General features: G+C 37.9%; 1 protein-coding gene and 1 long non-coding RNA gene across 11 annotated transcripts in view; both read right to left on the bottom strand.

Moving 5' to 3' along the window:
- Window positions 1-18,788: 18,788 nt before the first annotated feature.
- LOC127012105 (uncharacterized) lies at window positions 18,789-52,515 on the bottom strand. 6 transcript variants are annotated; one of them, XR_007765571.1, is made up of 6 exons: window positions 50,529-52,515; window positions 46,057-46,698; window positions 45,139-45,444; window positions 36,876-40,345; window positions 30,720-33,906; window positions 18,789-21,926 (listed from the first exon to the last, which is right to left on the bottom strand). It is a non-coding gene; the product is annotated as an uncharacterized LOC127012105 (long non-coding RNA). The 6 variants fall into 6 exon arrangements; XR_007765572.1 differs by lacking the exons at window positions 36,876-40,345; window positions 45,139-45,444; window positions 46,057-46,698; window positions 50,529-52,515 and adding exons at window positions 41,178-41,801; window positions 47,207-48,624 and having other exon boundaries at window positions 30,720-34,876; XR_007765570.1 differs by lacking the exons at window positions 36,876-40,345; window positions 45,139-45,444; window positions 50,529-52,515 and having other exon boundaries at window positions 30,720-34,876; window positions 46,583-48,623.
- Window positions 52,516-70,318: 17,803 nt separating this feature from the next.
- LOC127012103 (NADPH--cytochrome P450 reductase-like) overlaps window positions 70,319-72,089 on the bottom strand; it is a 14,615-nt gene continuing 12,844 nt past the window's right edge. For all 5 annotated transcript variants that reach the window (XM_050890324.1, XM_050890326.1, XM_050890328.1 and 2 more), the window contains exon 3: window positions 70,319-70,724. In XM_050890324.1, the coding sequence (XP_050746281.1) occupies window positions 70,334-70,724 (391 nt within the window). In that variant the 3' untranslated portion in view covers window positions 70,319-70,333. The remainder of the gene's footprint in view (window positions 70,725-72,089) is intronic.

A 72,089-nucleotide genomic window follows, 5' to 3' on the forward strand; every position in this document is an offset into this window, starting at 1 on the left:
TTGCATGTCAGCCCAGCGACAAAAATCTGCGACTCGTGTAGAAAATCGATCAACAATCTGGCTAAGATTTAAAATTCCTTAGTATTGACCGTGATGCAAAAACGAAAAAAAAATGAAAAAAACTAACCAGATAGAGAAAACAAACCAATATTTCAAAAAGGCAGGCATAAAAAGGCTCAAGAGTAAAAGATAAATTTGAATTCCCGGACATTATTACTAGCGAAAGACAAAGTTTTTCGATTGGTCCTAATCGGATATCTCACATTTTCGTGGGTCGTGGGGCTGCCATGCAACACAAATATAATTTTTTTTAATTAAAATTTTTTTTTAAGAAATTAAAAAGTTTTTATGTTAAAAAAATCGTATTTGTTAGGTAGAGGTTTAGAGGCTTTTATGCAAAAGACATGAAATCAATCAGATAACTACAGATGGAAACATAGACTAGATACCTTTTAAAAACTAGCTTTTTTTTACTAACTATAAACATTTCTAATAAAAAAAAAATAATTTTTTTTTGCCAAATTCGTTTGGTTTGTAAAAGATTGGCCCATATATATCCATTTGCCTTTTGCTCCCTAAAGCTGAAAAACGGTTATCTGACAGTTGAGGCACTCCACTATAGCGTTTTTCATTATTTTGTTTTGGGTTTTTGGTAAAATTGATCAAATGGGTTTTAAATAGGTCAGTTGGGCTTAAAGTTTCAGAAACAAGTCACTTTACTTATATATGGCTCTAGTAAGAAGGTTAACGTATTACGTTTCGCTTATGCTTAAAATTGCCGCGTTTAAAATAGTTACAGGAAACCAAACTAACTTGAATCTCTTGGACATTGATGTACCATGATTAGCACATATAAATGCCACTTACTTACTTACCAATTAATTCTTGTTACGAGCGCAGTTCTATTCCTCGGGCGTATGAAAAAATTGAGGACATAGAAAATGACAATTTAAATTTTTCCTATATTCATCACAAACTACACCATTTATATAGTATTTTTAAAAATACTAAAGGAATTCCATTTGGGATAAGCGAATATAATATATATTTCGCATATTGTTTTGGAAATTCAAATTATAACGATTATTTTTTGGTACACTCTTGTTTTACTTCTTATTGCTTCTCGGTTCTTTCGTGCGAGACGGATACGCAATTCCGTCAGCGTAGTCTGGGCGTGGGCATAAGTGAGACAAATAGTGTTCGTCACAACTCACCACACTATGCGTGTGTATTCGAGGGTAAGGGAAATGAAAAGGAACGAAAGTGAGTTCGAACGGCAGACTAAAATGTGAAGCCGGAGATCATGCTACGCGCCAGAAAACGCTTCGCCGAAAGTCCAGTCGAGGACTTTGATACTGGATCTTCGTCATATACATGTAATAATATGGTGATAAATTTTTTCGATTAGTTTATTTACAACTTTAAAAATATAATACAAAAAAAAAAATAAAAAATATATAAATATTTTAGTCCAAACTTACAAAATATATTTTTGATCGCGGTTTTCTGCCAATCGGCATTTTTAATTTTAAAACAGCTGATATTAAGAAAAAATTAACGTCTTTTATACCCTTGCAGAGGGTGTAATGATTTCAGTCAGAAGTTTGCAACGCAGTGAAGGAGACGTTTCCGACCCCATAAAGTATATATATTCTTGATCAGCGTCACAAGACGAGTCGATCTAGTCTGTCCGTTCGTCCGTTTCTACGCAAACTAGTCTCTCAGTTTTAAAGCTATAGGGCTGAAACTTTCCCAAAAGTCTTCCCTCTGTTGCAGGTAGTATAAAAGTCGGAACCAGCCGGATCGGACAACTATATCTAATAGCTCCCATAGGAACTATCGGGGAAAAAATTTAAAAAAAATTATATCTTTTCTGGTTTTTTTCGAATTAAATTTTATCAGAATCGGACGACTATAACATATAGTCCTCCCATAGGAACAATCGGAAAATTGGTGGTAAAATAATATTAAAAAAGTATATCTTCGGTGTATTTTAACTTATAACCTCCTACGCTTGGAAATAACATTTTTTATTTGGTTTTGAATTTCGAATTAAATTTTATCAAAATCGGACGACAATATAGCTGTCATAGGAACGATCCGATAATTGGTGGGAAATAATGTGAAACAAATTATAGCTTTGGGGCTTTTCGACATATCATCTTATAATATTGGGAATAAACATTTTTATATTTTTAAGAATTTCGAATTCAACTTAATAAAATTATAAATTATTTTTTGAAACTGCAAAAGTGTACAAACTTCGGCTTCCCGAAGTTAACTTCCTTTCTTGTTTTTTGATGTTTTATAGTTGTAACGAAATATTTTCTCAATTCTACCCACAACGAGCGATATTTTAAGGCGCCACCTACCGGCTATTTGAGTAGATGTTGAGTGGGCGGCAAACAGATTTAAGAGTTTAGACCGCTTGTGGCATATTTTTCGTAGGTCGGTCGGTAGTTTTTGTGAGGAGTTGAATAACTCCACAAAAATCCCAGGAGTAACGGCGCGGCAAAGAGCGGTTGGAGAGGAAGAGTTTGGATATTAAGAACGGTGAACGTGATCAAGGACGGAGAAGAGACGAATGTCGGAGAATAATAGAATTTGGAGACCAAGGATGGAGAGAGAGTGGAGACTTGAAAGACGGAGCGAGAGTGCCGTGTGCAAAAGGGAGTAACGGAACGCCGCCGGACTTTGGACTCTGCCGTAAACTTTGGACCATACATCACGGAAACGAGCGGGACGGATGCATTAGGCAGGACTTCAGTTAAAAGCTGGACATGGAGGACAAGTGAGTCAAGCAGAAATGAAGAGATTCAGCGTGCCGTGCGCAATTAGGAAATAACGGTTCCCGGAGGCACTATAAAAAGCCGCAGAATAATTAGTGGCCGACAAGAAATGGTGAGTTCGGGGGTAAGCTTGTCTTAACCCAGTGTACCTCGCACCAAGCGCTATTTTGGCGTGTCCCGGCGCAAGCCCCGTCCGTCAAGTGGTATTGAGCAGGTACTGACGTGATCAGCCAATAAGGAGAGCGGTTGATCAGTACGGTCTCGAGTGGAGTTTTCCAGGGAAGCCTACGGTTCCGACAAGTGAAGTCCCGGAGCGGCGTGTCCGAGCCCCGAGTGTAACGAGCCAGAAGGGAGAGCGGTCAATCAGTACGGTCCCGAGTGGAATTTCCCAATAGAGTCTCCGGTTCGGACTCGTGAAGTACTGGATCGGCGAATGCCCGAGAACCCGAGTACCATAAGCCACGCTACGTCCAACCACGCAGCCAGGAGCAGTTCACAGGACGCCGTCATCAGCAAGCAAGACACCACATCAGAACAGCCACGCCGGACAGGTCAACCGCCCAGGAACTGCACGGACAGTAAGTGAAAGGGTAAGGCTAGGGTGGAACGTTCGTTTACACTAGGCGTAGAAGCGAAGTGAAGCGCGAGGCAGCTTCCTGGTGTTTGCCTTGACTGCCCGCGCGATCTGAGTGGAAATCCCAGTGTGACCATCCGGGACAGAGCAAGGGACAGACGGTCGTGTGTCAAAAGAAGTAATCCTGGAGAGCGCGTCATTCGTTTCACCCTAGTCTGAGAACGGTGACGCTTCTCTAAGCCCGCACGGCAGACCCGTCAATTCTGTGCTTTCTCACTGAATTACTTGGTAATCACGTTTATATAAATTTGATAAGACGAACACACACGATGTACTGACCAAGCCGCACGAATCTCTTAGCGAGCAGAATGTAAACAAAATCGATACGTTACATCTGGCGCCCAAAACGTGATTGTCCCAGCGGTGAAAACAACAAACAGAATGGGAAAGAAGTGGATCTACCTCCTTAAGAAGGAGCACTTCGCCCAGATGCTTAATGTCGCCTTGACATGAGAAGAGCACTGTCGGAGTATTACTCCGAAACAAAGAACGACCCACAACTCGTCAGCATCAGGGCCGAGCTGAAAGATACATACCACGACAGAGCCGGCCGAAGCATCACGCTTACGAACGCGGAAGGGGTCAACCTAGTGGCAAGCCTAAGCGTCCGTCGACAACCTGCAAAGGGTGGCCCATAGGCGAAAGTCAAGCCAAGGCAGGAAAAGAACAGAGCTGACCTCGAGACCCAGCCAGTCAGATTATGCAAGGGTCGCTAAACAGGTCCGCGGGAGGCTATTCAGGTTTGACGGGGCGGAAAAACCGCCAACACATACGGCTTGGATTTAGACATGATCCCCCGAGCAATGCCAGAAGTGCTTAAGGGAAGGGCTTTGAAATGGTTTATCGCCAACAAAAAGCAATGTAAATCTTGGGCAGAATCCATTTAGAGCTTCCATTTATACATTCTGCAGAGATATGTTTTTACCAGGTTCAGCGAGTCGTTCAAAGATTACATGATCGACATGCAGACGATGGCGAGGCCACTCAATTATTCTTCGAAAGACACCCTAAGAATCATCACAAGTTTAAGGCTCTTCCTGAGGGCTAAGAAAAGGAACGGAAAGCGTTCGTACAGGAAAACAAGTTCTCGAAGACCAAGTCCGCATCACCAACGCAGGTCACATGAAGAAGATGCGAAGAGACAGGTAGCCTGAAGACACGGCAAATTGACCAATGGTAACCACCACAACGAATCCCATGGCACTAGGCAACAAGAACACCACGAGGAGGCTAATGGACACCACCCCAGCTTCAACAGATGAAGCAAACGAACTCTGTGTGGCGGCCACCAGGCACAACACAGAGACCACGCGAAGTTCGCAAGACACCGCAAGACAGATCGAGCCCCGCAGAACCGCCACGGACAATAGGGAAAGGTGAGACTAGGGTTAAACGTTTACACTAGGCGTAAAAGCGAAGCAGACCGCGAGTGGGACCATCCGGGACAGAGCAATGGACAGGAGGTCGTGTGTCGAAAGGAGGGATTCTGAGATGGTGACGCTTCCCCTAGCCCGCACGGATGACCCCCTAACGAGTCTGAGTCGTTGCCAATCAGTCGCCGAGTCAACGCGTCAGGGACAAGCAGCGTGCAAGAATCTTCAAAGGGCTGCAGGACTGGAGCACAGAGTCAACGAGGCGATAGGACATGACAACCGGAACCGTCGGAGACAACAAGGGCACACGTGGCAATATCAAAGACATCCGAACTACCAAGCCGTCAGTAATTACACCCGGAAAAAACCCACTACGAACCTGTGAATTCTATGTTCTCTCATTGAACTACTGGGAAGTCACGTTTATATAAATTTGGTTGGACGAATACACACAATCTACTGAGCTATTCGCACGAGTTTCGTAGGGGGCAGAACGTAAAAATTAGTTTGTTCAGTTCAGTATTGAAGAGACAAAGACAATTCACTTTAAAATTGGGGTCTTTCATAAAAAGTGTAGGCAATACAAACTTTCGCGGAAAGTGGGCGTTAGAGTGGGCGGGGCACCCGCTAAATAAACTTGCGCTGCGCAGGCAGCCCTTATAGTTTCCAAAATCTCAGCGTTCATACGGACAGAGTACTTTATACTGTTACTCTACGAGTAACGCGTTTTATAATATGCATCCTATCTACGCTTCTGCCAATTTTTTTTCATACCCTTGCAGAGGGTATAATGATTTCCGTCAGACTCGTCACAAGATGAGTCGATCTAGCCATGTCCGTCCGTCTGTCCGTCCGTTTCTACTCAAAAACTCACAGTTTTAAAGCTATCGGCCTGAAAGTTTCATGAAGTCTTCTGCCCTTTGCAGGTAGTATATAAGTTGGAGCCAGCCGGTTCGAACAACTATATCTTATAGCACCCATAGGAATTATCGGGAAAAAATTAAAAAAATATATATCTTTGGTGTTTTTAGCATATAACCTCCAAAGCTTGGAAATAACATTTTTTAATTGGTTTTGAATTTCAAATTAAAATTATTTTAAAAACGGACGACTATATCATATGGCTGCCATAGGAACGATCGAAAAATTAGTCGTAAAATAATATGAAAAAATTATATCTTATATCCTCGTACGCTTGGAAATTACAGTTTTTAATTGGTTTTGAATTTCGAATTAAATTTTATCAAAATCGGTCGACTAAATTATATAGTTGCCATAGATACGATCGGAAAATTAGTCGGAAAATATGAAAAAATTATATCTTTGGTGTTTTTTAACATATAACCTTCTAAGCATGGAAATAACACTTTTTCATTACTTCTAAATTTCGAAAAAAATTTTATCAAAATCGGACGACTGGTGGGAAAATGATATGAAACAAATTATAGCTTTGCGGCTTTTTGACATATTATCTTGTAATATTGGGAAAATAATTTTTTATATTTTTAAGAATTTCGAATTGAATTTAACAAAAATCGGACTACTCAAACATATAGACGTAAAAAAAACGGTCTGAAAAATTTTTTTTTTTAATATCACTGAAGGCAACAACAATCCTTAAAAACTGCCCATGGTGTTACAAAAGTTGTTTATTTCTTATTACTGCAAGGGTATACAAACTTCGGCTTGCCGAAGTTATCTTCTTTTCTTGTTTTTTTTTTTTGAGTTCAGTTCCACACAGGAAGCAATTATTTGTTTCTAACTAGATTCTCCCCAGATATTACATATGAGGTTGTTTAAGAATTTATACCTGAAAAATTCCCTTTCGAGGATATGTAAGTTAATCATTTTCGGTTCATTTTCATATCGTAGGATATCGTCTGTTATAATATTGCTCTGTCTGATGTGTTTACTGTATTACTTTCTCAAAGCTTTTGGCTTAATGATGATTTGATTATAAAAGAAGTTGTTCCCAATAAACCGAGAACAAATGTAAGAGGTTCCACTGTGCCAAAGAACTAAAAAGTTTATTATTGGCGTATGTTAGGGGACTTAATATGAAACTACCCAACCTTTATGCTAACTTCTTGGCTTCAGTCAGCCAACTTTAATACCTATAGGACCGAGCGCTCCTCCTGTAGGGGTGGCGGTGTGCTTGTTTAAGAAATCGATGCCGACCGTACCTACGGTCAGCCTAGTGAGGTTCAGACTGCTGCTGGGGGGCGTAAAAAACTTTCAGTTGTTCAACAAAGGAAGCAATTATTTGTTTCTAGATTCACTCAAGATATGTACTGATTGCCGTTATCTCTATCCTGACATCCGAGAGAATTCACTCTCATATCCCTAACGACATTGAATTTGTTAGGGATAAAGACCCTTTAGACCCCTTTATTATTTGCAGGCTCTGCGATTTGATGATCCACGCCAAATGTGCAGGATTTACCGAAAGAGTTAAAGATTTCATAGAACTTAATTCAGGTCTTATGTGGTCATGTGGGTCCTGCAAGGAAATGGTGGTTGAGATGAGCGGCCTTATGAAGCAGACTCGAGACAGACTATTGAATATCTCATGTGCTTTAAAGGAGTTCAATACCGTATGTACCCAGTTAAATAATACAAAAGTACTAACTTAGTCGCATTAACCCAAAAAAGCCAGATTAACCACCGTTAATACGACTACAGTAGTCCATGTTTCAGGAATAATAGCTTCTGTACTGGTTAAGTTAAAGAAATCGGTACCGACCATACCTATAGGTACAGTAGGCACAGTTCCTGGATATCATCCTAGTGAGGTTCAGACTGCTGCTGGGGAGCGAAAGAAACTTTCGGTTGTTCCACAAAGGAAGCAATTATTTGTTTCTAGATTCACTACAGATCCGAAGATATTTCAGTTGAACAATTTCGATTTTCATATGCTCGTAGGATATCTTCTTTTAAAATATTTGCTCCGTCTGATGTTTATTATGTTTCACTTTCTGAAAGCTTTTGGTTTAATGATGGTTTAGTAATTAAAGAATTTGTTCCAAATAAACCGAGAACAAATAACAGGCCCTCCACTGTGCCAAAAAACTAAAAAGGCGGTGTGCTAATTGCCGTTACCTCTAGCCTAACATGTGAAAGAATTCTCATTCATATACCAAATAAAATTGATTTTCTTAGTGTGAAAGTTTCTTTGCAATCTTTATCTGTTTTTGTTGTTTTGGGTGATATTAATCTTTATAATTTTTCTTGGTCTCCTCCTACTGACTCATTTGTCGCTTTGCAGCAAGAAAGCTTTATAAGAAATTGTCTTTATTTCATACCCGTCTCAAGCTTTTATTGCCAGTAAGACCGAATTTATCCAACAATGGAATTGGCAATTTGCCTCCCCTGTTTTGATACCCTATTTCCTTTAGTTTCTCCTACTAAAATGAGCTGTTTCCGTCAATGTGACTAAAACGATATGATTTCTCAATATATAAGGACAGATTTCTACAATTGATATTGTATGGATATTGAAAGTGCCACTGAATTATTTTAGTGTTAAATACTTTTTTAATCAATTCGTTCCTGATAGGCTTCCTTTTAAAGCTAAACAGGCCTCCATGGCTTACTATTGCCTTTGAAAGTCTTATAAACCTTACATCAAAGACTAAAAAAAGTGAAAAAAATCGGGTGAGCCAACTGATTTTTATGTGTATTAAATTTCTCAACAGTCATTGCTATTCTATGTATCTAAATCGATATAAATTTGAATTTTAAAATGATCCGAAAAAGTTTTACAACTTTGTTAATGCTAAGCGTAAGTCATCGGCATTGCCTTCATCATCCATTTAAACTCAATGGAGGCATTCTGAAATTGCTGAGTATTTTCAAACTACTTATAGTTCGGCTGCTCGGTCAAATTCTAATTACTCTAATCCCTTAAATAGGGCATATTGTATTTTACCCTTGTAGTTACCGAGTTCGCTTTTAAGAGATTAAGCAACAAAAACACCAACTTATTCTCCCAGTCCAGATGGACTCCCTGGGTGTGTGCTTATGTTTTGTGCGTCAACCATTTGTAAACCGATTTTTAAATTTTTTAATTTGTGTACTTTAGATTTTCTTTCGATCTGGAAAGGCTCTTTTATTATTCCAGTTCAAAAAAAGGATGCGAAGGCTGCTGCCCAAAACTATATTGCAATTTTTATGTTCCTCGCTAATATAACGTTGGCAGTTGTTTTTGTTAAGCGAAGATCGACCACTACCTACCTTCCCAAATTGCCATCTATTATATGGCAAATGGATTAAAAAAAAATCCGACTGATGTTCACATTTTAGTAAGTCCGTTGAGTAAGTCCACTCTCTCTTTTGAGAGAGATATATTTCAAGTTATTTTAATGATGGGAGTGTGTTTTTATAAGAACGCTGTTTGAATGAAGGAGAGTACACTAGCTTCAGTGACTGGAACAATATCGCCACCCTTTTACTTTCTGCTTATTTCGTCCCATTTTTTTTTAAAGTTTATTAATAAACAATAGTAAAGTGTACACATTATAAGCTAATGAATTACAGCTTTAACTGTAATATTTTAATTTCAGTCGTTTATCTACTCCCAAGAGCCCCACATACTATGACAGCCGTATAGAGCAGTTTTTGTTGGTTATAAAGCATAACACTCATCACTCTATCTAACACAAATTGCGATCGTCTCCGTTTATGCCCCAACACGTGCTCTCACACCGACAGAGCACAGTCATCAATACCAACACAACTGGCTGTCTAACAGCTCTTCTCTACACACACTCGCGTGCTGTTAGAATGTCCAACCAAGGCCAAACTCCAAACAAATTTATAACAAATTCTCATAATATGTCTGACCACGAAGCTGATGATCCGGCCTTAGAAGGTTTTGTTACACTTGAAGAGAAGCGCCTTCAAAGTCTAACACGTCTGCAGCAGAACTATAAAAAGGATTCCGCATCCCGAAAAACCTAAAGCTATTATAAAAAGCGCCTGCAGGAAATCGAGAGTTTAAGCTTAGCTTTTGAGACCACCCATCAAGTAATCATCAGCACAGAGGGATACGCCAAAACGGCCTATCTCGTCATAAAGATCGCCGTCAGTTTTGATGATCTGTACATGGGAACCTACTATCCTGTAGATGAAGACTAAATAATAATGTTCCTGGTGACCGCAGCCTCATTACCAACCACCGTGTCGACAGTTGCTGACGCACGTGTCGGTTAATTCATCAAACTGACCCGCTGGACAATATTCAACGGTTTCATTTCCTTAATGAATCTCAGCTGGTCGAGATTGCGACATTCGTCAAATTCCTTTGTCGGCCGCTAATTATACGGTGGCATGGAGACATACTAGTTCAGCGTTATAACAATCCATGCGTGGTCTTCTCCAATCACATGAACATGTTTTACTAATTGCCAAGCCTAAGTAAGGAGATGATATTTGATCCATGATAAGTGCATCCATCCATAAGTCCATCAACGCGTCTTTGCAAAACGGGGATAACTGGCTCGCCCATTATTTGACTGCAAAATTACCGAAAGCACTCGGCCTGGAAACATTATCTCGGCAGTTAAGGGGTGCTTTTGAGGGGTTCAATATCGTATGTACCCAGTTAAATAATACAAAAGTATTAACCTAGTCGCATTAACCCAAAGAAGCCAGATTAACCACCGTTAATACGACTACGGTAGTCCATGTTTCAGGAATAATAGCTTCTGTACTGGTTAAGTCAAAGAAATCGGTACCGACCATACCTATAGGTACAGTAGGAACAGTTCCTGGATATCATCCTAGTGAGGTTCAGACTGCTGCTGGGGAGCGAAAGAAACTTTCGGTTGTTCCACAAAGGAAGCAATTATTTGTTTCTAGATTCACCACAGATTCGAAGATATTTCAGTTGAACAATTTCGATTTTCATATGCTCGTAGGATATCTTCTTTTAAAATATTTGCTCCGTCTGATGTTTATTATGTTTCACTTTCTGAAAGCTTTTGGTTTAATGATGGTTTAGTAATTAAAGAATTTGTTCCAAATAAACCGAGAACAAATAACAGGCCCTCCACTGTGCCAAAAAACTAAAAAGGCGGTGTGCTAATTGCCGTTACCTCTAGCCTAACATCTGAAAGAATTCTCATTCATATACCAAATAAAATTGATTTTCTTAGTGTGAAAGTTTCTTTGCAATCTTTATCTGTTTTTGTTGTTTTGGGTGATATTAATCTTTATAATTTTTCTTGGTCTCCTCCTACTGACTCATTTGTCGCTTTGCAGCAAGAAAGCTTTATAAGAAATTGTCTTTATTTCATACCCGTCTCAAGCTTTTATTGCCAGTAAGACCGAATTTATCCAACAATGGAATTGGCAATTTGCCTCCCCTGTTTTGATACCCTATTTCCTTTAGTTTCTCCTACTAAAATGAGCTGTTTCCGTCAATGTGACTAAAACGATATGATTTCTCAATATATAAGGACAGATTTCTACAATTGATATTGTATGGATATTGAAAGTGCCACTGAATTATTTTAGTGTTAAATACTTTTTTAATCAATTCGTTCCTGATAGGCTTCCTTTTAAAGCTAAACAGGCCTCCATGGCTTACTATTGCCTTTGAAAGTCTTATAAACCTTACATCAAAGACTAAAAAAAGTGAAAAAAATCGGGTGAGCCAACTGATTTTTATGTGTATTAAATTTCTCAATAGTCATTGCTATTCTATGTATCTAAATCGATATAAATTTGAATTTTTAAATGATCCGAAAAAGTTTTACAACTTTGTTAATGCTAAGCGTAAGTCATCGGCATTGCCTTCATCATCCATTTAAACTCAATGGAGGCATTCTGAAATTGTTGAGTATTTTCAAACTACTTATAGTTCGGCTGCTCGGTCAAATTCTAATTACTCTAATCCCTTAAATAGGGCATATTGTATTTTACCCTTGTAGTTACCGAGTTCGCTTTTAAGAGATTTAGCAACAAAAACACCAACTTATTCTCCCAGTCCAGATGGACTCCCTGGGTGTGTGCTTATGTTTTGTGCGTCAACCATTTGTAAACCGATTTTTAAATTTTTTAATTTGTGTACTTTAGATTTTCTTTCGATCTGGAAAGGCTCTTTTATTATTCCAGTTCAAAAAAAGGATGCGAAGGCTGCTGCCCAAAACTATATTGCAATTTTTATGTTCCTCGCTAATATAACGTTGGCAGTTGTTTTTGTTAAGCGAAGATCGACCACTACCTACCTTCCCAAATTGCCATCTATTATATGGCAAATGGATTAAAAAAAAATCCGACTGATGTTCACATTTTAGTAAGTCCGTTGAGTAAGTCCACTCTCTCTTTTGAGAGAGATATATTTCAAGTTATTTTAATGATGGGAGTGTGTTTTTATAAAAACGCTGTTTGAATGAAGGAGAGTACACTAGCTTCAGTGACTGGAACAATATCGCCACCCTTTTACTTTCTGCTTATTTCGTCCCATTTTTTTTTAAAGTTAATTAATAAACAATAGTGAAGTGTACACATTATAAGCTAATGAATTACAGCTTTAACTGTAATATTTTAATTTCAGTCGTTTATCTACTCCCAAGAGCCCCACATACTATGACAGCCGTATAGAGCAGTTTTTGTTGGTTATAAAGCATAACACTCATCACTCTATCTAACACAAATTGCGATCGTCTCCGTTTATCCCCCAACACGTGCTCTCACACCGACAGAGCACAGTCATCAATACCAACACAACTGTCTAACAGCTCTTCTCTACACACACTCGCGTGCTGTTAGAATGTCCAACCAGCCAAACTCCAAACAAATTTATAACAAATTCTCATAATATGTCTGACCACGAAGCTGATGATCCGGCCTTAGAAGGTTTTGTTACACTTGAAGAGAAGCACCTTCAAAGTCTAACACGTCTGCAGCAGAACTATAAAAAGGATTCCGCATCCCGAAAAACCTAAAGCTATTATAAAAAGCGCCTGCAGGAAATCGAGAGTTTAAGCTCAGCTTTTGAGACCACCCATCAAGTAATCATCTGCACAGAGGGATACGCCAAAACGGCCTATCTCGTCATAAAGATCGCCGTCAGTTTTGATTATCTGTACATGGGAACCTACTATCCTGTAGATGAAGACTAAATAATAATGTTCCCGGTGACCGCAGCCTCATTACCAACCACCGTGTCGAGGGATACGCCAAAATGGCCTATCTCGTCATAAAGATCGCCGTCAGTTTTGATGATCTGTACATGGGAACCTACTATCCTGTAGATGAAGACTAAATAATAATGTTCCTGGTGACCGCAGCCTCATTACCAACCACCGTGTCGACGTTTGCTGACGCACGTGTCGGTTAATTCATCAAACTGACCCGCTGGACAATATTCAACGGTTTCATTTCCTTAATGAATCTCAGCTGGTCAAGATTGCGACATTCGTCAAATTCCTTTGTCGGCCGCTAATTATACGGTGGCATGGAGACACACTAGTTCAGCGTTATAACAATCCATGCGTGGTCTTCTCCAATCACATGATAGTCCATGGTAGTCCATGTTTCAGGAATAATAGCTTCCGTACTGATTAAGTCAAAGAAATCGGTACCGACCATACCTATAGCTACAGTGGGCACAGTTCCTGGATATCATCCTAGTGAGGTTCAGACTGCTGCTGGGGAGCGAAAGAAACTTTCAGTTGTTCCACAAATGAAGCAATTATTTGTTTCTAGATTCACCCCAGATACCACATCTGAGGTTTTGGAATTTATACGTTAAAAATTCCCATCCGAAGATAGCAGTTGAACAATTTTGATTTTCATACGCTCGTAGCAAATCACCGTTAATACGACTACGGTAGTCCATGTTTCAGGAATAATAGCTTCTTTACTGATTAAGTCAAAGAAATCGGTACCGACCATACCTATAGCTGCAGTGGGCACAGTTCCTGGATATCATCCTAGTGAGATTCAGACTGCTGCTGGGGAGCGAAAGAAACTTTCAGTTGTTCCACAAATGAAGCAATTATTTGATTCTAGATTCACCCCAGATACCACATCTGAGGTTTTGGAATTTATTAGTTAAAAATTCTCATACGAAGATAGCAGTTGAACAATTTTGATTTTCGTACGCTCGTAGCAAATCGTCTGATGTTTTTAATGTTTTACTTTCTGAAAGCTATTTGCTTAATGATGATTTAGTAATTAAAGAATTTGTTTCAAATAAACTGAGAATAAATAAAGGCCCTCCACTGTGCCAATAAACTAAAAAGTTTCATTTTGGCGTATCAAAATGTTAGGGGATTAAATATGAAGCTACCCAAACTTTATGCTGACTCCTCCTTGGCTGAAACCAGAGATATCCGATTCTGAAGTTCTGTCTTATAACTTTAATACTTATGGGACCGATCCCCAGTCACGTAGGGGAGGCGGTGTGCTAATTGCCGTTACCTCTAGCCTAACATCTGAAAGAATTCTCATTCATATACCAAATAAAATAGAATTTCTTAGTGTGAAAGTTTGTTTGCAATCTTTATCTGTTTTTGTTACATGTTCTTTTATTCCACCTGGCTCTATTGCTCTGCAATAAAATCTGCTCTATCTCTTCAGTTTAACAGAGACCTTTTGATTGTTTTGGGTGATATTAATCTGTATAATTTTTCTTGGTCTCCTCCTACTGACTCATTTGTCGCTATGCAGGAAGAAAGCTTTATAAGAAATTGTCTTTATTTCATACCCGTCTCAAGCTTTTATTGTCAGTAAGACCGAATTTATCCAACAATGGAATTGACAATTTACCTCTCCTGCTTTGATACCCTATTTCCTTTAGTTTCTCCTACTAAAATGTGCTGTTTCCGTCAATGTGACTAAAACGATATGATTTCTCAATATATAAGGACAGATTTCAACAATTGATATTGTATGGATATTGAAAGTGCCACTGAATTATTTTATAGTGTTAAATACTTTTTTAATCAATTCGTTCCTGATAGGCTTCCTTTTAAAGCTAAACAGGCTTCCATGGCTTACTATTGCCTTTGAAAGTCTTATAAACCTTACATCAAAGATTAATAAAAAGTGAAAAAAATCGGGTGAGCCAACTGATTTTTATGTGTATTAAATTTCTCAACAGTCATTGCTATTCTATGTATCTAAATCGATATAAATTTGAATTTTTAAATGATCCGAAAAAGTTTTACAACTTTGTTAATGCTAAGCGTAAGTCATCGGCATTGCCTTCATCATCCATTTAAACTCAATGGAGGCATTCTGAAATTGCTGAGTTTTTTCAAACTACTTATAGTTCGGCTGCTCGGTCAAATTCTAATTACTCAAATCCCTTAAATAGGGCATATTGTATTTTACCCTTGTAGTTACCGAGTTCGCTTTTAAGAGATTAAGCAACAAAAACACCAACTTATTCTCCCAGTCCAGATGGACTCCCTGGGTGTGTGCTTATGTTTTGTGCGTCAACCATTTGTAAACCGATTTTTAAATTTTTTAATTTGTGTACTTTAGATTTTCTTTCGATCTGGAAAGGCTCTTTTATTATTCCAGTTCAAAAAAAGGATGCGAAGGCGGATGCCCAAAACTATATTGCAATTTTTATGTTCCTCGCTAATATAACGTTAAAAGTTGTTTTTGTTAAGCGAAGATCGACCACTACCTACCTTCCCAAATTGCCATCTATTATATGGCAAATGGATTAAAAAAAAAATCAGACTGATGTTCACATTTTAGTAAGCCCGTTGAGTAAGTCCACTCTCTCTTTTGAGAGAGATATATTTCAAGTTATTTTAATGATGGGAGTGTGTTTTTATAAGAACGCTGTTTGAATGAAGGAGAGTACACTAGCTTCAGTGACTTGAACAATATCGCCACCCTTTTACTTTCTGCTTATTTCGTCCCATTTTTTTTTAAAGTTAATTAATAAACAATAGTGAAGTGTACACATTATAAGCTAATGAATTACAGCTTTAACTGTAATATTTTAATTTCAGTCGTTTATCTACTCCCAAGAGCCCCACATACTATGACAGCCGTATAGAGCAGTTTTTGTTGGTTATAAAGCATAACACTCATCACTCTATCTAACACAAATTGCGATCGTCTCCGTTTATGCCCCAACACGTGCTCTCACACCGACAGAGCACAGTCATCAATACCAACACAACCGGCTGTCTAACAGCTCTTCTCTACACACACTCGCGTGCTGTTAGAATGTCCAACCAAGGCCAAACTCCAAACAAATTTATAACAAATTCTCATAATATGTCTGACCACGAAGCTGATGATCCGGCCTTAGAAGGTTTTGTTACACTTGAAGAGAAGCGCCTTCAAAGTCTAACACGTCTGCAGCAGAACTATAAAAAGGATTCCGCATCCCGAAAAACCTAAAGCTATTATAAAAAGCGCCTGCAGGAAATCGAGAGTTTAAGCTCAGCTTTTGAGACCACCCATCAAGTAATCATCAGCACAGAGGGATACGCCAAAACGGCCTATCTCGTCATAACGATCGCCGTCAGTTTTGATGATCTGTACATGGGAACCTACTATCCTGTAGATGAAGACTAAATAATAATGTTCCTGGTGACCGCAGCCTCATTACCAACCACCGTGTCGACAGTTGCTGACGCACGTGTCGGTTAATTCATCAAACTGACCCGCTGGACAATATTCAACGGTTTCATTTCCTTAATGAATCTCAGCTGGTCGAGATTGCGACATTCTTCAAATTCCTTTGTCGGCCGCTAATTATACGGTGGCATGGAGACACACTAGTTCAGCGTTATAACAATCCATGCGTGGTCTTCTCCAATCACATGAACATGTTTTACTAATTGCCAAGCCTAAGTAAGGAGATGATATTTGATCCATGATAAGTGCATCCATCCATAAGTCCATCAACGCGTCTTTGCAAAACGGGGATAACTGGCTCGCCCATTATTTGACTGCAAAATTACCGAAAGCACTCGGCCTGGAAACATTATCTCGGCAGTTAAGGGGTGCTTTTGAGGGGTTCAATATCGTATGTACCCAGTTAAATAATACAAAAGTATTAACCTAGTCGCATTAACCCAAAGAAGCCAGATTAATACGACTACGATAGTCCATGTTTCAGGAATAATAGCTTCTGTACTGGTTAAGTCAAAGAAATCGGTACCGACCATACCTATAGGTACAGTAGGAACAGTTCCTGGATATCATCCTAGTGAGGTTCAGACTGCTGCTGGGGAGCGAAAGAAACTTTCGGTTGTTCCACAAAGGAAGCAATTATTTGTTTCTAGATTCACCACAGATTCGAAGATATTTCAGTTGAACAATTTCGATTTTCATATGCTCGTAGGATATCTTCTTTTAAAATATTTGCTCCGTCTGATGTTTATTATGTTTCACTTTCTGAAAGCTTTTGGTTTAATGATGGTTTAGTAATTAAAGAATTTGTTCCAAATAAACCGAGAACAAATAACAGGCCCTCCACTGTGCCAAAAAACTAAAAAGGCGGTGTGCTAATTGCCGTTACCTCTAGCCTAACATGTGAAAGAATTCTCATTCATATACCAAATAAAATTGATTTTCTTAGTGTGAAAGTTTCTTTGCAATCTTTATCTGTTTTTGTTGTTTTGGGTGATATTAATCTATATAATTTTTCTTGGTCTCCTCCTACTGACTCATTTGTCGCTTTGCAGCAAGAAAGCTTTATAAGAAATTGTCTTTATTTCATACCCGTCTCAAGCTTTTATTGCCAGTAAGACCGAATTTATCCAACAATGGAATTGGCAATTTGCCTCCCCTGTTTTGATACACTATTTCCTTTAGTTTCTCCTACTAAAATGAGCTGTTTCCGTCAATGTGACTAAAACGATATGATTTCTCAATATATAAGGACAGATTTCTACAATTGATATTGTATGGATATTGAAAGTGCCACTGAATTATTTTCTAGTGTTAAATACTTTTTTAATCAATTCGTTCCTGATAGGCTTCCTTTTAAAGCTAAACAGGCCTCCATGGCTTACTATTGCCTTTGAAAGTCTTATAAACCTTACATCAAAGACTAAAAAAAGTGAAAAAAATCGGGTGAGCCAACTGATTTTTATGTGTATTAAATTTCTCAACAGTCATTGCTATTCTATGTATCTAAATCGATATAAATTTGAATTTTTAAATGATCCGAAAAAGTTTTACAACTTTGTTAATGCTAAGCGTAAGTCATCGGCATTGCCTTCATCATCCATTTAAACTCAATGGAGGCATTCTGAAATTGTTGAGTATTTTCAAACTACTTATAGTTCGGCTGCTCGGTCAAATTCTAATTACTCTAATCCCTTAAATAGGGCATATTGTATTTTACCCTTGTAGTTACCGAGTTCGCTTTTAAGAGATTAAGCAACAAAAACACCAACTTATTCTTCCAGTCCAGATGGACTCCCTGGGTGTGTGCTTATGTTTTGTGCGTCAACCATTTGTAAACCGATTTTTAAATTTTTTAATTTGTGTACTTTAGATTTTCTTTCGATCTGGAAAGGCTCTTTTATTATTCCAGTTCAAAAAAAGGATGCGAAGGCGGCTGCCCAAAACTATATTGCAATTTTTATGTTCCTCGCTAATATAACGTTGGCAGTTGTTTTTGTTAAGCGAAGATCGACCACTACCTACCTTCCCAAATTGCCATCTATTATTTGGCAAATGGATTAAAAAAAAATCAGACTGATGTTCACATTTTAGTAAGTCCGTTGAGTAAGTCCACTCTCTCTTTTGAGAGAGATATATTTCAAGTTATTTGAATGATGGGAGTGTTTTCATAAGAACGCTGTTTGAATGAAGGAGAGTACACTAGCTTCAGTGACTGGAACAATATCGCCACCCTTTTACTTTCTGCTTATTGCGTCCCATTTTTTTTAAAGTTAATTAATAAGCAATAGTGAAGTGTACACATTATAAGCTAATGAATTACAGCTTTAACTGTAATATTTTAATTTCAGTCGGATATCTACTCCCAAGAGTCCCACATACTATGACAGCCGTATAGAGCAGTTTTTGTTGGTTATAAAGCATAACACTCATCACTCTATCTAACACAAATTGCGATCGTCTCCGTTTATGCCCCAACACGTGCTCTCACACCGACAGAGCACAGTCATCAATACCAACACAACCGGCTGTCTAACAGCTCTTCTCTACACACACTCGCGTGCTGTTAGAATGTCCAACCAGCCAAACTCCAAACAAATTTATAACAAATTCTCATAATATGTCTGACCACGAAGCTGATGATCCGGCCTTAGAAGGTTTTGTTACACTTGAAGAGAAGCACCTTCAAAGTCTAACACGTCTGCAGCAGAACTATAAAAAGGATTCCGCATCCCGAAAAACCTAAAGCTATTATAAAAAGCGCCTGCAGGAAATCGAGAGTTTAAGCTCAGCTTTTGAGACCACCCATCAAGTAATCATCTGCACAGAGGGATACGCCAAAACGGCCTATCTCGTCATAAAGATCGCCGTCAGTTTTGATTATCTGTACATGGGAACCTACTATCCTGTAAAGACTAAATAATAATGTTCCTGGTAACCGCAGCCTCATTACCAACCACCGTGTCGACAGTTGCTGACGCACGTGTCGGTTAATTCATCAAACTGACCCGCTGGACAATATTCAACGGTTTCATTTCCTTAATGAATCTCAGCTGGTCGAGATTGCGACATTCGTCAAATTCCTTTGTCGGCCGCTAATTATACGGTGGCATGGAGACACACTAGTTCAGCGTTATAACAATCCATGCGTGGTCTTCTCCAATCACATGAACATGTTTTACTAATTGCCAAGCCTAAGTAAGGAGATGATATTTGATCCATGATAAGTGCATCCATCCATAAGTCCATCAACGCGTCTTTGCAAAACGGGGATAACTGGCTCGCCCATTATTTGACTGCAAAATTACCGAAAGCACTCGGCCTGGAAACATTATCTCGGCAGTTAAGGGGTGCTTTTGAGGGGTTCAATATCGTATGTACCCAGTTAAATAATACAAAAGTATTAACCTAGTCGCATTAACCCAAAGAAGCCAGATTAATACGACTACGGTAGTCCATGTTTCAGGAATAATAGCTTCTGTACTGGTTAAGTCAAAGAAATCGGTACCGACCATACCTATAGGTACAGTAGGAACAGTTCCTGGATATCATCCTAGTGAGGTTCAGACTGCTGCTGGGGAGCGAAAGAAACTTTCGGTTGTTCCACAAAGGAAGCAATTATTTGTTTCTAGATTCACCACAGATTCGAAGATATTTCAGTTGAACAATTTCGATTTTCATATGCTCGTAGGATATCTTCTTTTAAAATATTTGCTCCGTCTGATGTTTATTATGTTTCACTTTCTGAAAGCTTTTGGTTTAATGATGGTTTAGTAATTAAAGAATTTGTTCCAAATAAACCGAGAACAAATAACAGGCCCTCCACTGTGCCAAAAAACTAAAAAGGCGGTGTGCTAATTGCCGTTACCTCTAGCCTAACATGTGAAAGAATTCTCATTCATATACCAAATAAAATTGATTTTCTTAGTGTGAAAGTTTCTTTGCAATCTTTATCTGTTTTTGTTGTTTTGGGTGATATTAATCTATATAATTTTTCTTGGTCTCCTCCTACTGACTCATTTGTCGCTTTGCAGCAAGAAAGCTTTATAAGAAATTGTCTTTATTTCATACCCGTCTCAAGCTTTTATTGCCAGTAAGACCGAATTTATCCAACAATGGAATTGGCAATTTGCCTCCCCTGCTTTGATACCCTATTTCCTTTAGTTTCTCCTACTAAAATAAGCTGTTTCCGTCAATGTGACTAAAACGATATGATTTCTCAATATATAAGGACAGATTTCTACAATTGATATTGTATGGATATTGAAAGTGCCACTGAATTATTTTATAGTGTTAAATACTTTTTTAATCAATTCGTTCCTGATAGGCTTCCTTTTAAAGCTAAACAGGCCTCCATGGCTTACTATTGCCTTTGAAAGTCTTACAAACCTTACATCAAAGACTTAAAAAAGTGAAAAAAATCGGGTGAGCCAACTGATTTTTATGTGTATTAAATTTCTCAACAGTCTATGTATCTAAATCGATATAAATTTGAATTTTTAAATGATCCGAAAAAGTTTTACAACTTTGTTAATGCTAAGCGTAAGTCATCGGCATTGCCTTCATCATCCATTTAAACTCAATGGAGGCATTCTGAAATTGCTGAGTTTTTTCAAACTACTTATAGTTCGGCTGCTCGGTCAAATTCTAATTACTCTAATCCCTTAAATAGGGCATATTGTATTTTACCCTTGTAGTTACCGAGTTCGCTTTTAAGAGATTAAGCAACAAAAACACCAACTTATTCTCCCAGTCCAGATGGACTCCCTGGGTGTGTGCTTATGTTTTGTGCGTCAACCATTCGTAAACCGATTTTTAAATTTTTTAATTTGTGTACTTTAGATTTTCTTTCGATCTGGAAAGGCTCTTTTATTATTATTTATATGGATTACAAAAAAAATCAGACTGATGTTCACATTTTAGTAAGTCCGTTGAGTAAGTCCACTCTCTCTTTTGAGAGAGATATATTTCAAGTTATTTTAATGATGGGAGTGTGTTTTTATAAGAACGCTGTTTGAATGAAGGAGAGTACACTAGCTTCAGTGACTGGAACAATATCGCCACCCTTTTACTTTCTGCTTATTGCGTCCCATTTTTTTTTAAAGTTAATTAATAAACAATAGTAAAGTGTACACATCATAAGCTAATGAATTACAGCTTTAACTGTAATATTTTAATTTCAGTCGTTTATCTACTCCCAAGAGCCCCACATACTATGACAGCCGTATAGAGCAGTTTTTGTTGGTTATAAAGCATAACACTCATCACTCTATCTAACACAAATTGCGATCGTCTCCGTTTATGCCCCAACACGTGCTCTCACACCGACAGAGCACAGTCATCAATACCAACACAACCGGCTGTCTAACAGCTCTTCTCTACACACACTCGCGTGCTGTTAGAATGTCCAACCAAGGCCAAACTCCAAACAAATTTATAACAAATTCTCATAATATGTCTGACCACGAAGCTGATGATCCGGCCTTAGAAGGTTTTGTTACACTTGAAGAGAAGCGCCTTCAAAGTCTAACACGTCTGCAGCAGAACTATAAAAAGGATTCCGCATCCCGAAAAACCTAAAGCTATTATAAAAAGCCCCTGCAGGAAATCGAGAGTTTAAGCTCAGCTTTTGAGACCACCCATCAAGTAATCATCAGCACAGAGGGATACGCCAAAACGGCCTATCTCGTCATAACGATCGCCGTCAGTTTTGATGATCTGTACATGGGAACCTACTATCCTGTAGATGAAGACTAAATAATAATGTTCCTGGTGACCGCAGCCTCATTACCAACCACCGTGTCGACAGTTGCTGACGCACGTGTCGGTTAATTCATCAAACTGACCCGCTGGACAATATTCAACGGTTTCATTTCCTTAATGAATCTCAGCTGGTCGAGATTGCGACATTCGTCAAATTCCTTTGTCGGCCGCTAATTATACGGTGGCATGGAGACACACTAGTTCAGCGTTATAACAATCCATGCGTGGTCTTCTCCAATCACATGAACATGTTTTACTAATTGCCAAGCCTAAGTAAGGAGATGATATTTGATCCATGATAAGTGCATCCATCCATAAGTCCATCAACGCGTCTTTGCAAAACGGGGATAACTGGCTCGCCCATTATTTGACTGCAAAATTACCGAAAGCACTCGGCCTGGAAACATTATCTCGGCAGTTAAGGGGTGCTTTTGAGGGGTTCAATATCGTATGTACCCAGTTAAATAATACAAAAGTATTAACCTAGTCGCATTAACCCAAAGAAGCCAGATTAATACGACTACGGTAGTCCATGTTTCAGGAATAATAGCTTCTGTACTGGTTAAGTCAAAGAAATCGGTACCGACCATACCTATAGGTACAGTAGGAACAGTTCCTGGATATCATCCTAGTGAGGTTCAGACTGCTGCTGGGGAGCGAAAGAAACTTTCGGTTGTTCCACAAAGGAAGCAATTATTTGTTTCTAGATTCACCACAGATTCGAAGATATTTCAGTTGAACAATTTCGATTTTCATATGCTCGTAGGATATCTTCTTTTAAAATATTTGCTCCGTCTGATGTTTATTATGTTTCACTTTCTGAAAGCTTTTGGTTTAATGATGGTTTAGTAATTAAAGAATTTGTTCCAAATAAACCGAGAACAAATAACAGGCCCTCCACTGTGCCAAAAAACTAAAAAGGCGGTGTGCTAATTGCCGTTACCTCTAGCCTAACATGTGAAAGAATTCTCATTCATATACCAAATAAAATTGATTTTCTTAGTGTGAAAGTTTCTTTGCAATCTTTATCTGTTTTTGTTGTTTTGGGTGATATTAATCTATATAATTTTTCTTGGTCTCCTCCTACTGACTCATTTGTCGCTTTGCAGCAAGAAAGCTTTATAAGAAATTGTCTTTATTTCATACCCGTCTCAAGCTTTTATTGCCAGTAAGACCGAATTTATCCAACAATGGAATTGGCAATTTGCCTCCCCTGCTTTGATACCCTATTTCCTTTAGTTTCTCCTACTAAAATAAGCTGTTTCCGTCAATGTGACTAAAACGATATGATTTCTCAATATATAAGGACAGATTTCTACAATTGATATTGTATGGATATTGAAAGTGCCACTGAATTATTTTATAGTGTTAAATACTTTTTTAATCAATTCGTTCCTGATAGGCTTCCTTTTAAAGCTAAACAGGCCTCCATGGCTTACTATTGCCTTTGAAAGTCTTACAAACCTTACATCAAAGACTTAAAAAAGTGAAAAAAATCGGGTGAGCCAACTGATTTTTATGTGTATTAAATTTCTCAACAGTCTATGTATCTAAATCGATATAAATTTGAATTTTTAAATGATCCGAAAAAGTTTTACAACTTTGTTAATGCTAAGCGTAAGTCATCGGCATTGCCTTCATCATCCATTTAAACTCAATGGAGGCATTCTGAAATTGCTGAGTTTTTTCAAACTACTTATAGTTCGGCTGCTCGGTCAAATTCTAATTACTCTAATCCCTTAAATAGGGCATATTGTATTTTACCCTTGTAGTTACCGAGTTCGCTTTTAAGAGATTAAGCAACAAAAACACCAACTTATTCTCCCAGTCCAGATGGACTCCCTGGGTGTGTGCTTATGTTTTGTGCGTCAACCATTCGTAAACCGATTTTTAAATTTTTTAATTTGTGTACTTTAGATTTTCTTTCGATCTGGAAAGGCTCTTTTATTATTATTTATATGGATTACAAAAAAAATCAGACTGATGTTCACATTTTAGTAAGTCCGTTGAGTAAGTCCACTCTCTCTTTTGAGAGAGATATATTTCAAGTTATTTTAATGATGGGAGTGTGTTTTTATAAGAACGCTGTTTGAATGAAGGAGAGTACACTAGCTTCAGTGACTGGAACAATATCGCCACCCTTTTACTTTCTGCTTATTGCGTCCCATTTTTTTTTAAAGTTAATTAATAAACAATAGTAAAGTGTACACATCATAAGCTAATGAATTACAGCTTTAACTGTAATATTTTAATTTCAGTCGTTTATCTACTCCCAAGAGCCCCACATACTATGACAGCCGTATAGAGCAGTTTTTGTTGGTTATAAAGCATAACACTCATCACTCTATCTAACACAAATTGCGATCGTCTCCGTTTATGCCCCAACACGTGCTCTCACACCGACAGAGCACAGTCATCAATACCAACACAACCGGCTGTCTAACAGCTCTTCTCTACACACACTCGCGTGCTGTTAGAATGTCCAACCAAGGCCAAACTCCAAACAAATTTATAACAAATTCTCATAATATGTCTGACCACGAAGCTGATGATCCGGCCTTAGAAGGTTTTGTTACACTTGAAGAGAAGCGCCTTCAAAGTCTAACACGTCTGCAGCAGAACTATAAAAAGGATTCCGCATCCCGAAAAACCTAAAGCTATTATAAAAAGCGCCTGCAGGAAATCGAGAGTTTAAGCTCAGCTTTTGAGACCACCCATCAAGTAATCATCAGCACAGAGGGATACGCCAAAACGGCCTATCTCGTCATAACGATCGCCGTCAGTTTTGATGATCTGTACATGGGAACCTACTATCCTGTAGATGAAGACTAAATAATAATGTTCCTGGTGACCGCAGCCTCATTACCAACCACCGTGTCGACAGTTGCTGACGCACGTGTCGGTTAATTCATCAAACTGACCCGCTGGACAATATTCAACGGTTTCATTTCCTTAATGAATCTCAGCTGGTCGAGATTGCGACATTCGTCAAATTCCTTTGTCGGCCGCTAATTATACGGTGGCATGGAGACACACTAGTTCAGCGTTATAACAATCCATGCGTGGTCTTCTCCAATCACATGAACATGTTTTACTAATTGCCAAGCCTAAGTAAGGAGATGATATTTGATCCATGATAAGTGCATCCATCCATAAGTCCATCAACGCGTCTTTGCAAAACGGGGATAACTGGCTCGCCCATTATTTGACTGCAAAATTACCGAAAGCACTCGGCCTGGAAACATTATCTCGGCAGTTAAGGGGTGCTTTTGAGGGGTTCAATATCGTATGTACCCAGTTAAATAATACAAAAGTATTAACCTAGTCGCATTAACCCAAAGAAGCCAGATTAATACGACTACGGTAGTCCATGTTTCAGGAATAATAGCTTCTGTACTGGTTAAGTCAAAGAAATCGGTACCGACCATACCTATAGGTACAGTAGGAACAGTTCCTGGATATCATCCTAGTGAGGTTCAGACTGCTGCTGGGGAGCGAAAGAAACTTTCGGTTGTTCCACAAAGGAAGCAATTATTTGTTTCTAGATTCACCACAGATTCGAAGATATTTCAGTTGAACAATTTCGATTTTCATATGCTCGTAGGATATCTTCTTTTAAAATATTTGCTCCGTCTGATGTTTATTATGTTTCACTTTCTGAAAGCTTTTGGTTTAATGATGGTTTAGTAATTAAAGAATTTGTTCCAAATAAACCGAGAACAAATAACAGGCCCTCCACTGTGCCAAAAAACTAAAAAGGCGGTGTGCTAATTGCCGTTACCTCTAGCCTAACATGTGAAAGAATTCTCATTCATATACCAAATAAAATTGATTTTCTTAGTGTGAAAGTTTCTTTGCAATCTTTATCTGTTTTTGTTGTTTTGGGTGATATTAATCTATATAATTTTTCTTGGTCTCCTCCTACTGACTCATTTGTCGCTTTGCAGCAAGAAAGCTTTATAAGAAATTGTCTTTATTTCATACCCGTCTCAAGCTTTTATTGCCAGTAAGACCGAATTTATCCAACAATGGAATTGGCAATTTGCCTCCCCTGCTTTGATACCCTATTTCCTTTAGTTTCTCCTACTAAAATAAGCTGTTTCCGTCAATGTGACTACAACGATATGATTTCTCAATATATAAGGACAGATTTCTACAATTGATATTGTATGGATATTGAAAGTGCCACTGAATTATTTTATAGTGTTAAATACTTTTTTAATCAATTCGTTCCTGATAGGCTTCCTTTTAAAGCTAAACAGGCCTCCATGGCTTACTATTGCCTTTGAAAGTCTTACAAACCTTACATCAAAGACTTAAAAAAGTGAAAAAAATCGGGTGAGCCAACTGATTTTTATGTGTATTAAATTTCTCAACAGTCTATGTATCTAAATCGATATAAATTTGAATTTTTAAATGATCCGAAAAAGTTTTACAACTTTGTTAATGCTAAGCGTAAGTCATCGGCATTGCCTTCATCATCCATTTAAACTCAATGGAGGCATTCTGAAATTGCTGAGTTTTTTCAAACTACTTATAGTTCGGCTGCTCGGTCAAATTCTAATTACTCTAATCCCTTAAATAGGGCATATTATATTTTACCCTTGTAGTTACCGAGTTCGCTTTTAAGAGATTAAGCAACAAAAACACCAACTTATTCTTCCAGTCCAGATGGACTCCCTGGGTGTGTGCTTATGTTTTGTGCGTCAACCATTTGTAAACCGATTTTTAAATTTTTTAATTTGTGTACTTTAGATTTTCTTTCGATCTGGAAAGGCTCTTTTATTATTCCAGTTCAAAAAAAGGATGCGAAGGCGGCTGCCCAAAACTATATTGCAATTTTTATGTTCCTCGCTAATATAACGTTGGCAGTTGTTTTTGTTAAGCGAAGATCGACCACTACCTACCTTCCCAAATTGCCATCTATTATTTGGCAAATGGATTAAAAAAAAAATCAGACTGATGTTCACATTTTAGTAAGTCCGTTGAGTAAGTCCACTCTCTCTTTTGAGAGAGATATATTTCAAGTTATTTTAATGATGGGAGTGTGCTTTTATAAGAACGCTGTTTGAATGAAGGAGAGTACACTAGCTTCAGTGACTGGAACAATATCGCCACCCTTTTACTTTCTGCTTATTGCGTCCCATTTTTTTTTAAAGTTAATTAATAAACAATAGTAAAGTGTACACATCATAAGCTAATGAATTACAGCTTTAACTGTAATATTTTAATTTCAGTCGTTTATCTACTCCCAAGAGCCCCACATACTATGACAGCCGTATAGAGCAGTTTTTGTTGGTTATAAAGCATAACACTCATCACTCTATCTAACACAAATTGCGATCGTCTCCGTTTATGCCCCAACACGTGCTCTCACACCGACAGAGCACAGTCATCAATACCAACACAACCGGCTGTCTAACAGCTCTTCTCTACACACACTCGCGTGCTGTTAGAATGTCCAACCAAGGCCAAACTCCAAACAAATTTATAACAAATTCTCATAATATGTCTGACCACGAAGCTGATGATCCGGCCTTAGAAGGTTTTGTTACACTTGAAGAGAAGCGCCTTCAAAGTCTAACACGTCTGCAGCAGAACTATAAAAAGGATTCCGCATCCCGAAAAACCTAAAGCTATTATAAAAAGCGCCTGCAGGAAATCGAGAGTTTAAGCTCAGCTTTTGAGACCACCCATCAAGTAATCATCAGCACAGAGGGATACGCCAAAACGGCCTATCTCGTCATAACGATCGCCGTCAGTTTTGATGATCTGTACATGGGAACCTACTATCCTGTAGATGAAGACTAAATAATAATGTTCCTGGTGACCGCAGCCTCATTACCAACCACCGTGTCGACGGTTGCTGACGCACGTGTCGGTTAATTCATCAAACTGACCCGCTGGACAATATTCAACGGTTTCATTTCCTTAATGAATCTCAGCTGGTCGAGATTGCGACATTCGTCAAATTCCTTTGTCGGCCGCTAATTATACGGTGGCATGGAGACACACTAGTTCAGCGTTATAACAATCCATGCGTGGTCTTCTCCAATCACATGAACATGTTTTACTAATTGCCAAGCCTAAGTAAGGAGATGATATTTGATCCATGATAAGTGCATCCATCCATAAGTCCATCAACGCGTCTTTGCAAAACGGGGATAACTGGCTCGCCCATTATTTGACTGCAAAATTACCGAAAGCACTCGGCCTGGAAACATTATCTCGGCAGTTAAGGGGTGCTTTTGAGGGGTTCAATATCGTATGTACCCAGTTAAATAATACAAAAGTATTAACCTAGTCGCATTAACCCAAAGAAGCCAGATTAATACGACTACGGTAGTCCATGTTTCAGGAATAATAGCTTCTGTACTGGTTAAGTCAAAGAAATCGGTACCGACCATACCTATAGGTACAGTAGGAACAGTTCCTGGATATCATCCTAGTGAGGTTCAGACTGCTGCTGGGGAGCGAAAGAAACTTTCGGTTGTTCCACAAAGGAAGCAATTATTTGTTTCTAGATTCACCACAGATTCGAAGATATTTCAGTTGAACAATTTCGATTTTCATATGCTCGTAGGATATCTTCTTTTAAAATATTTGCTCCGTCTGATGTTTATTATGTTTCACTTTCTGAAAGCTTTTGGTTTAATGATGGTTTAGTAATAAAAGAATTTGTTCCAAATAAACCGAGAACAAATAACAGGCCCTCCACTGTGCCAAAAAACTAAAAAGGCGGTGTGCTAATTGCCGTTACCTCTAGCCTAACATGTGAAAGAATTCTCATTCATATACCAAATAAAATTGATTTTCTTAGTGTGAAAGTTTCTTTGCAATCTTTATCTGTTTTTGTTGTTTTGGGTGATATTAATCTATATAATTTTTCTTGGTCTCCTCCTACTGACTCATTTGTCGCTTTGCAGCAAGAAAGCTTTATAAGAAATTGTCTTTATTTCATACCCGTCTCAAGCTTTTATTGCCAGTAAGACCGAATTTATCCAACAATGGAATTGGCAATTTGCCTCCCCTGCTTTGATACCCTATTTCCTTTAGTTTCTCCTACTAAAATAAGCTGTTTCCGTCAATGTGACTACAACGATATGATTTCTCAATATATAAGGACAGATTTCTACAATTGATATTGTATGGATATTGAAAGTGCCACTGAATTATTTTATAGTGTTAAATACTTTTTTAATCAATTCGTTCCTGATAGGCTTCCTTTTAAAGCTAAACAGGCCTCCATGGCTTACTATTGCCTTTGAAAGTCTTACAAACCTTACATCAAAGACTTAAAAAAGTGAAAAAAATCGGGTGAGCCAACTGATTTTTATGTGTATTAAATTTCTCAACAGTCTATGTATCTAAATCGATATAAATTTGAATTTTTAAATGATCCGAAAAAGTTTTACAACTTTGTTAATGCTAAGCGTAAGTCATCGGCATTGCCTTCATCATCCATTTAAACTCAATGGAGGCATTCTGAAATTGTTGAGTTTTTTCAAACTACTTATAGTTCGGCTGCTCGGTCAAATTCTAATTACTCTAATCCCTTAAATAGGGCATATTGTATTTTACCCTTGTAGTTACCGAGTTCGCTTTTAAGAGATTAAGCAACAAAAACACCAACTTATTCTCCCAGTCCAGATGGACTCCCTGGGTGTGTGCTTATGTTTTGTGCGTCAACCATTTGTAAACCGATTTTTAAATTTTTTAATTTGTGTACTTTAGATTTTCTTTCGATCTGGAAAGGCTCTTTTATTATTCCAGTTCAAAAAAAGGATGCGAAGGCGGATGCCCAAAACTATATTGCAATTGTTATGTTCCTCGCTAATATAACGTTGGCAGTTGTTTTTGTTAAGCGAAGATCGACCACTACCTACCTTCCCAAATTGCCATCTATTATATGGCAAATGGATTAAAAAAAAAATCAGACTGATGTTCACATTTTAGTAAGCCCGTTGAGTAAGTCCACTCTCTCTTTTGAGAGAGATATATTTCAAGTTATTTTAATGATGGGAGTGTGTTTTTATAAGAACGCTGTTTGAATGAAGGAGAGTACACTAGCTTCAGTGACTGGAACAATATCGCCACCCTTTTACTTTCTGCTTATTTCGTCCCATTTTTTTTAAAGTTAATTAATAAACAATAGTAAAGTGTACACATCATAAGCTAATGAATTACAGCTTTAACTGTAATATTTTAATTTCAGTCGTTTATCTACTCCCAAGAGCCCCACATACTATGACAGCCGTATAGAGCAGTTTTTGTTGGTTATAAAGCATAACACTCATCACTCTATCTAACACAAATTGCGATCGTCTCCGTTTATGCCCCAACACGTGCTCTCACACCGACAGAGCACAGTCATCAATACCAACACAACCGGCTGTCTAACAGCTCTTCTCTACACACACTCGCGTGCTGTTAGAATGTCCAACCAGCCAAACTCCAAACAAATTTATAACAAATTCTCATAATATGTCTGACCACGAAGCTGATGATCCGGCCTTAGAAGGTTTTGTTACACTTGAAGAGAAGCACCTTCAAAGTCTAACACGTCTGCAGCAGAACTATAAAAAGGATTCCGCATCCCGAAAAACCTAAAGCTATTATAAAAAGCGCCTGCAGGAAATCGAGAGTTTAAGCTCAGCTTTTGAGACCACCCATCAAGTAATCATCTGCACAGAGGGATACGCCAAAACGGCCTATCTCGTCATAAAGATCGCCGTCAGTTTTGATTATCTGTACATGGGAACCTACTATCCTGTAAAGACTAAATAATAATGTTCCTGGTAACCGCAGCCTCATTACCAACCACCGTGTCGACAGTTGCTGACGCACGTGTCGGTTAATTCATCAAACTGACCCGCTGGACAATATTCAACGGTTTCATTTCCTTAATGAATCTCAGCTGGTCGAGATTGCGACATTCGTCAAATTCCTTTGTCGGCCGCTAATTATACGGTGGCATGGAGACACACTAGTTCAGCGTTATAACAATCCATGCGTGGTCTTCTCCAATCACATGAACATGTTTTACTAATTGCCAAGCCTAAGTAAGGAGATGATATTTGATCCATGATAAGTGCATCCATCCATAAGTCCATCAACGCGTCTTTGCAAAACGGGGATAACTGGCTCGCCCATTATTTGACTGCAAAATTACCGAAAGCACTCGGCCTGGAAACATTATCTCGGCAGTTAAGGGGTGCTTTTGAGGGGTTCAATATCGTATGTACCCAGTTAAATAATACAAAAGTATTAACCTAGTCGCATTAACCCAAAGAAGCCAGATTAATACGACTACGGTAGTCCATGTTTCAGGAATAATAGCTTCTGTACTGGTTAAGTCAAAGAAATCGGTACCGACCATACCTATAGGTACAGTAGGAACAGTTCCTGGATATCATCCTAGTGAGGTTCAGACTGCTGCTGGGGAGCGAAAGAAACTTTCGGTTGTTCCACAAAGGAAGCAATTATTTGTTTCTAGATTCACCACAGATTCGAAGATATTTCAGTTGAACAATTTCGATTTTCATATGCTCGTAGGATATCTTCTTTTAAAATATTTGCTCCGTCTGATGTTTATTATGTTTCACTTTCTGAAAGCTTTTGGTTTAATGATGGTTTAGTAATTAAAGAATTTGTTCCAAATAAACCGAGAACAAATAACAGGCCCTCCACTGTGCCAAAAAACTAAAAAGGCGGTGTGCTAATTGCCGTTACCTCTAGCCTAACATGTGAAAGAATTCTCATTCATATACCAAATAAAATTGATTTTCTTAGTGTGAAAGTTTCTTTGCAATCTTTATCTGTTTTTGTTGTTTTGGGTGATATTAATCTATATAATTTTTCTTGGTCTCCTCCTACTGACTCATTTGTCGCTTTGCAGCAAGAAAGCTTTATAAGAAATTGTCTTTATTTCATACCCGTCTCAAGCTTTTATTGCCAGTAAGACCGAATTTATCCAACAATGGAATTGGCAATTTGCCTCCCCTGCTTTGATACCCTATTTCCTTTAGTTTCTCCTACTAAAATGAGCTGTTTCCGTCAATGTGACTAAAACGATATGATTTCTCAATATATAAGGACAGATTTCTACAATTGATATTGTATGGATATTGAAAGTGCCACTGAATTATTTTATAGTGTTAAATACTTTTTTAATCAATTCGTTCCTGATAGGCTTCCTTTTAAAGCTAAACAGGCCTCCATGGCTTACTATTGCCTTTGAAAGTCTTACAAACCTTACATCAAAGACTTAAAAAAGTGAAAAAAATCGGGTGAGCCAACTGATTTTTATGTGTATTAAATTTCTCAACAGTCTATGTATCTAAATCGATATAAATTTGAATTTTTAAATGATCCGAAAAAGTTTTACAACTTTGTTAATGCTAAGCGTAAGTCATCGGCATTGCCTTCATCATCCATTTAAACTCAATGGAGGCATTCTGAAATTGCTGAGTTTTTTCAAACTACTTATAGTTCGGCTGCTCGGTCAAATTCTAATTACTCTAATCCCTTAAATAGGGCATATTGTATTTTACCCTTGTAGTTACCGAGTTCGCTTTTAAGAGATTAAGCAACAAAAACACCAACTTATTCTCCCAGTCCAGATGGACTCCCTGGGTGTGTGCTTATGTTTTGTGCGTCAACCATTTGTAAACCGATTTTTAAATTTTTTAATTTGTGTACTTTAGATTTTCTTTCGATCTGGAAAGGCTCTTTTATTATTCCAGTTCAAAAAAAGGATGCGAAGGCGGATGCCCAAAACTATATTGCAATTGTTATGTTCCTCGCTAATATAACGTTGGCAGTTGTTTTTGTTAAGCGAAGATCGACCACTACCTACCTTCCCAAATTGCCATCTATTATATGGCAAATGGATTAAAAAAAAAATCAGACTGATGTTCACATTTTAGTAAGCCCGTTGAGTAAGTCCACTCTCTCTTTTGAGAGAGATATATTTCAAGTTATTTTAATGATGGGAGTGTGTTTTTATAAGAACGCTGTTTGAATGAAGGAGAGTACACTAGCTTCAGTGACTGGAACAATATCGCCACCCTTTTACTTTCTGCTTATTTCGTCCCATTTTTTTTAAAGTTAATTAATAAACAATAGTAAAGTGTACACATCATAAGCTAATGAATTACAGCTTTAACTGTAATATTTTAATTTCAGTCGTTTATCTACTCCCAAGAGCCCCACATACTATGACAGCCGTATAGAGCAGTTTTTGTTGGTTATAAAGCATAACACTCATCACTCTATCTAACACAAATTGCGATCGTCTCCGTTTATGCCCCAACACGTGCTCTCACACCGACAGAGCACAGTCATCAATACCAACACAACCGGCTGTCTAACAGCTCTTCTCTACACACACTCGCGTGCTGTTAGAATGTCCAACCAGCCAAACTCCAAACAAATTTATAACAAATTCTCATAATATGTCTGACCACGAAGCTGATGATCCGGCCTTAGAAGGTTTTGTTACACTTGAAGAGAAGCACCTTCAAAGTCTAACACGTCTGCAGCAGAACTATAAAAAGGATTCCGCATCCCGAAAAACCTAAAGCTATTATAAAAAGCGCCTGCAGGAAATCGAGAGTTTAAGCTCAGCTTTTGAGACCACCCATCAAGTAATCATCTGCACAGAGGGATACGCCAAAACGGCCTATCTCGTCATAAAGATCGCCGTCAGTTTTGATTATCTGTACATGGGAACCTACTATCCTGTAAAGACTAAATAATAATGTTCCTGGTAACCGCAGCCTCATTACCAACCACCGTGTCGACAGTTGCTGACGCACGTGTCGGTTAATTCATCAAACTGACCCGCTGGACAATATTCAACGGTTTCATTTCCTTAATGAATCTCAGCTGGTCGAGATTGCGACATTCGTCAAATTCCTTTGTCGGCCGCTAATTATACGGTGGCATGGAGACACACTAGTTCAGCGTTATAACAATCCATGCGTGGTCTTCTCCAATCACATGAACATGTTTTACTAATTGCCAAGCCTAAGTAAGGAGATGATATTTGATCCATGATAAGTGCATCCATCCATAAGTCCATCAACGCGTCTTTGCAAAACGGGGATAACTGGCTCGCCCATTATTTGACTGCAAAATTACCGAAAGCACTCGGCCTGGAAACATTATCTCGGCAGTTAAGGGGTGCTTTTGAGGGGTTCAATATCGTATGTACCCAGTTAAATAATACAAAAGTATTAACCTAGTCGCATTAACCCAAAGAAGCCAGATTAATACGACTACGGTAGTCCATGTTTCAGGAATAATAGCTTCTGTACTGGTTAAGTCAAAGAAATCGGTACCGACCATACCTATAGGTACAGTAGGAACAGTTCCTGGATATCATCCTAGTGAGGTTCAGACTGCTGCTGGGGAGCGAAAGAAACTTTCGGTTGTTCCACAAAGGAAGCAATTATTTGTTTCTAGATTCACCACAGATTCGAAGATATTTCAGTTGAACAATTTCGATTTTCATATGCTCGTAGGATATCTTCTTTTAAAATATTTGCTCCGTCTGATGTTTATTATGTTTCACTTTCTGAAAGCTTTTGGTTTAATGATGGTTTAGTAATTAAAGAATTTGTTCCAAATAAACCGAGAACAAATAACAGGCCCTCCACTGTGCCAAAAAACTAAAAAGGCGGTGTGCTAATTGCCGTTACCTCTAGCCTAACATGTGAAAGAATTCTCATTCATATACCAAATAAAATTGATTTTCTTAGTGTGAGTTTCTTTGCAATCTTTATCTGTTTTTGTTGTTTTGGGTGATATTAATCTATATAATTTTTCTTGGTCTCCTCCTACTGACTCATTTGTCGATTTGCAGCAAGAAAGCTTTATAAGAAATTGTCTTTATTTCATACCCGTCTCAAGCTTTTATTGCCAGTAAGACCGAATTTATCCAACAATGGAATTGGCAATTTGCCTCCCCTGCTTTGATACCCTATTTCCTTTAGTTTCTCCTACTAAAATAAGCTGTTTCCGTCAATGTGACTAAAACGATATGATTTCTCAATATATAAGGACAGATTTCTACAATTGATATTGTATGGATATTGAAAGTGCCACTGAATTATTTTATAGTGTTAAATACTTTTTTAATCAATTCGTTCCTGATAGGCTTCCTTTTAAAGCTAAACAGGCCTCCATGGCTTACTATTGCCTTTGAAAGTCTTACAAACCTTACATCAAAGACTTAAAAAAGTGAAAAAAATCGGGTGAGCCAACTGATTTTTATGTGTATTAAATTTCTCAACAGTCTATGTATCTAAATCGATATAAATTTGAATTTTTAAATGATCCGAAAAAGTTTTACAACTTTGTTAATGCTAAGCGTAAGTCATCGGCATTGCCTTCATCATCCATTTAAACTCAATGGAGGCATTCTGAAATTGCTGAGTTTTTTCAAACTACTTATAGTTCGGCTGCTCGGTCAAATTCTAATTACTCTAATCCCTTAAATAGGGCATATTATATTTTACCCTTGTAGTTACCGAGTTCGCTTTTAAGAGATTAAGCAACAAAAACACCAACTTATTCTTCCAGTCCAGATGGACTCCCTGGGTGTGTGCTTATGTTTTGTGCGTCAACCATTTGTAAACCGATTTTTAAATTTTTTAATTTGTGTACTTTAGATTTTCTTTCGATCTGGAAAGGCTCTTTTATTATTCCAGTTCAAAAAAAGGATGCGAAGGCGGCTGCCCAAAACTATATTGCAATTTTTATGTTCCTCGCTAATATAACGTTGGCAGTTGTTTTTGTTAAGCGAAGATCGACCACTACCTACCTTCCCAAATTGCCATCTATTATTTGGCAAATGGATTAAAAAATCAGACTGATGTTCACATTTTAGTAAGTCCGTTGAGTAAGTCCACTCTCTCTTTTGAGAGAGATATATTTCAAGTTATTTTAATGATGGGAGTGTGTTTTTATAAGAACGCTGTTTGAATGAAGGAGAGTACACTAGCTTCAGTGACTGGAACAATATCGCCACCCTTTTACTTTCTGCTTATTGCGTCCCATTTTTTTTTAAAGTTAATTAATAAACAATAGTAAAGTGTACACATCATAAGCTAATGAATTACAGCTTTAACTGTAATATTTTAATTTCAGTCGTTTATCTACTCCCAAGAGCCCCACATACTATGACAGCCGTATAGAGCAGTTTTTGTTGGTTATAAAGCATAACACTCATCACTCTATCTAACACAAATTGCGATCGTCTCCGTTTATGCCCCAACACGTGCTCTCACACCGACAGAGCACAGTCATCAATACCAACACAACCGGCTGTCTAACAGTTCTTCTCTACACACACTCGCGTGCTGTTAGAATGTCCAACCAAGGCCAAACTCCAAACAAATTTATAACAAATTCTCATAATATGTCTGACCACGAAGCTGATGATCCGGCCTTAGAAGGCTTTGTTACACTTGAAGAGAAGCGCCTTCAAAGTCTAACACGTCTGCAGCAGAACTATAAAAAGGATTCCGCATCCCGAAAAACCTAAAGCTATTATAAAAAGCGCCTGCAGGAAATCGAGAGTTTAAGCTCAGCTTTTGAGACCACCCATCAAGTAATCATCTGCACAGTGGGATACGCCAAAACGGCCTATCTCGTCATAACGATCGCCGTCAGTTTTGATGATCTGTACATGGGAACCTACTATCCTGTAGATGAAGACTAAATAATAATGTTCCTGGTGACCGCAGCCTCATTACCAACCACCGTGTCGACGGTTGCTGACGCACGTGTCGGTTAATTCATCAAACTGACCCGCTGGACAATATTCAACGGTTTCATTTCCTTAATGAATCTCAGCTGGTCGAGATTGCGACATTCGTCAAATTCCTTTGTCGGCCGCTAATTATACGGTGGCATGGAGACACACTAGTTCAGCGTTATAACAATCCATGCGTGGTCTTCTCCAATCACATGAACATGTTTTACTAATTGCCAAGCCTAAGTAAGGAGATGATATTTGATCCATGATAAGTGCATCCATCCATAAGTCCATCAACGCGTCTTTGCAAAACGGGGATAACTGGCTCGCCCATTATTTGACTGCAAAATTACCGAAAGCACTCGGCCTGGAAACATTATCTCGGCAGTTAAGGGGTGCTTTTGAGGGGTTCAATATCGTATGTACCCAGTTAAATAATACAAAAGTATTAACCTAGTCGCATTAACCCAAAGAAGCCAGATTAATACGACTACGGTAGTCCATGTTTCAGGAATAATAGCTTCTGTACTGGTTAAGTCAAAGAAATCGGTACCGACCATACCTATAGGTACAGTAGGAACAGTTCCTGGATATCATCCTAGTAAGGTTCAGACTGCTGCTGGGGAGCGAAAGAAACTTTCGGTTGTTCCACAAAGGAAGCAATTATTTGTTTCTAGATTCACCACAGATTCGAAGATATTTCAGTTGAACAATTTCGATTTTCATATGCTCGTAGGATATCTTCTTTTAAAATATTTGCTCCGTCTTATGTTTATTATGTTTCACTTTCTGAAAGCTTTTGGTTTAATGATGGTTTAGTAATTAAAGAATTTGTTCCAAATAAACCGAGAACAAATAACAGGCCCTCCACTGTGCCAAAAAACTAAAAAGGCGGTGTGCTAATTGCCGTTACCTCTAGCCTAACATCTGAAAGAATTCTCATTCATATACCAAATAAAATTGATTTTCTTAGTGTGAAAGTTTCTTTGCAATCTTTATCTGTTTTTGTTGTTTTGGGTGATATTAATCTATATAATTTTTCTTGGTCTCCTCCTACTGACTCATTTGTCGCTTTGCAGCAAGAAAGCTTTATAAGAAATTGTCTTTATTTCATACCCGTCTCAAGCTTTTATTGCCAGTAAGACCGAATTTATCCAACAATGGAATTGGCAATTTGCCTCCCCTGCTTTGATACCCTATTTCCTTTAGTTTCTCCTACTAAAATGAGCTGTTTCCGTCAATGTGACTAAAACGATATGATTTCTCAATATATAAGGACAGATTTCTACAATTGATATTGTATGGATATTGAAAGTGCCACTGAATTATTTTATAGTGTTAAATACTTTTTTAATCAATTCGTTCCTGATAGGCTTCCTTTTAAAGCTAAACAGGCCTCCATGGCTTACTATTGCCTTTGAAAGTCTTACAAACCTTACATCAAAGACTTAAAAAAGTGAAAAAAATCGGGTGAGACAACTGATTTTTATGTGTATTAAATTTCTCAACCGTCTATGTATCTAAATCGATATAAATTTGAATTTTTAAATGATCCGAAAAAGTTTTACAACTTTGTTAATGCTAAGCGTAAGTCATCGGCATTGCCTTCATCATCCATTTAAACTCAATGGAGGCATTCTGAAATTGCTGAGTTTTTTCAAACTACTTATAGTTCGGCTGCTCGGTCAAATTCTAATTACTCTAATCCCTTAAATAGGGCATATTGTATTTTACCCTTGTAGTTACCGAGTTCGCTTTTAAGAGATTAAGCAACAAAAACACCAACTTATTCTCCCAGTCCAGATGGACTCCCTGGGTGTGTGCTTATGTTTTGTGCGTCAACCATTCGTAAACCGATTTTTAAATTTTTTAATTTGTGTACTTTAGATTTTCTTTCGATCTGGAAAGGCTCTTTTATTATTATTTATATGGATTAAAAAAAAAATCAGACTGATGTTCACATTTTAGTAAGTCCGTTGAGTAAGTCCACTCTCTCTTTTGAGAGAGATATATTTCAAGTTATTTTAATGATGGGAGTGTGTTTTTATAAGAACGCTGTTTGAATGAAGGAGAGTACACTAGCTTCAGTGACTGGAACAATATCGCCACCCTTTTACTTTCTGCTTATTGCGTCCCATTTTTTTTTAAAGTTAATTAATAAACAATAGTAAAGTGTACACATCATAAGCTAATGAATTACAGCTTTAACTGTAATATTTTAATTTCAGTCGTTTATCTACTCCCAAGAGCCGCACATACTATGACAGCCGTATAGAGCAGTTTTTGTTGGTTATAAAGCATAACACTCATCACTCTATCTAACACAAATTGCGATCGTCTCCGTTTATGCCCCAACACGTGCTCTCACACCGACAGAGCACAGTCATCAATACCAACACAACCGGCTGTCTAACAGCTCTTCTCTACACACACTCGCGTGCTGTTAGAATGTCCAACCAAGGCCAAACTCCAAACAAATTTATAACAAATTCTCATAATATGTCTGACCACGAAGCTGATGATCCGGCCTTAGAAGGCTTTGTTACACTTGAAGAGAAGCGCCTTCAAAGTCTAACACGTCTGCAGCAGAACTATAAAAAGGATTCCGCATCCCGAAAAACCTAAAGCTATTATAAAAAGCGCCTGCAGGAAATCGAGAGTTTAAGCTCAGCTTTTGAGACCACCCATCAAGTAATCATCTGCACAGTGGGATACGCCAAAACGGCCTATCTCGTCATAAAGATCGCCGTCAGTTTTGATGATCTGTACATGGGAACCTACTATCCTGTAGATGAAGACTAAATAATAATGTTCCCGGTGACCGCAGCCTCATTACCAACCACTGTGTCTACGTTTGCTGACGCACGTGTCGGTTAATTCATCAAACTGACCCGCTGGACAATATTCAACGGTTTCATTTCCTTAATGAATCTCAGCTGGTCGAGATTGCGACATTCGTCAAATTCCTTTGTCGGCCGCTAATGATACGGTGGCATGGAGACACACTAGTTCAGCGTTATAACAATCCATGCGTGGTCTTCTCCAATCACATGAACATGTTTTACTAATTGCCAAGCCAAGTAAGGAGATGATATTTGATCCATGATAAGTGCATCCATCCATAAGTCCATCAACGCGTCTTTGCAAAACGGGGATAACTGGCTCGCCCATTATTTGACTGCAAAATTACCGAAAGTACTCGGCCTGGAAACATTATCTCGGTAGTTAAGGGGTGCTTTTGAGGGGTTCAATATCGTATGTACCCAGTTAAATAATACAAAAGTATTAACCTAGTCGCATTAACCCAAAGAAGCCAGATTAACCACCGTTAATACGACTACGGTAGTCCATGTTTCAGGAATAATAGCTTCTGTACTGGTTAAGTCAAAGAAATCGGTACCGACCATACCTATAGGTACAGTAGGAACAGTTCCTGGATATCATCCTAGTGAGGTTCAGACTGCTGCTGGGGAGCGAAAGAAACTTTCAGTTGTTCCACAAATGAAGCAATTATTTGTTTCTAGATTCACCCCAGATACCACATCTGAGGTTTTAGAATTTATACGTTAAAAATTCCCATCCGAAGATAGCAGTTGAACAATTTTGATTTTCATACGCTCGTAGCAAATCACCGTTAATACGACTACGGTAGTCCATGTTTCAGGAATAATAGCTTCTGTACTGATTAAGTCAAAGAAATCGGTACCGACCATACCTATAGGTACAGTAGGCACAGTTCCTGGATATCATCCTAGTGAGGTTCAGACTGCTGCTGGGGAGCGAAAGAAACTTTCAGTTGTTCCACAAATGAAGCAATTATTTGTTTCTAGATTCACCCCAGATACCACATCTGAGGTTTTGGAATTTATACGTTAAAAATTCCCATCCGAAGATAGCAGTTGAACAATTTTGATTTTCATACGCTCGTAGCAAATCGTCTTTTAAAATATTTGCTCATCAGGCGGAAAGCTTTTGGCTTAATGATGATTTAGTAATTAAAGAATTTGTTTCAAATAAACTGAGAATAAATAAAGGCCCTCCACTGTGCCAATAAACTAAAAAGTTTCTTTTTGGCGTATCAAAATGTTAGGGGATTAAATATGAAGCTACCCAAACTTTATGCTGACTCCTCCTTGGCTGAAACCAGAGATATCCGATTCTGAAGTTCTGTCTTATAACTTTAATACTTATGGGACTGATCCCCAGTCACGTAGGGGAGGCGGTGTGCTAATTGCCGTTACCTCTAGCCTAACATCTGAAAGAATTCTCATTCATATACCAAATAAAATAGAATTTCTTAGTGTGAAAGTTTGTTTGCAATCTTTATCTGTTTTTGTTACATGTTCTTTTATTCCACCTGGCTCTGATTTAATAATTTCTGAGCCCCATCTGTCTGAAATAAAATCTGCTCTATCTCTTCAGTTTAACAGAGACCTTTTGATTGTTTTGGGTGATATTAATCTGTATAATTTTTCTTGGTCTCCTCCTACTGACTCATTTGTCGCTATGCAGCAAGAAAGCTTTATAAGAAATTGTCTTTATTTCATACCCGTCTCAAGCTTTTATTGCCAGTAAGATCGAATTTATCCAACAATGGAATTGGCAATTTGCCTCCCCTGCTTTGATACCCTATTTCCTTTAGTTTCTCCTACTAAAATGAGCTGTTTCCGTCAATGTGACTAAAACGATATGATTTCTCAATATATAAGGACAGATTTCTACAATTGATATTGTATGGATATTGAAAGTGCCACTGAATTATTTTAGTGTTAAATACTTTTTTAATCAATTCGTTCCTGATAGGCTTCCTTTTAAAGCTAAACAGGCCTCCATGGCTTACTATTGCCTTTGAAAGTCTTATAAACCTTACATCAAAGACTAAAAAAAGTGAAAAAATCGGGTGAGCCAACTGATTTTTATGTGTATTAAATTTCTCAACAGTCATTGCTATTCTATGTATCTAAATCGATATAAATTTGAATTTTTAAATGATCCGAAAAAGTTTTACAACTTTGTTAATGCTAAGCGTAAGTCATCGGCATTGCCTTCATCATCCATTTAAACTCAATGGAGGCATTCTGAAATTGCTGAGTTTTTTCAAACTACTTATAGTTCGGCTGCTCGGTCTAATTCTAATTACTCTAATCCCTTAAATAGGGCATATTGTATTTTACCCTTGTAGTTACCGAGTTCGCTTTTAAGAGATTTAGCAACAAAAACACCAACTTATTCTCCCAGTCCAAATGGACTCCCTGGGTGTGTGCTTATGTTTTGTGCGTCAACCATTTGTAAACCGATTTTTAAATTTTTTAATTAGTGTACTTTAGATTTTCTTTCGATCTGGAAAGGCTCTTTTATTATTCCAGTTCAAAAAAAGGATGCGAAGGCGGCTGCCCAAAACTATATTGCAATTTTTATGTTCCTCGCTAATATAACGTTGGCAGCATGTTTTTGTTAAGCGAAGATCGACCACTACCTACCTTCCCAAATTGCCATCTATTATATGGCAAATGGATTAAAAAAAAAAATCAGACTGATGTTCACATTTTAGTAAGCCCGTTGAGAAAGTCCACTCTCTCTTTTGAGAGAGATATATTTCAAGTTATTTTAATGATGGGAGTGTGTTTTTATAAGAACGCTGTTTGAATGAAGGAGAGTACACTAGCTTCAGTGACTGGAACAATATCGCCACCCTTTTACTTTCTGCTTATTGCGTCCCATTTTTTTTTAAAGTTAATTAATAAACAATAGTAAAGTGTACACATCATAAGCTAATGAATTACAGCTTTAACTGTAATATTTTAATTTCAGTCGTTTATCTACTCCCAAGAGCCCCACATACTATGACAGCCGTATAGAGCAGTTTTTGTTGGTTATAAAGCATAACACTCATCACTCTATCTAACACAAATTGCGATCGTCTCCGTTTATGCCCCAACACGTGCTCTCACACCGACAGAGCACAGTCATCAATACCAACACAACCGGCTGTCTAACAGCTCTTCTCTACACACACTCGCGTGCTGTTAGAATGTCCAACCAAGGCCAAACTCCAAACAAATTTATAACAAATTCTCATAATATGTCTGACCACGAAGCTGATGATCCGGCCTTAGAAGGCTTTGTTACACTTGAAGAGAAGCGCCTTCAAAGTCTAACACGTCTGCAGCAGAACTATAAAAAGGATTCCGCATCCCGAAAAACCTAAAGCTATTATAAAAAGCGCCTGCAGGAAATCGAGAGTTTAAGCTCAGCTTTTGAGACCACCCATCAAGTAATCATCAGCACAGAGGGATACGCCAAAACGGCCTATCTCGTCATAACGATCGCCGCCAGTTTTGATTATCTGTACATGGGAACCTACTATCCTGTAGATGAAGACCAAATAATAATATTCCTGGTGACCGCAGCCTCATTACCAACCACCGTGTCGACAGTTGCTGACGCACGTGTCGGTTAATTCATCAAACTGACCCGCTGGACAATATTCAACGGTTTCATTTCCTTAATGAATCTCAGCTGATCGAGATTGCGACATTCGTCAAATTCCTTTGTCGGCCGCTAATTATACGGTGGCATGGAGACACACTAGTTCAGCGTTATAACAATCCATGCGTGGTCTTCTCCAATCACATGAACATGTTTTACTAATTGCCAAGCCTAAGTAAGGAGATGATATTTGATCCATGATAAGTGCATCCATCCATAAGTCCATCAACGCGTCTTTGCAAAACGGGGATAACTGGCTCGCCCATTATTTGACTGCAAAATTACCGAAAGCACTCGGCCTGGAAACATTATCTCGGCAGTTAAGGGGTGCTTTTGAGGGGTTCAATATCGTATGTACCCAGTTAAATAATACAAAAGTATTAACCTAGTCGCATTAACCCAAAGAAGCCAGATTAATACGACTACGGTAGTCCATGTTTCAGGAATAATAGCTTCTGTACTGGTTAAGTCAAAGAAATCGGTACCGACCATACCTATAGGTACAGTAGGAACAGTTCCTGGATATCATCCTAGTGAGGTTCAGACTGCTGCTGGGGAGCGAAAGAAACTTTCAGTTGTTCCACAAATGAAGCAATTATTTGTTTCTAGATTCACCCCAGATACCACATCTGAGGTTTTGGAATTTATACGTTAAAAATTCCCATCCGAAGATAGCAGTTGAACAATTTTGATTTTCATACGCTCGTAGCAAATCACCGTTAATACGACTACGGTACTCAATGTTTCAGGAATAATAGCTTCTGTACTGGTTAAGTCAAAGAAATCGGTACCGACCATACCTATAGGTACAGTAGGCACAGTTCCTGGATATCATCCTAGTGAGGTTCAGACTGCTGCTGGGGAGCGAAAGAAACTTTCAGTTGTTCCACAAAGGAAGCAATTATTTGTTTCTAGATTCACCCCAGATACCACATCTCAGGTTTTGGAATTTATACGTTAAAAATTGCCATCCGAAGACAGCAGTTGAACAATTTTGATTTTCATACGCTCGTAGCAAATCACCGTTAATACGTCTACGGTTGTCCATGTTTCAGGAATAATAGCTTCTGTACTGGTTAAGTCAAAGAAATCGGTACCGACCATACCTATAGGTACTGTAGGCACAGTTCCTGGATATCATCCTAGTAAGGTTCAGACTGCTGCTGGGGAGCGAAAGAAACTTTCAGTTGTTCCACAAAGGAAGCAATTATTTGTTTCTAGATTCACCCCATATACCACATCTGAGGTTTTGGAATTTATTCGTCAAAAATTCCCATCCGAAGATAGCAGTTGAACAATTTTGATTTTCATACGCTCGTAGCAAATCACCGTTAATACGACTACGGTAGTCCATGTTTCAGGAATAATAGCTTCTGTACTGATTAAGTCAAAGAAATCGGTACCGACCATACCTATAGCTACAGTGGGCACAGTTCCTGGATATCATCCTAGTGAGGTTCAGACTGCTGCTGGGGAGCGAAAGAAACTTTCAGTTGTTCCACAAAGGAAGCAATTATTTGTTTCTAGATTCACCCCAGATACCACATCTCAGGTTTTGGAATTTATACGTTAAAAATTGCCATCCGAAGACAGCAGTTGAACAATTTTGATTTTCATACGCTCGTAGCAAATCACCGTTAATACGACTACGGTAGTCCATGTTTCAGGAATAATAGCTACTGATTAAGTCAAAGATATCGGTACCGACCATACCTATAGGTACAGTAGGCACAGTTCCTGGATATCATCCTAGTGAGGTTCAGACTGCTGCTGGGGAGCGAAAGAAACTTTCAGTTGTTCCACAAATGAAGCAATTATTTGTTTCTAGATTCACCCCATATACCACATCTGAGGTTTTGGAATTTATTCGTCAAAAATTCCCATCCGAAGATAGCAGTTGAACAATTTTGATTTTCATACGCTCGTAGCAAATCACCGTTAATACGACTACGGTAGTCCATGTTTCAGGAATAATAGCTTCTGTACTGATTAAGTCAAAGAAATCGGTACCGACCATACCTATAGCTACAGTGGGCACAGTTCCTGGATATCATCCTAGTGAGGTTCAGACTGCTGCTGGGGAGCGAAAGAAACTTTCAGTTGTTCCACAAATGAAGCAATTATTTGTTTCTAGATTCACCCCAGATACCACATCTGAGGTTTTGGAATTTATACGTTAAAAATTCCCATCCGAAGATAGCAGTTGAACAATTTTGATTTTCATACGCTCGTAGCAAATCACCGTTAATACGACTACGGTACTCCATGTTTCAGGAATAATAGCTTCTGTACTGATTAAGTCAAAGAAATCGGTACCGACCATACCTATAGGTACAGTAGGCACAGTTCCTGGATATCATCCTAGTGAGGTTCAGACTGCTGCTGGGGAGCGAAAGAAACTTTCAGTTGTTCCACAAAGGAAGCAATTATTTGTTTCTAGATTCACCCCAGATACCACATCTGAGGTTTTGGAATTTATACGTTAAAAATTCTCATCCGAAGATAGCAGTTGAACAATTTTGATTTTCATACGCTCGTAGCAAATCACCGTTAATACGACTACGGTACTCCATGTTTCAGGAATAATAGCTTCTGTACTGATTAAGTCAAAGAAATCGGTACCGACCATACCTATAGGTACAGTAGGCACAGTTCCTGGATATCATCCTAGTGAGGTTCAGACTGCTGCTGGGGAGCGAAAGAAACTTTCAGTTGTTCCACAAATGAAGCAATTATTTGTTTCTAGATTCACCCCAGATACCACATCTGAGGTTTTGGAATTTATACGTTAAAAATTCCCATCCGAAGATAGCAGTTGAACAATTTTGATTTTCATACGCTCGTAGCAAATCGTCTTTTAAAATATTTGCTCATCAGGCGGAAAGCTTTTGGCTTAATGATGATTTAGTAATTAAAGAATTTGTTTCAAATAAACTGAGAATAAATAAAGGCCCTCCACTGTGCCAATAAACTAAAAAGTTTCTTTTTGGCGTATCAAAATGTTAGGGGATTAAATATGAAGCTACCCAAACTTTATGCTGACTCCTCCTTGGCTGAAACCAGAGATATCCGATTCTGAAGTTCTGTCTTATAACTTTAATACTTATGGGACCGATCCCCAGTCACGTAGGGGAGGCGGTGTGCTAATTGCCGTTACCTCTAGCCTAACATCTGAAAGAATTCTCATTCATATACCAAATAAAATAGAATTTCTTAGTGTGAAAGTTTGTTTGCAATCTTTATCTGTTTTTGTTACATGTTCTTTTATTCCACCTGGCTCTGATTTAATAATTTTTGAGCCCCATCTGTCTGCAATAAAATCTGCTCTATCTCTTCAGTTTAACAGAGACCTTTTGATTGTTTTGGGTGATATTAATCTGTATAATTTTTCTTGGTCTCCTCCTACTGACTCATTTGTAGCTATGCAGCAAGAAAGCTTTATAAGAAATTGTCTTTATTTCATACCCGTCTCAAGCTTTTATTGCCAGTAAGACCGAATTTATCCAACAATGGAATTGACAATTTGCCTCTCCTGCTTTCATACCGTATTTCCTTTAGTTTCTCCTACTAAAATGAGCTGTTTCCGTCAATGTGACTAAAACGATATGATTTCTCAATATATAAGGACAGATTTCTACAATTGATATTGTATGGATATTGAAAGTGCCACTGAATTATTTTAGTGTTAAATACTTTTTTAATCAATTCGTTCCTGATAGGCTTCCTTTTAAAGCTAAACAGGCCCCCATGGCTTACTATTGCCTTTGAAAGTCTTATAAACCTTACATCAAAGACTAATAAAAAGTGAAAAGAAATCGGGTGAGCCAACTGATTTTTATGTGTATTAAATTTCTCAACAGTCATTGTTATTCTATGTATCTAAATCGATGTAAATTTGAATTTTTAAATGATCCGAAAAAGTTTTACAACTTTGTTAATGCTAAGCGTAAGTCATCGGCATTGCCTTCATCATCCATTTAAACTCAATGGAGGCATTCTGAAATTGCTGAGTTTTTTCAAACTACTTATAGTTCGGCTGCTCGGTCTAATTCTAATTACTCTAATCCCTTAAATAGGGCATATTGTATTTTACCCTTGTAGTTACCGAGTTCGCTTTTAAGAGATTTAGCAACCAAAACACCAACTTATTCTCTCAGTCCAGATGGACTCCCTGGGTGTGTGCTTATGTTTTGTGCGTCAACCATTTGTAAACCGATTTTTAAATTTTTTAATTTGTGTACTTTAGATTTTCTTTTGATCTGGAAAGGCTCTTTTATTATTCTACTTCAAAAAAAGGATGCGAAGGCGGATGCCCAAAACTATATTGCAATATTTATGTTCCTCGCTAATATAAAGTTGGCAGCATGTTTTTGTTAAGCGAAGATCGACCACCACCTACCTTCCCAAATTGCCATCTATTATATGGCAAATGGATTAAAAAAAAATCAGACTGATGTTCACATTTTAGTAAGCCCGTTGAGTAAGTCCACTCTCTCTTTTGAGAGAGATATATTTCAAGTTATTTTAATGATGGGAGTGTGTTTTTATAAGAACGCTGTTTGAATGAAGGAGAGTACACTAGCTTCAGTGACTGGAACAATATCGCCACCCTTTTACTTTCTGCTTATTGCGTCCCATTTTTTTTTAAAGTTAATTAATAAACAATAGTAAAGTGTACACATTATAAGCTAATGAATTACAGCTTTAACTGTAATATTTTAATTTCAGTCGTTTATCTACTCCCAAGAGCCCCACATACTATGACAGCCGTATAGAGCAGTTTTTGTTGGTTATAAAGCATAACACTCATCACTCTATCTAACACAAATTGCGATCGTCTCCGTTTATGCCCCAACACGTGCTCTCACACCGTCTAACAGCTCTTCTCTACACACACTCGCGTGCTGTTAGAATGTCCAACCAAGGCCAAACTCCAAACAAATTTATAACAAATTCTCATAATATGTCTGACCACGAAGCTGATGATCCGGCCTTAGAAGGTTTTGTTGCACTTGAAGAGAAGCACCTTCAAAGTCTAACACGTCTGCAGCAGAACTATAAAAAGGATTCCGCATCCCGAAAAACCTAAAGCTATTATAAAAAGCGCCTGCAGGAAATCGAGAGTTTAAGCTCAGCTTTTGAGACCACCCATCAAGTAATCATCAGCACAGAGGGATACGCCAAAACGGCCTATCTCGTCATAACGATCGCCGTCAGTTTTGATTATCTGTACATGGGAACCTACTATCCTGTAGATGAAGACCAAATAATAATATTCCTGGTGACCGCAGCCTCATTACCAACCACCGTGTCGACAGTTGCTGACGCACGTGTCGGTTAATTCATCAAACTGACCCGCTGGACAATATTCAACGGTTTCATTTCCTTAATGAATCTCAGCTGGTCGAGATTGCGACATTCGTCAAATTCCTTTGTCGGCCGCTAATTATACGGTGGCATGGAGACACACTAGTTCAGCGTTATAACAATCCATGCGTGGTCTTCTCCAATCACATGAACATGTTTTACTAATTGCCAAGCCTAAGTAAGGAGATAATATTTGATCCATGATAAGTGCATCCATCCATAAGTCTATCAACGCGTCTTTGCAAAACGGGGATAACTGGCTCGCCCATTATTTGACTGCAAAATTACCGAAAGCACTCGGCCTGGAAACATTATCTCGGCAGTTAAGGGGTGCTTTTGAGGGGTTCAATATCGTATGTACCCAGTTAAATAATACAAAAGTATTAACCTAGTCGCATTAACCCAAAGAAGCCAGATTAATACGACTACGGTAGTCCATGTTTCAGGAATAATAGCTTCTGTACTGGTTAAGTCAAAGAAATCGGTACCGACCATACCTATAGGTACAGTAGGAACAGTTCCTGGATATCATCCTAGTGAGGTTCAGACTGCTGCTGGGGAGCGAAAGAAACTTTCAGTTGTTCCACAAATGAAGCAATTATTTGTTTCTAGATTCACCCCAGATACCACATCTGAGGTTTTGGAATTTATACGTTAAAAATTCCCATCCGAAGATAGCAGTTGAACAATTTTGATTTTCATACGCTCGTAGCAAATCACCGTTAATACGACTACGGTAGTCCATGTTTCAGGAATAATAGCTTCTGTACTGATTAAGTCAAAGATATCGGTACCGACCATACCTATAGGTACAGTAGGCACAGTTCCTGGATATCATCCTAGTGAGGTTCAGACTGCTGCTGGGGAGCGAAAGAAACTTTCAGTTGTTCCACAAAGGAAGCAATTATTTGTTTCTAGATTCACCCCATATACCACATCTGAGGTTTTGGAATTTATTCGTCAAAAATTCCCATCCGAAGATAGCAGTTGAACAATTTTGATTTTCATACGCTCGTAGCAAATCACCGTTAATACGACTACGGTAGTCCATGTTTCAGGAATAATAGCTTCTGTACTGATTAAGTCAAAGAAATCGGTACCGACCATACCTATAGCTACAGTGGGCACAGTTCCTGGATATCATCCTAGTGAAGTTCAGACTGCTGCTGGGGAGCGAAAGAAACTTTCAGTTGTTCCACAAATGAAGCAATTATTTGTTTCTAGATTCACCCCAGATACCACATCTGAGGTTTTGGAATTTATACGTTAAAAATTCCCATCCGAAGATAGCAGTTGAACAATTTTGATTTTCATACGCTCGTAGCAAATCGTCTTTTAAAATATTTGCTCATCAGGCGGAAAGCTTTTGGCTTAATGATGATTTAGTAATTAAAGAATTTGTTTCAAATAAACTGAGAATAAATAAAGGCCCTCCACTGTGCCAATAAACTAAAAAGTTTCTTTTTGGCGTATCAAAATATGAAGCTACCCAAACTTTATGCTGACTCCTCCTTGGCTGAAACCAGAGATATCCGATTCTGAAGTTCTGTCTTATAACTTTAATACTTATGGGACCGATCCCCAGTCACGTAGGGCAGGCGGTGTGCTAATTGCCGTTACCTCTAGCCTAACATCTGAAAGAATTCTCATTCATATACCAAATAAAATTGAATTTCTTAGTGTGAAAGTTTGTTTGCAATCTTTATCTGTTTTTGTTACATGTTCTTTTATTCCACCTGACTCTGATTTAATAATTTTTGAGCCCCATCTGTCTGCAATAAAATCTGCTCTATCTCTTCAGTTTAACAGAGACCTTTTGATTGTTTTGGGTGATATTAATCTGTATAATTTTTCTTGGTCTCCTCCTACTGACTCATTTGTCGCTATGCAGCAAGAAAGCTTTATAAGAAATTGTCTTTATTTCATACCCGTCTCAAGCTTCTATTGCCAGTAAGACCGAATTTATCCAACAATGGAATTGACAATTTGCCTCTCCTGCTTTGATACCCTATTTCCTTTAGTTTCTCCTACTAAAATGAGCTGTTTCCGTCAATGTGACTAAAACGATATGATTTCTCAATATATAAGGACAGATTTCTACAATTGATATTGTATGGATATTGAAAGTGCCACTGAATTATTTTAGTGTTAAATACTTTTTTAATCAATTCGTTCCTGATAGGCTTCCTTTTAAAGCTAAACAGGCCTCCATGGCTTACTATTGCCTTTGAAAGTCTTATAAACCTTACATCAAAGACTAATAAAAAGTGAAAAGAAATCGGGTGAGCCAACTGATTTTTATGTGTATTAAATTTCTCAACAGTCATTGTTATTCTATGTATCTAAATCGATGTAAATTTGAATTTTTAAATGATCCGAAAAAGTTTTACAACTTTGTTAATGCTAAGCGTAAGTCATCGGCATTGCCTTCATCATCCATTTAAACTCAATGGAGGCATTCTGAAATTGCTGAGTTTTTTCAAACTACTTATAGTTCGGCTGCTCGGTCTAATTCTAATTACTCTAATCCCTTAAATAGGGCATATTGTATTTTACCCTTGTAGTTACCGAGTTCGCTTTTAAGAGATTTAGCAACCAAAACACCAACTTATTCTCTCAGTCCAGATGGACTCCCTGGGTGTGTGCTTATGTTTTGTGCGTCAACCATTTGTAAACCGATTTTTAAATTTTTTAATTTGTGTACTTTAGATTTTCTTTTGATCTGGAAAGGCTCTTTTATTATTCCAGTTCAAAAAAAGGATGCGAATGCGGCTGCCCAAAACTATATTGCAATTTTTATGTTCCTCGCTAATATAACGTTGGCAGCATGTTTTTGTTAAGCGAAGATCGACCACTACCTACCTTCCCAAATTGCCATCTATTATATGGCAAATGGATTAAAAAAAAATCAGACTGATGTTCACATTTTAGTAAGCCCGTTGAGTAAGTCCACTCTCTCTTTTGAGAGAGATATATTTCAAGTTATTTTAATGATGGGAGTGTGTTTTTATAAGAACGCTGTTTGAATGAAGGAGAGTACACTAGCTTCAGTGACTGGAACAATATCGCCACCCTTTTACTTTCTGCTTATTGCGTCCCATTTTTTTTTAAAGTTAATTAATAAACAATAGTAAAGTGTACACATTATAAGCTAATGAATTACAGCTTTAACTGTAATATTTTAATTTCAGTCGTTTATCTACTCCCAAGAGCCCCACATACTATGACAGCCGTATAGAGCAGTTTTTGTTGGTTATAAAGCATAACACTCATCACTCTATCTAACACAAATTGCGATCGTCTCCGTTTATGCCCCAACACGTGCTCTCACACCGACAGAGCACAGTCATCAATACCAACACAACCGGCTGTCTAACAGCTCTTCTCTACACACACTCGCGTGCTGTTAGAATGTCCAACCAAGGCCAAACTCCAAACAAATTTATAACAAATTCTCATAATATGTCTGACCACGAAGCTGATGATCCGGCCTTAGAAGGTTTTGTTACACTTGAAGAGAAGCACCTTCAAAGTCTAACACGTCTGCAGCAGAACTATAAAAAGGATTCCGCATCCCGAAAAACCTAAAGCTATTATAAAAAGCGCCTGCAGGAAATCGAGAGTTTAAGCTCAGCTTTTGAGACCACCCATCAAGTAATCATCAGCACAGAGGGATACGCCAAAACGGCCTATCTCGTCATAACGATCGCCGTCAGTTTTGTTTTTATCTGTACATGGGAACCTACTATCCTGTAGATGAAGACCAAATAATAATATTCCTGGTGACCGCAGCCTCATTACCAACCACCGTGTCGACAGTTGCTGACGCACGTGTCGGTTAATTCATCAAACTGACCCGCTGGACAATATTCAACGGTTTCATTTCCTTAATGAATCTCAGCTGGTCGAGATTGCGACATTCGTCAAATTCCTTTGTCGGCCGCTAATTATACGGTGGCATGGAGACACACTAGTTCAGCGTTATAACAATCCATGCGTGGTCTTCTCCAATCACATGAACATGTTTTACTAATTGCCAAGCCTAAGTAAGGAGATAATATTTGATCCATGATAAGTGCATCCATCCATAAGTCCATCAACGCGTCTTTGCAAAACGGGGATAACTGGCTCGCCCATTATTTGACTGCAAAATTACCGAAAGCACTCGGCCTGGAAACATTATCTCGGCAGTTAAGGGGTGCTTTTGAGGGGTTCAATATCGTATGTACCCAGTTAAATAATACAAAAGTATTAACCTAGTCGCATTAACCCAAAGAAGCCAGATTAATACGACTACGGTAGTCCATGTTTCAGGAATAATAGCTTCTGTACTGGTTAAGTCAAAGAAATCGGTACCGACCATACCTATAGGTACAGTAGGAACAGTTCCTGGATATCATCCTAGTGAGGTTCAGACTGCTGCTGGGGAGCGAAAGAAACTTTCAGTTGTTCCACAAATGAAGCAATTATTTGTTTCTAGATTCACCCCAGATACCACATCTGAGGTTTTGGAATTTATACGTTAAAAATTCCCATCCGAAGACAGCAGTTGAACAATTTTGATTTTCATACGCTCGTAGCAAATCACCGTTAATACGACTACGGTAGTCCATGTTTCAGGAATAACAGCTTCTGTACTGATTAAGTCAAAGATATCGGTACCGACCGTACCTATAGGTACAGTAGGCACAGTTCCTGGATATCATCCTAGTGAGGTTCAGACTGCTGCTGGGGAGCGAAAGAAACTTTCAGTTGTTCCACAAATGAAGCAATTATTTGTTTCTAGATTCACCCCAGATACCACATCTGAGGTTTTGGAATTTATACGTCAAAAATTCCCATCCGAAGATAGCAGTTGAACAATTTTGATTTTCATACGCTCGTAGCAAATCACCGTTAATACGACTACGGTACTCCATGTTTCAGGAATAATAGCTTCTGTACTGATTAAGTCAAAGAAAGCGGTACCGACCATACCTATAGGTACATAAGGCACAGTTCCTGGATATCATCCTAGTGAGGTTCAGACTGCTGCTGGGGAGCGAAAGAAACTTTCGGTTGTTCCACAAATGAAGCAATTATTTGTTTCTAGATTCACCCCAGATACCACATCTGAGGTTTTGGAATTTATACGTTAAAAATTCCCATCCGAAGATAGCAGTTGAACAATTTTGATTTTCATACGCTCGTAGCAAATCGTCTTTTAAAATATTTGCTCATCAGGCGGAAAGCTTTTGGCTTAACGATGATTTAGTAATTAAAGAATTTGTTTCAAATAAACTGAGAATAAATAAAGGCCCTCCACTGTGCCAATAAACTAAAAAGTTTCTTTTTGGCGTATCAAAATGTTAGGGGATTAAATATGAAGCTACCCAAACTTTATGCTGACTCCTCCTTGGCTGAAACCAGAGATATCCGATTCTGAAGTTCTGTCTTATAACTTTAATACTTATGGGACCGATCCCCAGTCACGTAGGGGAGGCGGTGTGCTAATTGCCGTTACCTCTAGCCTAACATCTGAAAGAATTCTCATTCATATACCAAATAAAATTGAATTTCTTAGTGTGAAAGTTTGTTTGCAATCTTTATCTGTTTTTGTTACATGTTCTTTTATTCCACCTGACTCTGATTTAATAATTTTTGAGCCCCATCTGTCTGCAATAAAATCTGCTCTATCTCTTCAGTTTAACAGAGACCTTTTGATTGTTTTGGGTGATATTAATCTGTATAATTTTTCTTGGTCTCCTCCTACTGACTCATTTGTCGCTATGCAGCAAGAAAGCTTTATAAGAAATTGTCTTTATTTCATACCCGTCTCAAGCTTCTATTGCCAGTAAGACCGAATTTATCCAACAATGGAATTGACAATTTGCCTCTCCTGCTTTGATACCCTATTTCCTTTAGTTTCTCCTACTAAAATGAGCTGTTTCCGTCAATGTGACTAAAACGATATGATTTCTCAATATATAAGGACAGATTTCTACAATTGATATTGTATGGATATTGAAAGTGCCACTGAATTATTTTAGTGTTAAATACTTTTTTAATCAATTCGTTCCTGATAGGCTTCCTTTTAAAGCTAAACAGGCCTCCATGGCTTACTATTGCCTTTGAAAGTCTTATAAACCTTACATCAAAGACTAATAAAAAGTGAAAAGAAATCGGGTGAGCCAACTGATTTTTATGTGTATTAAATTTCTCAACAGTCATTGTTATTCTATGTATCTAAATCGATGTAAATTTGAATTTTTAAATGATCCGAAAAAGTTTTACAACTTTGTTAATGCTAAGCGTAAGTCATCGGCATTGCCTTCATCATCCATTTAAACTCAATGGAGGCATTCTGAAATTGCTGAGTTTTTTCAAACTACTTATAGTTCGGCTGCTCGGTCTAATTCTAATTACTCTAATCCCTTAAATAGGGCATATTGTATTTTACCCTTGTAGTTACCGAGTTCTCTTTTAAGAAATTTAGCAACAAAAACACCAACTTATTCTCTCAGTCCAGATGGACTCCCTGGGTGTGTGCTTATGTTTTGTGCGTCAACCATTTGTAAACCGATTTTTAAATTTTTTAATTTGTGTACTTTAGATTTTCTTTTGATCTGGAAAGGCTCTTTTATTATTCCACTTCAAAAAAAGGATGCGAAGGCGGATGCCCAAAACTATATTGCAATATTTATGTTCCTCGCTAATATAACGTTGGGAGCATGTTTTTGTTAAGCGAAGATCGACCACCACCTACCTTCCCAAATTGCCATCTATTATATGGCAAATGGATTAAAAAAAAAATCAGACTGATGTTCACATTTTAGTAAGTCCGTTGAGTAAGTCCACTCTCTCTTTTGAGAGAGATATATTTCAAGTTATTTGAATGATGGGAGTGTTTTCATAAGAACGCTGTTTGAATGAAGGAGAGTACACTAGCTTCAGTGACTGGAACAATATCGCCACCCTTTTACTTTCTGCTTATTGCGTCCCATTTTTTTTAAAGTTAATTAATAAGCAATAGTGAAGTGTACACATTATAAGCTAATGAATTACAGCTTTAACTGTAATATTTTAATTTCAGTCGGATATCTACTCCCAAGAGTCCCACATACTATGACAGCCGTATAGAGCAGTTTTTGTTGGTTATAAAGCATAACACTCATCACTCTAACACAAATTGCGATCGTCTCCGTTTATGCCCCAACACGTGCTCTCACACCGACAGAGCACAGTCATCAATACCAACACAACCGGCTGTCTAACAGCTCTTCTCTACACACACTCGCGTGCTGTTAGTCCAACCAAGGCCAAACTCCAAACAAATTTATAACAAATTCTTATAATATGTCTGAACACGAAGCTGATGATCCGGCCTTAGAAGGCTTTGTTACACTTGAAGAGAAGCGCCTTCAAAGTCTAACACGTCTGCAGCAGAACTATAAAAAGGATTCCGCATCCCGAAAAACCTAAAGCTATTATATAAAGCGCCTGCAGGAAATCGAGAGTTTAAGCTCAGCTTTTGAGACCACCCATCAAGTAATCATCTGCACAGAGGGATACACCAAAACGGCCTATCTCGTCATAAAGATCGCCGTCACTTTTGATTATCTGTACATGGGAACCAACTATCCTGTAGATGAAGACTAAATAATAATGTTCCCGGTGACCGCAGCCTCATTACCAACCACCGTGTCGAGGGATACGCCAAAACGGTCTATCTCGTCATAAAGATCACCGTCAGTTTTGATGATCTTTACATGGGAACCTACTATCCTGTAGATGAAGACCAAATAATAATGTTAACGGTGACCGCAGCCTCATTACCAACCACCGTGTCGACGGTTGCTGACGCACGTGTCGGTTAATTCATCAAACTGACCCGCTGGACAATATTCAACGGTTTCATTTCCTTAATGAATCTCAGCTGGTCGAGATTGCGACATTCGTCAAATTCCTTTGTCGGCCGCTAATTATACGGTGGCATGGAGACACACTAGTTCAGCGTTATAACAATCCATGCGTGGTCTTCTCCAATCACATGAACATGTTTTACTAATTGCCAAGCCTAAGTAAGGAGAAGCCCGATGATATTTGATCCATGATTTTGCATGACTGCAAAATTACCGAAAGCACTCGACCTGGAAACATTATCTCGGCAGTTAAGGGGTGCTTTTAAGGGGTTCAATATCGTATGTACCCAGTTAAATAATACAAAAGTATTAACCTAGTCGCATTAACCCAAAAAAGCCAGATTAACCACCGTTAATACGACTACGGTAGTCCATGTTTCAGGAATAATAGCTCCTGTACTGGTTAAGTCGAAGAAATCGGTACCGACCATACCTATAGGTACAGTAGGCACAGTTCCTGGATATCATCCTAGTGAGGTTCAGACTGCTGCTGGGGAGCGAAAGAAACTTTCAGTCGTTCCACAAAGGAAGCAATTATTTGTTTCTAGATTCACCCCAGATACCACATCTGAGGTTTTGGAATTTATACGTTAAAAATTCCCATCCGAAGATAGCAGTTGAACAATTTTGATTTTCATACGCTCGTAGCAAATCACCGTTAATACGTCTACGGTTGTCCATGTTTCAGGAATAATAGCTTCTGTACTGGTTAAGTCAAAGAAATCGGTACCGACCATACCTATAGGTACTGTAGGCACAGTTCCTGGATATCATCCTAGTAAGGTTCAGACTGCTGCTGGGGAGCGAAAGAAACTTTCAGTTGTTCCACAAAGGAAGGAATTATTTGTTTCTAGATTCACCCCAGATACCACATCTGAGGTTTTGGAATTTATACGTTAAAAATTCCCATCCGAAGATAGCAGTTGAACAATTTTGATTTTCATACGCTCGTAGCAAATCACCGTTAATACGACTACGGTACTCAATGTTTCAGAAATAATAGCTTCTGTACTGGTTAAGTCAAAGAAATCGGTACCGACCATACCTATAGGTACAGTAGGCACAGTTCCTGGATATCATCCTAGTGAGGTTCAGACTGCTGCTGGGGAGCGAAAGAAACTTTCAGTTGTTCCACAAAGGAAGCAATTATTTGTTTCTAGATTCACCCCAGATACCACATCTCAGGTTTTGGAATTTATACGTTAAAAATTGCCATCCGAAGACAGCAGTTGAACAATTTTGATTTTCATACGCTCGTAGCAAATCACCGTTAATACGTCTACGGTTGTCCATGTTTCAGGAATAATAGCTTCTGTACTGGTTAAGTCAAAGAAATCGGTACCGACCATACCTATAGGTACTGTAGGCACAGTTCCTGGATATCATCCTAGTAAGGTTCAGACTGCTGCTGGGGAGCGAAAGAAACTTTCAGTTGTTCCACAAAGGAAGGAATTATTTGTTTCTAGATTCACCCCAGATACCACATCTGAGGTTTTGGAATTTATACGTTAAAAATTCCCATCCGAAGATAGCAGTTGAACAATTTTGATTTTCATACGCTCGTAGCAAATCACCGTTAATACGACTACGGTACTCAATGTTTCAGGAATAATAGCTTCTGTACTGGTTAAGTCAAAGAAATCGGTACCGACCATACCTATAGGTACAGTAGGCACAGTTCCTGGATATCATCCTAGTGAGGTTCAGACTGCTGCTGGGGAGCGAAAGAAACTTTCAGTTGTTCCACAAAGGAAGCAATTATTTGTTTCTAGATTCACCCCAGATACCACATCTCAGGTTTTGGAATTTATACGTTAAAAATTGCCATCCGAAGACAGCAGTTGAACAATTTTGATTTTCATACGCTCGTAACAAATCACCGTTAATACGACTACGGTAGTCCATGTTTCAGGAATAATAGCTTCTGTACTGATTAAGTCAAAGAAATCGGTACCGACCATACCTATAGGTACAGTAGGCACAGTTCCTGGATATTATCCTAGTGAGGTTCAGACTGCTGCTGGGGAGCGAAAGAAACTTTCAGTTGTTCCACAAATGAAGCAATTATTTGTTTCTAGATTCACCCCATATACCACATCTGAGGTTTTGGAATTTATTCGTCAAAAATTCCCATCCGAAGATAGCAGTTGAACAATTTTGATTTTCATACGCTCGTAGCAAATCACCGTTAATACGACTACGGTAGTCCATGTTTCAGGAATAATAGCTTCTGTACTGATTAAGTCAAAGAAATCGGTACCGACCATACCTATAGCTACAGTGGGCACAGTTCCTGGATATCATCCTAGTGAGGTTCAGACTGCTGCTGGGGAGCGAAAGAAACTTTCGGTTGTTCCACAAATGAAGCAATTATTTGTTTCTAGATTCACCCCAGATACCACATCTGAGGTTTTGGAATTTATACGTTAAAAATTCTCATCCGAAGATAGCAGTTGAACAATTTTGATTTTCATACGCTCGTAGCAAATCGTCTTTTAAAATATTTGCTCCGCCTGATGTTTTTAATGTTTTACTTTTTGAAAGCCTTTTGCTTAATGATGATTTAGTAATTAAAGAATTTGTTTCAAATAAACTGAGAATAAATAAAGGCCCTCCACTGTGCCAATAAACTAAAAAGTTTCATTTTGGCGTATCAAAATGTTAGGGGATTAAATATGAAGCTACCCAAACTTTATGCTGACTCCTCCTTGGCTGAAACCAGAGATATCCGATTCTGAAGTTCTGTCTTATAACTTTAATACTTATGGGACCGATCCCCAGTCACGTAGGGAAGGCGGTGTGCTAATTGCCGTTACCTCTAGCCTAACATCTGAAAGAATTCTCATTCATATACCAAATAAAATTGAATTTATTAGTGTGAAAGTTTGTTTGCAATCTTTATCTGTTTTTGTTACATGTTCTTTTATTCCACCTGGCTCTGATTTAATAATTTTTGAGCCCCATCTGTCTGCAATAAAATCTGCTCTATCTCTTCAGTTTAACAAAGACCTTTTGATTGTTTTGGGTGATATTAATCTGTATAATTTTTCTTGGTCTCCTCCTACTGACTCATTTGTCGCTATGCAGCAAAAAAGCTTTATAAGAAATTGTCTTTATTTCATACCCGTCTCAAGCTTTTATTGCCAGTAAGACCGAATTTATCCAACAATGGAATTGGCAATTTGCCTCCCCTGTTTTGATACCCTATTTCCTTTAGTTTCTCCTACTAAAATGAGCTGTTTCCGTCAATGTGACTAAAACGATATGATTTCTCAATATATAAGGACAGATTTCTACAATTGATATTGTATGGATATTGAAAGTGCCACTGAATTATTTTAGTGTTAAATACTTTTTTAATCAATTCGTTCCTGATAGGCTTCCTTTTAAAGCTAAACAGGCCTCCATGGCTTACTATTGCCTTTGAAAGTCTTACAAACCTTACATCAAAGACTTAAAAAAGTGAAAAAAATCGGGTGAGCCAACTGATTTTTATGTGTATTAAATTTCTCAACAGTCTATGTATCTAATCGATATAAATTTGAATTTTTAAATGATCCGAAAAAGTTTTACAACTTTGTTAATGCTAAGCGTAAGTCATCGGCATTGCCTTCATCATCCATTTAAACTCAATGGAGGCATTCTGAAATTGCTGAGTTTTTTCAAACTACTTATAGTTCGGCTGCTCGGTCTAATTCTAATTACTCTAATCCCTTAAATAGGGCATATTTTATTTTACCCTTGTAGTTACCGAGTTCGCTTTTAAAAGATTTAGCAACAAAAACACCAACTTATTCTCTCAGTCCAGATGGACTCCCTGGGTGTGTGCTTATGTTTTGTGCGTCAACCATTTGTAAACCGATTTTTAAATTTTCTAATTTGTGTACTTTAGATTTTCTTTTGATCTGGAAAGGCTCTTTTATTATTCCATTTCAAAAAAAGGATGCGAAGGCGGATGCCCAAAACTATATTGCAATATTTATGTTCCTCGCTAATATAACGTTGGCAGCATGTTTTTGTTAAGCGAAGATCGACCACCACCTACCTTCCCAAATTGCCATCTATTATATGGCAAATGGATTAAAAAAAAAATCAGACTGATGTTCACATTTTAGTAAGCCCGTTGAGTAAGTCCACTCTCTCTTTTGAGAGAGATATATTTCAAGTTATTTTAATGATGGGAGTGTTTTTATAAGAACGCTGTTTGAATGAAGGAGAGTACACTAGCTTCAGTGACTGGAACAATATCGCCACCCTTTTACTTTCTGCTTATTGCGTCCCATTTTTTTTTAAAGTTAATTAATAAACAATAGTGAAGTGTACACATTATAAGCTAATGAATTACAGCTTTAACTGTAATATTTTAATTTCAGTCGTTTATCTACTCCCAAGAGCCCCACATACTATGACAGCCGTATAGAGCAGTTTTTGTTGGTTATAAAGCATAACACTCATCACTCTATCTAACACAAATTGCGATCGTCTCCGTTTATGCCCCAACACGTGCTCTCACACCGACAGAGCACAGTCATCAATACCAACACAACCGGCTGTCTAACAGATCTTCTCTACACACACTCGCGTGCTGTTAGAATGTCCAACCAAGGCCAAACTCCAAACAAATTTATAACAAATTCTCATAATATGTCTGACCACGAAGCTGATGATCCGGCCTTAGAAGGCTTTGTTACACTTGAAGAGAAGCGCCTTCAAAGTCTAACACGTCTGCAGCAGAACTATAAAAAGGATTCCGCATCCCGAAAAACCTAAATCTATTATAAAAAGCGCCTACAGGAAATCGAGAGTTTAAGCTCAGCTTCTGAGACCACCCATCAAGTAATCATCTGCACAGAGGGATACGCCAAAACAGCCTATCTCGTCATAAAGATCGCCGTCAGTTTTGATGATCTGTACATGGGAACCTACTATCCTGTAGATGAAGACTAAATAATAATGTTCCCGGTGACCGCAGCCTCATTAACAACCACCGTGTCGACGTTTGCTGACGCACGTGTCGGTTAATTCATCAAACTGACCCGCTGGACAATATTCAACGGTTTCATTTCCTTAATGAATCTCAGCTGGTCGAGATTGCGACATTCGTCAAATTTCTTTGTCGGCCGCTAATTATACGGTGGCATGGAGACACACTAGTTCAGCGTTATAACAAGTAAGTAAGTAAGGAGAAGCCCGATGATATTTGATCCACGATAAGTGCATCCATCCATAAGTCCATAAAAGCGTCTTTGCAAAACGGGGATAACTGGCTCGGCCTGGAAACATTATCTCGGCAGTTAAACCCACATTCCCTCGAAAGGTTTCTCCTTAATCACACTAATCGTCATGAAAATATAAACTGTTCAGGCACATGCAAATCTGGATCATCAAAACCGGACACTACCAAACGTTTATCGGTTCATAGTACCCATGTGCAACAAAGCCCCCTGTGCTTCGTCGATGTCAGCGATTCTTAAGTTTGGATTGCTACCAACGTAAGGGTGTCGTGAGTAAAAACCTATGCCTCAACTGCTTGAGCAGATTGCACATGCTTGCCCGCTGTTCAAGTTTAAAGAATTTCTATTCTGTAGACACCGTCACCATTCTCTACTTGATCCGGCAGCGGCGCCAAGCATCACTCAAGCACCCCAACTTTACTTCTCGACCCAATCATCCAGTCAACCACATATCGCTTCGATTATGAACAATAACACCTTACCAGTTATCCCTTTGTATATGTGGACTCTGCTTACGTTTTGAACTCGCTGTCCTCACATCTACCAAACCAATAGTTTTCGCCCAAAATTAGAAACACATCAACGGACTCCAGCACTCACATCCTCTATACAATAGCTCAAAGCGCATAGATGTTATCATCTGAGCCGACCTCATGGCAGAAATCATCCTTTCGGGAACCCGAATCGGAACTCCAGGCGAACATCCTTCGCAAAATTCTCACCTAGGTTGGATGATACTTGGCAAATTCCAGGATTCAATCCAAACATTTTATATTTGTTGTCATCAACCCGCCCTAGATACGGAATCGCTGTTGAAGAATTTATGCCAAATAGAATCTGTCCCAAGCCGATCACATCACTCTGAGGAAGATCAGATGTTTGAGTCCTTCTTTAAGAAAACGCACATACGTCAACCAAACGATAGTTTTATGGTAAGACTACCTTTCAAATGGCATTTTGATCCCACAATGGCCCTAACTTAAATTTAACTGCCACTGTCAACAAAGCAATGAGTTTTCTTGATAATAACAAAATAATATTTACCCCCCTTGTCCGTCTTTTTATAAAATATTGTTCTTTGGTGTGGAGTCCACAATATTAAGTGCATACACCGTGTTCAGTCGGTACAATAAAATTTTTACTATCTTTCTAAAAATTAATGCTTTAACTCATTTGCTTTTTTATTACTTGAAATTAACTTAAATCACATGGAAACCCCAATAAGCTAAATTCAAAACTAAAAGCGGATGAATTACAGTATCAAACGCTTTACTGAATAAACTTGGCCTTGAGAGTAGAATTAGTAAGGGTTGTTTAAAAGAATTGGGGAAATTTGCGAAAAAATCTTCAAATGTAACTAACTTAACTTATTTTTATCTAACAATTTATCAAATCTAACAATTTTATTTTAGATCCAGTGTAAATTGAGTTTTGCAACGAACTTAACAGTTTTTATAAATTGAAGCTTAGTGAAATCGGACCGTGCACATATATATTTTGAAGGGCGTAATGTGATTTGGATAATCCAAACTTTTTGTAAAGTCTCTTTGAAGTCAAAAACGTTATTAAAAATAACCACTATAAAACACTCGACGTCAGTACCTGCGGATTTAGGTATAGAAACAATGTGCCAGATTTCAGAACGATCGTTACATTAGTTTTCAAAGGAGATTTTACGCCGACTTAAAAAACATACTTTTCAGAAGAACGACTTAAAGTTTTAGACACTGAACCGGCCTGAACATCGTTTAAATGGTCATATCTTTTTCTATTCCGAATGATAAAATGGTATAATATACATTTAAAAAAAATATTTTAAAACAAAACAAAAAATAAATAAAAAGGATTAAAAAAAAACAATTTTTTTTTGTGATTTTTTGGGAAGGAAAGAATTTTAACTTTCAGGTTTTATTGTTATATATTTAAACACACTTCTCAAATTTTTTCCTTTAAATATGTAAAATGATATGCCTTATACAACTATTTTGCCGAGGCGCGTCAAGTTTGCACATGGCCTGCGGCATGAAAGATACAGGTCGTGATTTCCTTCCGAGTCAAACAAAACAAAAAATATTAAATTTTCAATAGTGAAGCTTCTAGTTAAACCTTAAAAAAAAATTGAATAAAAAGTGAAGTGTTTCACTGCTTAAAAAACGATGAATGATAATGGCAGGGTAAAGTCGTAATTAAAAGAGTCGAACAGAAAATTGTATTTTGTTAACTTAGTAGGGGAGGTTGAACGTTTTAAAAACCCTTCGGCCATTGCCTATTGTACGATTCTTTTAGATTGTTATTTCAAGCAGCTTTGACTACTTTAACTTCATTAGGCCTTTATTATATAATTGAGTATAGATTTCAAAAACTATAGTCGACACCCACCACAGATGGGCACCGATTTTTAAAATAATTTATCCAGGAATTGATCATCATTAAGGCAAATCCTAAGAAATCTAAAAAGGACCCATTTTTAACTTCTTTAACAAATCGCTGTCCATCGAGGCTTTTTATTAGCATTTGTGTCAATACTTGAAAAGGTATAAACTCAATGGAAAAATTAGGAATTTCTGAAGTGGTTTCACCTAGGACGTTTCCCATGCAAGAGATTTCACAAGTAAAACTCGTTGGAAAAATTCAGATTTTCCGAAGTGGTTATCCTGGGACATTTCCCTTGCAACTCGTTAAAAAAAATACAGAATTTCCTACGTAAATTCCCTGGGACGTTTTCCTTGCCAAGGGCAGGCCATACAACAAATGAGTCTAGGAAACAAGAAAAATCCGAAGAACTTTGAAAAAGTTTCTTTTTCAACAATTTTAGTATTACTGACTTCTTAACTATTACTAAACTAATTTCTAAGGGACGAACGGTAATTGAGTAGTGTTTTCTGTATTAAGTCTCTGGGGGAGCATGGGTTCAGCTACATGTTTAAGTAATATTAGGCTCTACCTTAAAGACTTATCAGGCACGGAAAGACTTATGCTTCTCAGCACCCCCAGGACAGTCTATTTTGGAGGGCAGCAGGTCAGAAATAAAAACTAGTGCGCTAGTTGTTCTACGATCTTGTAGGGAGATCGGGTCGTAAAAATTTAAAAAATGAAAATGAACGAAAGTTTTTTTAAGCACGCTCAATTCGATTGATGTGTGTAGAAGAGTCGGATTCCAGGCAAACGAAGCAATTTCCAATCTGTACCTAATAAACCATGAACATACGTCTAGTTTGGTGTACGGATCTTTAAATTGCGTAGAATTTCGTTTTACTCACCCATGCCTTTGGATATATGTATTTGTTTGGTATGTATAATTTTGGTACCAAACATAACTCCTACGTTTAGGTATACATTTCTTAAGGAAAGAATATGGGAACTACTGGAATACGACCAGAGGACATTAATGATTCGGTTGCTGTACCTAACAAAGAAGTATTTTGACAAGTTCAGAGGCAACTTATAACAAGAACATAAATTTCCCACTCTTACTAAGTAATTTCGAACAAGATCACAGACCTAAATATTTTAAGATCGTTAGCAAAGAACAGAAATTCATTTTTATGTAATAGCATATATTATTAATGAAGGTGATGAAAAGGAACGGACCCAAAACACTTCCCTAAAAAAGGCCAGTAGTTGGCACATACACCATTAATGGTGGATATACTCTGTAAATCTGGTCATTCAAAGAAGATTAAAACCTATTTAGTATTGATAAAAAAAAAACCCATTTCCTGCAATTTTGCTAGTCGTTGATCCTGATGATCCGGCCAGCAATTCGTTCAAACATTGTGGTAAGTGAATTAATTATTAAAGAGAATTTTAAGGGGCTCAGAAAGAACACCTATAAAATTTTTCAAAATAATTGTACATAAGCCATCGCAGTCTAACTTTCCTGTGCCGTTAATACTTTTGGCCGCCATATGGCAGTCAAAATCGGTGACATAAGCAAGCACCCAATATTAAGCATCGTGGCAATTTCCCTAAGTGAATCATAGGCATTCCACAGAGTACTTCGCAAATAGATTAGCGACCCCAATGTTAGAAGAAGGACTTTCGAATGACATATTGCGAGAGTCAGTATTTTTTTGCCTAAGTATTAGCTAAGATATTTTAGCTAAATCATTCGCCCCAAAATGCAACCTTGCTATTGCAAGGATCCGATTCTTACACAAAACACCCGAACATACCACATTTAGGGATTTTACGCATACGTCCACTCTAGACGCCATCATTTCCGCCTCTTTGACTCAAGCTTCTATCGAGATCGGTTCGTTTGCTGCTGGAAAAAAATTGTTTCATCCGATTGCATCCATATTCCCGCGTGTGGTAATCTTGCTAGTCTGTGCTTATTTTATCCAAAATCACTCACAATCTTGGTGGTAAGATAATTTCCCCGAAGTATTGTCATTAACTGACTGGAATTCCCCAGAAAACAGAAAACCATCCAACCGATTTCCAAGAATTGCGACAGTTTTGCGAACCCTCGCTCTGCGCACAGCAAGGAGCAGGTGCCGCTTTCAGCGGATTCATTTTGTATCGGTGCCACGTCTGGATCGGCGCGACGCTCAGAACCCGCATCAGCAGAGCGCCAACCCGCAAGCGGCACTGCAATCCGCGTCAACGGTACGCCGATCGGCCTATAGGATTCCCACTTCAGCGCCAAGTCTACCCGTAAGCCGTGAGGTGGATCATATTTCCTTGCCACGCTGGGATCTACTTCGTAATTTGCAAAAGGATCGCCGGTGCATACCCGCGTGAGGTTAAATAAGAATCGTTTGCCTTTGAATATTTAATCGTAACCAGCCCAAGTGCCCTTTGTATTGGATGAAGAGTATTAATTAATCGACTATATAATGTAATTGTAATTTCGTAACGTAATTTAAATATCCTTTTTCATTTTCCTTTTTTTTATAGAGAGTTGTCGAACGTAAATAACGTTTAGTCTTAAGACCTAGTGTTAGGTTAGTATTAAGAACCATTAACCAATTTATCGTTTTTGTTGAATTAAATATGAGGTTTAATATGAATTAAGTTGCCATATTTTGAGGGCACCTTTTGAGAATGTAGCGCAGCGGTTGTTTAAGGGGGGAGACTGATGTGACTTCACAGGTAGGGTGGGTATAGAAGGAGGCCATTACCATCTGGGCCTCCATCTTCGATAGGTACAATTTCTAGTCCGAATCTTAACTGTTGGGTTGAAATTCTTATCGTAATCGTCTCTCTGTCTACTACTTTTAGTTCTGTGACACTATTTGTCTATCCTAGCACAATCCCACACCCATCTCCCTGAGCAAACCGGTCAAAACGTAGACAGAGGTGTTAGGGTGGACTACGCTCATCGAGTGTGATCGTTACAATTTGGAATGAAAAGTAAGAGGTTTTCGTTTAATTAATTAATTTACGCTCTATATCAGCAATACATTGGCTCTATAAGAATTTATTAACAAACTCAAGCTCACGCTTATGTTTCTTGTAACGATTAAAGTCACCAGCATCACCACATTCTATACAGCGCTTATTTCTGATTTATTTATGTACCATGGTAGTCCATAATAACTATGAACTCTAGTTTTAACATTTCTGCCTAGAATAGTAGAGAAAAACTTAAAAAAAACTTCATAGCTAATCAGTATGCGAGAGTTTCCCGCCCTTCTAATATTAGAAATATCATTACGGATATAATCTAAACTGCTATAATTAATAAGTATGAGGCAAGCGAGAATTATTTGTGTGAAAAAATATCACTGTGGACGGCAGTCCACATAGTGACGAAGCGCACGAGGAGGGTGTGCGACGGTGACTACTATATATAAACGAAGAAATGAAAATCTACAGTAATCGTCCGATTGTTTCGAGTGATACATCAATCGAAAGGTATTGCAAAAGCTAAAAGAATTGCATACCAAGACTTTCATCAATTGTTGTGGGAGAAAAAGTAATGAAAGTGTTAAAGTGAAAATTTGATCTGTTGGGGCCGGTGGGGATAATTACCCCCGGTTATCCACCTAGTTGTATTCTCAATTAAAATATACATCGAATGACACCTCATCTGACATCTGTTTTAAATTTTTTCCCCGATAGTTCCTATGGGAGCTATAAGATATAGTTCTCCGATGCGGCTGGTTCCGACTTATATAGTACCTGCAATAAAAAGAAAACTTTTGGGAAAATTTCATCCCGATAGCTTTAAAACTGAGAGACTAGTTTGCGTAGGAACGGACGGACAGATGAACATGGCTAGATCGAATCGTCTAGTGGCGCTGTTCAAAAATATATATACATACTTTATGGAAACGGTCACTGCGTTGCAAACTTCTGACTGAAATTATAGGGTATAAAAGGGTATAAAAATAAAAACATTTTTTTCAACTGAAAATATTTTGTGCCTCCGGTTATTTCACTTTTGAGTTTTCCAAAAACTTTTGGTTTTCGTCTTTGCGCTTAATGTTTCATAGGACTGTTTTCTTTTTCACCGTTCCTTCCAACTTAGATAGTAACGAAAATGGTTGCTAAGGATTAAATTTAAGGTAGGGTCAGATGTCGTTGTGCAAACGATATCAAATCATCGTTTACACCAGGGCTGCAAAATTAGAAAAGCGAATTGTTAATGGAAAAAAAATTATATTTTCCAAATTAACGCGTTTTAAGTTATTGTAGTATCAAATTTTAAATAATGCAAAATTCAATGGCTTTCCTGTTAGCGCGGCAACTATCGGACGGTAGAAATACCATTGACCATGCTAAATCCTGTTAAACTTAGGAAAAAACAAGAAAGGAAGTTAACTTCGGCAAGCCGAAGTTTGTATACCTTTTTAGTTATAAAAAAATATATTATCAGTTATATATTATTTTCCCAGTAATTTCCCGATCGTTCCTATGACAGCTATATGATATTGTCTTCCGATTTTGATAAAATTTAATTCGAAATGAAGAACTAATTAAAAAATGTTATTTCCAAGCTTAGAAGGTTATATGTTAAAAAAAACAGCAAAATATATATTTTTTTTTTCATATTTTCCGACTAAATTTTTGATCGTTTCTATGGCAGCTATATAATTTAAATTTAATTTGAAATTCAAAACCAATTAAAAATGTTATTTTCAAGCGTTGGAAGTTATATGTTTAAAAACACCGAAGATATAATTTTTATGCCTTTGCAGTTGGTATAATGATTTCAGTCAGAAGTTTGCAATGCAGTGAAGGAGACGTTTCCGACCCCATAAAGTATATATTTTCTTGATCAGCGTCACAAGACGAGTCTGTCCGTCCGTTTCTACGCAAACTAGTCTCTCAGTTTTAAAGCTATAGGGCTGAAACTTTCCCAAAAGTCTTATTTCTATTGCAGGAAGTATATAAGTCCGAACCAACCGGATCGCACAACTATATCTTATAGCTCCCATAGGAACTATCGCGGAATAAATTAAAAACAAGAAATGGAGTTAACTTCGGCCAAAGTTTATATACCCTTGCAGTTATAAAAAATAATCAATAATTTTATTAAGTTGAATTTGAAATTCTTAAAAATATAAAAATGTATATTCCCAATATTATAAGATTATATGTCAAAAAGCCCCAAAGCTATAATTTGTTTCACATTATTTCCCACCAAATATCCGATCGTTCCTCTGACAGCTATATGATAAAGTCGTCCGATTTTAATCAAATTTAATTCAAAATTCAAAAATAATTGATAAATGTTATTTTCAAGCTTAGAAGGTTATATGTTAAAAAGCACCAAAGATATCATTTTTATTATTTCATGTATTCCAACCAATTTTTCGGTCCTTTCCTTTGGCAGCTATATGAAAAGTCGTCCAATTTTGATATAATTTAATTCGAAATTCAAAACCAAATAAAAAATGTTATTTCCAAACGTAGGAGGTTATATGTTAAATAACACCGAAGACATAATTTCCCATATTATTTTACCACTAATTTTCCGATTGTTCCTATGGGAGATATATGATATAGTCGCCCAATTTTGCTAAAATTTAATTCGAAATTTAGAACTAATTTATAAATGTTATTTCCAAGCTTAGAAAGGTATATGTATAATAACACGAAAGATATATTTTTTTTAAATCTTTTCCCCGATAGTTCCTATGAGAGCTATAAGATAACGTTCTCCGATCCGGCTGGATACGACTTATATGTTACCTGCAACAGAAAGAAGAAATTGGGAAAGTTTTAGCCCGATAGCTTTAAAACTGAGAGACTAGATTGCGTAGAAACGGACGGACAGACGGACATAGCTAGATCGCATCGTCTAGTAACGGAAAGGTTTCCTTCACTGCGTTGCAAACTTCTGACTGAAATCATTATAACCTCTGCAAGGTTATAATAAAGCCTCCTTCTACTCTTAGAATAAGACAACTCTTATACGAATATGTCAGTGTTTGCTTAATAGGACTTTGGCTTTTACGTTCGATAAGTTAACGCGGATTCGATGACATCGCTGGAACTCACTGCGTAATTTAGCCCGGCCAGATCGACATCTCCGTTTGTTATCCACTCGTAGAACTCCATGGCGTTGTCCGTGGGATCTCCTTCCCCGTAGGTAGCTAGGCAGAAAACTGCCAAGGAGTTAGAAATGTCTTTTAGCTGAAGCAGCTCCTCCATATCGCATTCTTCAGGATCGGCAACCATGCCTTTCAGTTGATAACGAATACCCTCCTTAGCCAGGCGGCCGGCGAACTCTTCCCCGGTTCCAGTCTGCGAGCCATAAAAAACGACCAGGCTGCGTCCAGAGGCTTTGAGTTTCTTAATAAATGAGTTGTCAGCAGCATTGGTGGTACACACTGTGGTTGGTCTTTAATAAAATCATAGAAGTACATTACATAGTGTTCTACGATATAGATTTACACTTTTCGATTTTTCAAGACTCATTACCTAAAACTGCACAGATTTTAATTTTCCCTTGTTTTAGTTACTGTTTTAACCTAAAAAGCTGGCGAATTTAAATTTGGCAATACAAAAATTAATTAAATTAAAAAATATGCGACAACTAAAGTTAATGTTGATTGTAAATTATTATCGCCTTTAGCAGGTCGGTCCTGTGGGATCATTGTTCTCGAATTTTTACAAGATTAAAAATTAAATACGTATGTATATGTTTACCTAAATCGAAATATAACGGTCTTTGTATTATTTTGGTATTAATTTGCGGTCGTTCCTATAGCAGTAAGAATATTTTTTAAAAAATAATGATTGCGAAATTTTGCGTTATTAAAAATGTACTCAAGAGTAGAAGTGTCAAAAACACTGAAAAAATGTTTTTTAAAACAACAAAAAATCGTTTAGTAGTATACACTACCGTAAAAGAAAGACGACTTTTGGGAAGGTTTAGTACCGACAGCTTGAAAGCTGAGTCTAGTTTTCTTAAAAATGAACAGACAGACATAGTTAAGTCGATTTGTCTCTTTTACTATATGAATATTAATTCCCGTTAGTCGTAGAGTAAAAGGTTAAATTTTATTCGTCGAAAAACGTGTAACAGGTAGAATGAATTGTTTGCGACCAAATACTGATTGTACGAGTATATATTTTATCAGGATCGATCTTGCCATGTACTTGTGAACGCTGTGGTAAAAAGTTGCAATAGGAAAGATGGTGGATTTAGATTAATTTATTTTTGGCCTAACGGAGTATATAACTCTAAAAATTGGAGTTTGGGAGCGTTAGAGTGGGGTGCGCTTGCGCTGCGCAGAAAGCCCAGTAATCTGCATGCCAAGTCTGACGGCTCTAGCTCTTATACTTTCCGAGATCTCAGCGTTCATTCGAATGGACGGACAAACGGTCATGGCTAGATCGACTCGGTTAGTAAACCTGATCAAGAATATATATATTTTCTGGGTTGGGTCCTTCTGCCTGTAACATTCTTTCTGACGAATCTAGTATAAGTATAAAAATAACAGACCTCCTTACATTTTGATGAAACGCCACGCGATGAATAAAATATGTAATCTATGTCGGAAGCTCAACTGGATGCTTAAATCAAAAGAGCGGACTCAGGCTTGGCAACAAAGTTTTTTTTTTGTAAATTCAATTGCGGAGGTCACCGCTAAATTATTGCAAACAATTATGGGGCATGGCTACAAACTGGATGATTAGCAAATGACACGCACATTCCTTCTGCCGGGGAGCAGATTAAGCAGCACAACGAACACTTCACAGC

The sequence above is a fragment of the Drosophila biarmipes genome, unplaced genomic scaffold (genome assembly GCF_025231255.1).
Source record: "Drosophila biarmipes strain raj3 unplaced genomic scaffold, RU_DBia_V1.1 ptg000019l, whole genome shotgun sequence".
Lineage (NCBI taxonomy): Eukaryota > Metazoa > Arthropoda > Insecta > Diptera > Drosophilidae > Drosophila > Drosophila biarmipes.